General features: G+C 44.6%; 2 protein-coding genes across 2 annotated transcripts; both read left to right on the top strand.

The window, feature by feature from the left end:
• The first annotated feature begins 42,791 nt into the window (after positions 1-42,791).
• Positions 42,792-44,537, top strand: LOC131271959 (protein farnesyltransferase subunit beta). The gene is made up of 3 exons (XM_058273554.1): positions 42,792-42,983; positions 43,060-43,997; positions 44,067-44,537. Exons 1-3 carry the CDS (start codon positions 42,888-42,890, stop codon positions 44,407-44,409), a joined length of 1,377 nt encoding a protein of 458 aa, XP_058129537.1. The 5' UTR covers positions 42,792-42,887; the 3' UTR covers positions 44,410-44,537.
• Positions 44,538-44,799: 262 nt separating this feature from the next.
• On the top strand, positions 44,800-67,284 carry LOC131259763 (cyclin G). Its single transcript, XM_058261342.1, has 7 exons — positions 44,800-46,424; positions 46,839-47,220; positions 52,784-53,601; positions 62,265-62,507; positions 64,971-65,345; positions 65,435-65,655; positions 65,726-67,284. The coding sequence occupies exons 3-7, from the start codon at positions 52,804-52,806 to the stop codon at positions 65,811-65,813; spliced, it is 1,725 nt and encodes a 574-aa protein (XP_058117325.1). The 5' UTR covers positions 44,800-46,424; positions 46,839-47,220; positions 52,784-52,803; the 3' UTR covers positions 65,814-67,284.
• The last annotated feature ends 1,182 nt before the right edge of the window (positions 67,285-68,466 follow it).

The raw sequence follows: 68,466 nt of genomic DNA, 5'->3' as shown, positions 1-68,466 counted from the left end.
AGTGGTGTGCAGAGAGATGGTTTTCAAAGCTCTCGAGACAACGCTGTTTCTTCGCCATCGTGTCTTCTTGAGGCAAAAGACAAGATCACCTGCGTTCCTGCTGGCAAAGATGCGAAGGAACGAAACAAAACGAACTCGCGGTGGGTAAATGAGAGAGAAAAAGCGACACGCGAAAGAAAGGTGTGCGTGTGAAGCGTGTAACCGACGTGAAAAGACAGTGTGGAGACGGAAGACGTAAAAAACAACGCTCTGTGGAAGAAAGAGATGCACCCGGCGTAACCTTTATGCGAGACGGAGACAAAAACGAACGCGATTTGTTGATCCAAGAAAGGTAAACCGACGAACAAGTGGTTGTGAGGAGCAGAAAAAAGCATTTCAGCAAGTTTATGTCAGCGCCTTGACATTCGTTCGTAGTTTGAGTTTTAAATTTTATGTTGAAACTGTCAAAACTTGCAGGGCCAACGAGAGATACGGTTGTACGCAAAACCAGGTAAGTTTTACAATATCCCGTACGCAAAATTCTGGTAACTGAACTGGCAAAGCTAACTTAATGTTGAAGTTATCTACAACAAACTTCTTATTTGCTTCTAATAGCCTAAAGAGGACGGCTTTTTCAGACGATAATTGGACTCGTGCATCCCGTCTAGTTGCTCATTCAACAATTCCAAGCCAAATGTAATTAGATACGAAAGGGAAGCTAATAATACTGCCAACGTAATTGAAAGCCCTACCGTTTCTGGACCACGTTCAATGAATTTGAACCGGATACCGAAACCGTTCCAGTTACAAACCACAATTTCCCAAGGCGGTTCTCCCAGTGACTCTTTCCCGGGCTTAATGATGCGATAAATAAATGCTATTTGGAAAACATTCGAGCATTCCTCACGCAACTGTCTTCAACAACTGTCGGCAAGTGCAGCTTCAAATGCAATAAAGGATAATGGAGCACGTTCTCTATCTCCATTCGTACACCCGCCGTGGGGCTATGCAAATGCAATTCCGCAATCGGAACAACCGGATTCCGACCGGATCTCGGGTTCCGGAGCAGTGTTCGATTGCAATTCAGGGTTTTGCAAAACGGGCCAACATTCGTTACCCTCCTGACGACCGTGCGTTAGCCCAGGCCAATTAAAAACATTTTCTAACCATATCGGATAAATTAAATGCGTCACCCGTCTCTAATGGGCTTTGCCATCGGCAGAGGCAACCGGGGCTAAATACAGCGATACGTTTATGGTGCATGGTCGAGTGGTTCTCCGTGAACGTGCGAGCTGCAATTGCACCTTAGAGCACACACACCGAACTGTGCTGTTGTTGTCAATTGTATCGACCGGGTCTGCGTATTTCACGCAAATGGTTTGTTTCGGTTTGTTCTAGCACGAAGGAACATCGTCCGTTCGAAACCACCAATCAATGCCGATTGGGGAAAACGCGGTGGGAATTGGACGTCCTAAATTTCGTTACGGTTGCGTTTTCCTTCGAGCGAGAAGTGGAAAAAGGGTGCTGCATGTTGAACACAACCCAATCGTTTGGAAATGGAAATTCTTCTACGGTTCGGGTGGACCACCTGCATTAGCATTCTGACAAATTTAAATCATTCGTCCTTTGCGTTCGTGGTGGTTTTAGAGTCCAAAGCAGACAAAAACACACGATAAAGCTGCGAGCAATACTGAGCAGAGACTGGGAACGTTCCTAGGGGTGTGTATCATCAAAACCACGTTGCGGGAAATAGGATCCCGTTTAGTTCCGTTTGAAAGGAGTTTAAAATGCAATTACACGGTTTCGCTGACCGATCTGCTGCATATTCTGTACACGACAGCGAGTGTCTGGATCAGGAACCGGTCGAAAAAGGCAGCCCAATGGCGTAAAGTATGGTACGTACCGGATATGCCGCGCTGTTGCTTCGAGCGTCGGTTGGACGATGGGCTGAGCATGCTCTCGCGCCTCGTTGACCCGAGGAATATGTTGAGGTTCGAGGGTAGCTGGGTGGAGACGGAGTTCCGCGCACTGCCCGGTGCGCTGGGAGGGAACTCGCTCCACACCGCATCCACCATCGAGTCGATGCTAGAGGAACGTGGTATTGGCTTATTGGTTTTGTCCCGCCTGGTGAGGGAAACAAAGAAGGAGTAAAGTATTGGAAAACACATCAAATGGCTGGAGACGACCATCACGAGGGGTGTTGGTTTACCTTTCCCAGGACAGACGCCGTGCACTGTCATCGTTGACCGTGTGCTGAAGACAGTTGCTGCTGGTTTTCGTTGTTTGGTTGATGATCCGCGCTAGCCGGTAGATGGCACTATTCGTGCTATTGCTAATCAGCTGCGCCGAGCCGCCCCCGACGCTCACATCGCTCCCGCGCTTCGTCGTAATGTGGCCGGAGAGGGTTCCACTTCCGCCCAGGGTACTACTGTTACCGGTGCTACCGAAGAAGGTACTGCCGCCACCGCCACTCGCAGCACCACTGTGGCTGCTTCCGCTGCTGCTGCTGTGGTTTGCGGCGTTGTTGAAATTGACAAAGTTGAACGACGTTATGCCGAACGATTTCGACGTCGGAAGTAGAGGGTACGTTCCCGGGGAGGTGATACTGTAATAAATCGAGCAGGGTGGAACCGGGGATACGATAAATAATAGCGTCCAAAGTCAATAAGTCGGGATGGTACGTAGTGACCGGAAGCTTGCACCAGCGGGATATAAATAAAGCTAGGGTTTATTTATGGATAAGATGTTCATAATTTAGAAAGACCATTAAACATATTTTATGGTTTATTCAGAGGTATACCTCGACATATTCGAAAAATGCATGTTCAGTTCATTAATTAGAATTAAGCAAGAAAGGAAAATACCTGATAACGACCGATCCATCCCCGCTAGACCGCTTTTCGTCGAACTCGTATATGTGCGGCTCGGATGGACCGACAACGGAGCTGCTGGCTGCGAAGATACTACTTCCGCCGGACGACTTTCGCCGATAGTCGAACGTGTTGTCATCGGCCGTCAGGAGGATTTTGGGACTGCTGCTTACCGGCGTCGTGCTGGTGGCAAGTTTCGATTCATACAGGAAATTATCTGCAAGGATGGCATTGCAAAGGGAAACAACAGCAATTAGGACGTTGCTCCGAAACATTGGTCAATAACCCGGAACTTACTGGACGATGCCTTAAAGCAGGTGTTGTCGGGTGGTGGCGTTTTGCTGAATGGATTTCCCGAACCGGGTAGGTTGAACAGGGGCAGAGTGAGGGAGCGAGACAGCCGCACCTTTTTCTCCACAGTGCGGCTCCCGCAGACTGGACGAGTTCCGCCGACCGGTTCACCGACATTTTGTAGGGTCCTGGAATGGAAGGAAAAAGGAAGGTGCATTAGACACTGGCATAATTTTAAGTTGGTCATTCAGTGTTCAGATCTTGATAAGTTCTCGTGTTGTGTGTAAGTTGTGGCTAATATCCCATATTCATTCGTAATCCCCAATTAGCTCACTCTTACATTCTGAACATACGGCCTTGGAGTGAAACAACAATGTGGGCCGGCCCCACTTCGGCCGATCGATGGCAATCAGTGATTAACTTAAGCGCTAATTAATTTCATCAAGCAACAACAACAAAACGGGACTGAGGATTGGCCTAGTTTGGACCGTCGCTTGCCGCCATTAGTCTTGTAGATTAAAGACCGACTACGATTGAAACTTTATCGATTACAACTTCCAACATAGCTATCCAAGAGTGCTATGACGAGATATTGCGAATGAGTTTCTCTGTCTCTTTCTCTCCCTCTCGCTTCGAACATTGGCAGTTCAACTGGAGAACGTGGGAAGAACGTTTGCAGGCCACTAACCCGCATTCTTTATGGTACAAGATTCAGACATTCCAGGGGATCTCTTGGAACTCGATGCCCCGAATTTTTTTATCCGTTTATTCTCGACCCAACATCTAATAATACAATGAATTACGAAGTTGTAGTTGCTGGCCCACTCGTAGCAAAAAGGCTACCAAGAGACAGGTCCATAATCGCGATATACCAGGGTGCGATAAATTCTCTTTTTACCCAATTTATATTGTACATCTTATCTGCTGGTTGTAACACCACCACAATCTTCTCCCACTCGGGGTGATGATTGACGATAAATCGATTTTCCCGACCATTGGATTCGCAACGCCGCCCGGTCACGCACCTATGCACCATTGGACACGCGACATCACGACCAAGATTTCGATGATCGAATTGAGGTTGGTAGTGACCTTTTTTCATACTACTTACGAAATATATTCTATTCCACTCTACGCTGGAAGTCGTTCAATGATGACGGTCCAGAGCGGAATAAGGGATCCCCGCGGAAGAAACGCTTTCCGAGGCGTCCGAGTCTATATTTGGATGAATTGGATTAACGATACGAAATTGATCGATTTCAATCTGCGGTCGATCTGAAGTTCTCGGCACCGCAAATGTTATCTCGAGGATAAGATCCTTTCACCCTTGGAAGATTTCAACCTTGGGGAAGATTTCAACCGCAAAGTGAAGCAATCTTTAAACCCCAAAACGGAGGAGAGACTGTTCTCGAATCCAACAAGTTCATGTGTATTCAGAGGTTTATTGAAATGGATTACAGCGGAAAAACATTCACTGACACCGAACTAAATATTCTCCTCAGTTGATTTACGTTCGCATATATTGGTTTGGATTTGGAACTGTGAAACGAAGAAGACTGGCACGGACGTTAAATAAAAGGACTCCAACCTTCATTCCAATCCTAACACCGACGCCAACGCTCTGACAAGTGAATATAGCGGCCCGACATGGAATGGAATGGTCCAAAAATAATTCCGCTCACCGTGTGTAGAGGTTTTTCCTCCACCCAGCCGTTTGGCAGCAGCTCCGGCAGCAGCTGGCAAGTGAAATTCAAATTCTCAGAATCCACTTCCATGACAGGATCCGGACTTTGAGTGGTACGTGTGTGTTCGCCGTACGCCGCAGCGTGCGAAAGGATATGAGCCAGCAAAGGTGGAAGCATTTCCACAACGAATCGCATTTCCCACTTACGCACCCACGTGTAGCACTTTCGATGATATTGTTCCTGCCTTGGCACTCCCCAACTCCCAGCCACTTTCCACACAGGCGCCATGTACCGATAGTGGATGGCTTAGCTATCTTAATTCACCGTTCCTTATCACCTTGTCCGACCTGGCAATATCTGGTAAGCCTCCGGTGTCACTCGCCATTACCTCCCCTCCTATTGCTCCAAAGTTATCGGAATTTGTGAACGTCGGTGTCGGGATTGAGCGATGCTTGCCAGACGGTAGGCGCCGGCCGGGTTCCGGAAACGGGAACCTTCATTAGGCGGTTAATTGAGGTATAAACAACAGAAATATCTCCGGTTCGTTCGCTAGCAGGAAGGGGGAATTGGTGGATGTGAAAATGAAGTCCGTCAGACATTTTGTTCGGCTATCCACGAGCTCGTGACCTGAGAAGGGTAGGAGTATGAGTGGTTGGAACCGAAAGAACGGCAGGTCGCGGACGTGAAGAAATAGTTAGGGGTTTAGTTCTCAGCCCATCGTCTGTCGGGCAATGCCATCTGGCTAGCCATCGGTCATGGATCTGTGTGCGTGAGTATGTTAGATAGTATATGGGAACGTATTCGTGACCTGCAAGGATAGAAAGGTCAAAGCGGGAGCAAACAACTCCCGGTATCAGCTCATCGAAAGCCTCGAGCTTCGGGTACGCGGCCATGGACAGGTTAAATTATGTTTGAGATATTTCTGGTCCAACCCGTGCCAGCGAGAACGGGAGGAATTCCTAATTTCTCTGTTTAAATATTTAATCACCAGCAGTTCGCCACTCAGACATGAAAGGGGTTTAGTGGGACGCACGCAAAGCTATGTTTATTTTCTAGGTAGATGTTTACTCCTACGTGAAACCTGTTGAAATCTGTGTCTTCTTCGAATGTTTATATCGTGTCATTACAGAGTTGGGAAGAAAATAGGATTCCCACTTTTTGAATATTTAAACCAGTGGAACCTGGTTAGAGATCAACCGCCATTACTTGAAAGCCATTGGCAAAAGATTTAATATGAAAAGTTTATAGAGAAGAGATCTAAACCAAAACACGAGAATAACGTGTAATATTTTATTCATGGCTTTATGCAACTCAAAATTCCATAAGTCTAGATCCTATCGTAAGCTTGTTGTCTTTCTTCGTTATTTATTCCGAAAGAGTTTTGTTTTTTTATCGGAGACCCTTTCATTCATGGGTTCATGTGAAATCCGCAGCACAAATGAATCCCATATCACATCAATCAATAAGAAAAACAGGTTTCCGGCAGCCGAAAACCCCAGAATTTCCACACGAAATCGAACCTTTTTTCCTGTAACAGTATGTTCACGTCATGGAAGAACGATTAGAATTTGATGTACAGAAACACAGCCAACAACCAAACTGAACATATGTGGTTGCTTCGAAAAAAGGGTCTGGAAGAAAAACATTTCGATTTTTCAGGGTTTGCCAATGTTCAGCGATTTTGCCTAGAGTGCGGAAAGAGTAAGATCACGTATTGTTATATTACTTGCACTTTGCTGAAATAAAAGCTGGTCCCTCGTAATCGACAGAGAGGTTTCTATAAAAAGGGTATACCAAAATATCGATATTGATGTTAAACGAGTGTTGCTAAAACTTAATAGGGTTCGTATGTTTGGATAGGATGAAAAATATCGTCCATTTGGCACGAGATACCCCGAGGTTTACAGTCCTTTCCAGAACGATTGAACCCAACACCCCAGGTTTTTGGACCGTTTTCCTTGTTAGCAGTTGTCGACTGTTTGTTCTTTTAACTTTCTTATTGTATTGGGGACAAATTATTTCAAATGGTACAACATGTTTCGATTCAACCATATGGTAATATAATTTACGTTTGAATCGTTACTTAAATTTTATTCCGGATGTTCAATTTTTCGATTTCTATTAGTTTTATCCTTTTCATAAAATTATACAAGCATTGGTTTTCTTAAAGAAGTTAAATGTTCTTTTATTCTAATGAAAAACAAGCTGAAAAAAAAATATTACAAAATTCTGACAACAAAATCATATCTGAATAATAAAAAAAACCATATCTATAGTCCCGAGGGCCACTTCGACACCTTTCAGCTTAACCTTCCAATACAAAAAAAGGGCGCCCTCGAGCAAACTATCGACTGGAGGGAGCGATAATAATCCTTAAGCTCCCGGTTGGGATTCACTTGGCAGAAAGTTTTTCCCCAAAATCCGGACCGTGCACCGTGATTCAAATAATGCCCGCCTTAGCGCCCCGATCCGGAAGATTGATTTTGGCCCAACTGAAACCATTTTACGGTTTGCCGGCGGGCACCGATTTGCGTTTTCGAGTCTCGTCCGATCGCTCTTTGCTCAATCAACCAAAACCAGCGTCCATCGTCCATCTTGGTGGCCTTCTGTGGGTTCTAGCAGCAAAAAACGGAAGGAAACAAGGAAGGAAGTAGGGTCGTTGGTGGATGGTGAGATCCGGTCTAAAATTAGCAAACACATGAACAAAAGATTTTCTTCCATCATCCGAAATAATTTTGGCAGTTTTTATTTGTCTTTTTTATTTCAGCACAAAACGAAAACAAACACAAACAGAGAATCCTCGCGACGCTGTGTGTGTGTTCTTGTGTTGTTTCTTGCAGGTTGTGGAGAATTTGTAAGGTCAGACGAAGCTGTTGGAATGCTAAGTCCTAATGACAGGAATAAATATTCCGCACAACCGGAAAGCCCGACATGTCTGTCCTGGGGTGCTTTGGGGCGTGTTTTCCGGGAGCACTCACGGGAGGCAGTTCATTACCTTCTTCACTCTAGCTTTTCCCTTCGTTCATTCGCTCGCACAAACAGACGGAATCCTTTTTTTACCTTTTTCCCCGCCCGTCTAAGCACGGTTTCATGAAGATCGATAGTCTGCACCGGTGCGCCGGAAAAGATACTTCCATCAATCAGCTCGCCCCCCTCTCCCACGGAGCTTCCGGAAAAGCTCATACCATCCTCGCCTTCACCGGGCTGAGTGTGTAATCCGCTTGCCTTCCGCCCGATGGAGCCATTAGGCACGCGACGAGCAAGACGACTTTCCAACACGGCGGCTCGAAGGAAAATCGCGCTGTGGAAAGTGAACTTTGTCAATTACGAGGGACAGTTTCGGGCTCCTTCGGTCCCCCCTCCCCTCCGGTTAGTGGGGTCGTAAAACAGAAAAGCAAACCCCGACCAAAACATACCCCCGCCTGCCAGGCCATTTTCCGCCGGAATACAGGTAGGCAACCCGAAAGCACAAGCCCCGTCAAGCTCAATGTAACAAAGTGACAATATTTTCGCACGACATCGAGACGGAAGCGGCGACGTGGCTTCACCATTAAACTCGGCCGGTTTCATCGGCTGTACGCCAGACCCCTTTTTTATTTATTTTTTCATTCCGTAGGCCGGTGGAAAGTGAATCGAATTTTCCGTATGTCCCTTTGCGAGTTAAGGTTTTTTTTCCTTTCTTCATTTTTCGGTGCGACAATGGCGGTGTGCATTAGGGCGGTTTATTAGGCCGTCTTATGGTGCTTGGCGTTTGTTAGCCACGAAGGAACAATAGGAAACTTTCGCCCGTTTTGGTGGTTTATTTTTTAAATCCACCCTGACTTGGAGGTAATTTTGAATTTTTTTTAAACCGTAGCTTGATTTCGTTCCCCCTGTTAAGTTGCTCTGAAATGAGACCTTTCGAGTCCTTAAGGAAATGTTTATGCTCCACCTTGGTTTCGATGAAATTTGCCACACTTAATTCAAGAGAGACTTTTTTAACCGACTTCTTTACTATAACTCTTCGTTTTTATTGAAAAATTGAATAAAAATAATTTTATACCACTTTACTTTCTTTTTTCCTCTGAATAAGATCGTTAACGCATTCCGAGCTGCGAAAGCTCAGACAGGATTAATTTGTTTGATAAAATGCACCATTTTGTCGCTTGACGCTCTTACAAGGATCTCAAGTTTCGTGTAGCGAACGAAGGAAGCGCAGATTTCCGTTTTAATAATCTGGTTCCAGACCAGAAACGCACGCTACATTCCGTACGCGAACGCCTGTCGCATGCTTTTCGAAAGAGAACTGAACGAGATGAAAACTATGAGGAAACGTAATCGGTGAATAACCTTCCAGACGTTGCCGGTCCTGTCATTTTAATCTTCTCTAGCGAGAAACTGGAGGAAAAGTATTATTTTCAGCGTCCAGACTTTGATATGCATGATTCACGCCCTCTTCATCATCGTCGTTTGCATGTCCTTGCAAGCTGTTAGCAATAAGAGATTCGATACTAAGGTTTTAACACTCACAATCTTTTTAGTTTTCTATTGCTAAGCGTATTGCTTATTCATCAACTAGATAAAAATATATTATTGTAGAGAAAAATTAAAAAAAAAACCATGAGTAATTGGTCCGCAGTTTTTCATTCCTACATATTAAGACATTCATTTGAGCTCACAACATTGAAATGAAAATGTTAAGATACAGGGTATTGAACTAACTCATAATATTATTTCAAGCTTTCCTTGTCCTAGAGTAATTAGATTTCATGGAAGATATTGACAAAATATCATTTGTTCAAGCTTTAATTGATTCCTTTTGAACTTTGAGGTAATGAATTAATAACAGGTTTATGCGTAAACAGCGCTGGTCTTCAAACGAGCCAGGGTCTTTGTCATTAAATACCATCACCGTAACCGACTCGATTCGTAGACCTTTGCAGTGAAGGTTATATTCTGGTTGGGAGGTTGTTTTACTCTTCAGCTTCGGTTGTTTTATCTTGTGCTGGAATCCTCTGGTTGTTTCATCTTTGATGGTCTGCTGATGATTTCAAGGAATCGATTTAAACATGATCTAAAGAGAGCGATCAAAGTCTTCAACAAGGGGCTTGATATCGTTCGATTTGTGTTTCGCGATGACTCTGCTATCGTATCTCACCGATACCAGACCAGATGGAGGTGCATCGAGCGAGTGAAATGTGCACACCGAACGCTACAATGATGGACAGGGTAATGGGGGACGACAATTTGTCGCCACCAGGCGTCTCCATCGGCCTTCGGAGGGAGAGCTAGGGAGAGGAAGCTAGGGAGACGCACATGGCGGGTCTAGCATGTGACCACATTACGGTAACGACTACATGTGCGGGCACGACCAGCACAAACATCACCATATGCGAATCAACATCCCTCCGGGCAACCGACAGCATTCATCCACGAGCCACGCTTGCTGCACGGCACTTGCCGGCGGTTGACAGTCGCGACGATGGCCCTGTCCCTCTCCCCCTACACTCACTACCATGGCAACTCCCGGTCAACCAACGTGCCCGTGTGTATCTTGGGCGCGCTTTTTCCGAGCCCCATTCCCGACACCGACTGTCACAATGCGCCCGTGATGAGCCACTTGTCCCAGCGCCGGGAGGGCAATGTCATTTCTTTTCCCGCAGAAAACCGTCCCCACACCCTTCTCACCTCTTCCCCGCAGTGTTGCCACCCACGCGCCTCCATTGCCGACCAGGTTTGCACCGGAGGGAAAAGAAAGCAACCGGAAATTTTATCAACACACATACACCAACAAACATCGGTGACCCCCTGCGGGGTTTGGTCCTACGGTGCGCAACGGCATCGACCGTTGGCTTTCGCTTCGGTCCGGAAAATGGCGGCCCCGAGGCGTTCGTGCTCACAAATGTGCGCCAACCGTGCGCGGGTGTTCAATTCCACGCAGTTTTCTTCCTTTCTGTCCTTATTTTTCCTGAATTCGACCCCGGAAAACGGTGGACAACCCATCCAGCAGGGGGGACAGTAGGCGAGGCGGAGGAGCCACGCACATGGTGCTTTGATTTTTGCGAAAAAAATTTCCGGCAGTTATCCTAGATGATTGTTTATTTCAATGTTGATCCGACGAATGTTGATGACGACTAATGACGGGTGCGTGGGTGAGACAAGTGGGTAGGGTTGGGTGGGGGTAGGAGCAGCTTTTTGGTAGCAATTTTGCGCCTCCCGAGGGAACCATCTACGTATGCGTGTGCGTGCTGATGGTGAATATATTTTCGATATCAACTATCGGGAAAAATGGCATCCATATGTCAACATTAGCAGAATGGAAAGATACGAAACAATAAAATAGTAGAACTGCATGGAAGATATTGGGTTTTTGCTAATACAGCTCAAAAATGTTTTATACTATTTGATGTGTTCAACCTGTTTCATTTTAATGTCAATACTGGTTCACTCACCGTAGCGTATGAATAAATTGTATCAAAGCAATCGCTGAGCTAAGAATCGAAGGCATCGAAAATCAATCTCCACCAGATGGTGCTCCTTGCTACTTTTATTTGTTGAACCAAATCGACAATCGAGTTACCATTGGCGAGCAAGAGTGAAAAATTGTGCCACGTCCAGCGACGGACGGTGTTAAAGAGCGAGAGTGTAAAAGCGTGGACAAAAAACCGCCAGATATCATACACGCAAGGTTTCGATTCGTTGCCGGTTCCGTAGGTTCCATAAATTCTCACCAAACATGAACACGAACAGCACGCCAAACGATTCGCGAACCCCGCGACATTCGCGTTGGCTCGAACAGAGGATCCATCTGTCTCAGGTCGATGACGTTGGCGACGGAAGGAACGAGGACTCGTTCCAAATCCATTCTCGTCCGTCGACAGGGCGTTTGCGGCGCATCAAAGGAGGACTGTTGCGATACAACGTCGAACGAACACCGGAAGGGCCCGTCGATATGGGACGACCCGAAGCGTCCGACAGCGATGCCGACATAGACGACGCGGTGTCGGAGTTCGCGGCCGGCTACTATGTGCCCCGTTTTCGAGGCAATCGCTCGTCGACGATGCGTCCGACGACGCTGAAGAAGCTGAACCTCCTGTACGACGCGTACCAGGAGCAGCGGACGAAGGCGCGCTCGCCTCGTGGACAATCCGCCCCGGAATGTTCCGATGGAGAAGTGGAAAAAGGTTCCAAGCGTGAACGCAGTCTGGTGGAGCAATCGTTAACGGAAGTCCCACGCCACGGAGGTGTAACTGAACCGATTCCCAAACAATCCACTGAGCCCCGAAAGTCGGTGTCCAGTGTGGCCGAAGCGACGACTCCACCAGCCGACTCCCTCCGCAACCAGAATCGTTCGTCGACCGTTGGTTTGTGGTGTTTGCGTCAGCTGATGGTGGTGCTGCTCACCCTGATCGAAATCACGCTCAAGCTGACGATTAAGGTGTTCGAATGGCTTCAGGAGAACCTGCAGGCGATCCTTCTTCACCTGTGGAACCAGTTTATGGCCCCTCTCCTCTGCCAGCAGCTTCCGGATCGTGTGCAGGATGTTAATGCCAAAGCGGTCATCCTGCTGATCGTCGTTGCTCCGTTGGCGGCTCTGCTGGCGTTTGTCTATAGCTCCGTTTGCGCACTTTATTGGTTGAATCGAGTGCTGCTAATGGAAACCCAGCAACCGTGAACTTTCGTTGCAGCTTTGTGTCTGCTTTCTGGAAATTTAGATTCTCTGTTGTCGTCCATCTTATGTCCAACTCTGCTATGCTTGTAGCTCTTATCATCGTGAAATTACTTTTCTTTTCATTTATAAATTTTGTAACCAGTCCAAGTGAAAGGCTTATTTTAATCTGTTATTTTCCTCCTTTGGTGTCAAAGCAATTGCAGTAAAATTCCAATCCATCTTGGTGCTATCGAAAACTTTCCGCAAGTATTCATTTCAAATTGTAGAAGAATCTTCTGCCACGTTCAGGCTCGCTCGGTTAGTTCAACAAGTTCAAGCGGTTCCAACGTACAGACGTCTACCATTTGGGAAGCCGTAGCTGTTGTCCGAAGGCAAACAACCCTGGACACAATACGCTTACCCTCCGCCATCCATTCGCTCGTGGTGTTGATTCATCTTCTGCTGCGTACGACAGGCGTGGCGTGCGAAGATGTCACACTGTTGTTGACCCCGGATTCCCCCAGCGAACGGACTATCGAGACTTGCTGCCGTTTGTCAACACTAACGTGATACTCAAGAAGCTGCGAGCTGAGTGGACACCGAGTGTTGGCAAACACTGAGCGAATGTGTAAAGAGTGCGTATAATCTTATGTAAAGCATTGGTTTTCTATATCATTTGTAATGTTTTTTTTTTTTATTTCACGGGGATTGCATAACCAACCGTTTTTTGGTGGCAATATATTTGTGGAAAAGATGTAAGCATTCTCCTATGGAATCATCATAAGATCGTTCCAAAAACGTCGGTGCTGCGCGAAGTTAAATGGATTGGAGGGATTTAGACCGAGCACCCATTTTTCTTCTCCATAGCAACCATCAATCGCTTTCCCGGTTGAATTGATGTTTGCTCGGATGCGTTGGGCGTTCGGTGCCAAACAAAACAAATATTGGGAGATTGACGAAAGAGCGCAAAGCCATTATTAGGGGTTATCATGAAATCGTCGTTTCGTTTTAGCGGTCGCTAAAGGTGCTCATTTGTTCATTTCAGTCGCTAAAAGTTCATTATAATGAACAAATGAGCACCCTTAGCGACGAATGAGCGCCTTTAGCGACCGCTAAAACGAAACGACGATTTCATGATAACCCCTATTAAGGGTTATTTCCTGAAGCGGAAAACAAACACCGCATACCATTCTACCGGAACAGACATATCACGCGATGGAACTTTTGAAAATCGCAATCCATTTTCAACTTCCCAACCGGTTTTCGATAAGGTTTATCGGCGTAATTGGACCTTCGATTACGAAAGGCATAACAGGCAAACCCCATCGCGTGAACGTAGCGTGTGAGTGTCAACAACAGAACCGTAAACTGGGCCAGCCAATCATAAACCGTCCATTTCCATAATCGGCAACTGGAAAAACCAATCAAAACTTCAATCCGCGTGCAAAATCCCGAGCCCGAACCACAATGCAGTGCGGGATGCGTCTGTAATCTGGCCACTTCCGTGACTAAGGGGGCAGCGGGGAATGGGTTTGTTTGGTAGTTTTTGGTTTTTTTTCCGTTTTAGTTTAGCTTACTTTTCCATGCACTGCAGTTTGGCTTCTCTTTGCCGTTAGTGTTACTGGGGAAGAGTTTTTCGACGAATTTATTCCTCCAACCGTATCGGCGTTGGAGTGGTAAGTTTTGCTAATATGCGAGTTTCTCCTTCCAGCCTGGTTCACCGAATGAATGGTTTCCGCTCGCTTCCGGTAACCCGATCGACGACGTCAAGTTATTTTGGCAAAATGCATCCGTAATAAAAACCTTTTATTGTTCGTTGCTCACAAGACGCTTCGGGAGTAGCAAAAGTTTTACTGTACAACGAAAAACTTTGCGAAAGTTGTGCGTGTGTTTGTGTATCTGATGTGTTTGAAATAACAAATGAGTCACCCACCAGGCGCCTCCACCAGGCATTGGTTGGGGTTATCACATTTCTTTTTCTTTCTGGTTTACTTTATTTTAGGTTTGTTCGCGGAAGTTTGTTCATCTTTTCTTTCACAATGTACACGAGCTGTAGAGATGTAGTTTTGCATAAACCGGGTAAAATAAAACATTCGATTAAATTGAACTTCTTTCCTGTCGAAAATAGAAATGTTCGTGTTACAATGCAACACTGACCGCAAAATTCATCATGAATAATAGACTGATTGTAAAAATAAACGTGTAAGAAATTTATTTCAATTGTTTTTTCGTGCGATAATATTATAAGAGCACATTTTTAAGTTTCAATGTGTTTGCAGATTCTGCCCGATAGCTCACGAGGGGTGAGTAGGCAGATCGTGTTCTTCAGACATCCTCCATTGTTGACGGCACACTGACTGTAGAATGTGGGACAATTGCCGGATACCATTTCTATTTCGTTAATTTCGTCATTTGGCACGATACTGATGGGCCTTTGACGTACCCCATGGTGGTCGATGCTCTCGATTTTGCTGCTGTGTAATTAAAAGAGAATTATTGATAGAAAGTTCAAGTTCGGCTACAAGTTATACTAACCCGTTGTATTCCGCCCAGTAAATAAGTTCGTCAGTGATGGACAAATATACACGATAGTAGATGTTACTCACGACCGTGCGTGTTCGTTTGGTGCGTGTATTGATGCATTCGATCTGAGTAGTTTCTTGATAGAAATAGCAGAGCTCGCCGGTGGCCATAGATACCTTAATGCTTATGATAAATCTTAGGCTCTCGGATTGTCTTTTGATAAATTCTTTGCGATCGGATCCATCGAGGTTGGAACTCTTGATGATGCTGTACCCTTTTGATGTAGCTATGGTCCAGTATAGTTTACCCAGATGTGGATCGACGGCCATACTCCATGGAGTTTCGCCGTGCAACAAAACTGTGCGCACGTTTGTGTTATCAATCGATGCAACCTCGATGGTTTCTTTCTCCCGGTCACCCCAATAGAGGCGTCGAGAGATCCAATCTACTGCTACAGTGGTCGGTTGCAGTGCTTGCATGGTGAAGGTCCTAGGATCTGTGCCGATGTAGTTCGTACTATAAATATTTTGAACCTGATGCCGGGTCCAGTATATACGGCCTTTAGCGCAGTCATAATTTGAGTGTAAACCCCAACCATCGGTGTTAACATTCGTGATGCTTTGCCCTATGTTTAATGGCACGAGACTGATGCTAAAGCGCCTAAACACGATGAGGAAACCATGATCATGACGCCGTCCAGCGTTGCATCCGGTGTCGTTAGTATCTACACCATCCAGGCACGGTTTTAGCTCCTTTAGCCACATCGCCGGATTTGTGTACCGCAGAATCCACTTGCGGAACTTACTAATGTCCGTAAACACCGTATATTTGGTACTGTCACAAACATGTTGCCCATTAACTAGTATGCTTGGGATGGTCGACACGATGCCTCTTAAATACCAAGTGCCATCGATGTTAAAAAACATACCACCACCGCTATCCCCATTACACGCACTGACGTTGTTCTTTCCAGCGGCACAGAACATGTTATGATTTAAGACGTTTGCGTACGTATATGGGTCCTTCAACAGACAAGTAATACCATCCACCACGGTGAACGTAGCCTCTTGCAGCGTTTCAGATATTTTAAAATTCTGCTTAAAACCGAATCCTACCGCAGTTCCCATTGTTCCCACGATTCGGTTCACATTGTCGTCTGCATTCCAAAGACATACAGGTCCGACGGAAAATGTGTAATTGATATCAGAAGATAATTGAACAATTGCAATATCATTGGACACATTCGGAGGTCTGTATTGAGGGTAGATCACGATGTTGGCGACCTTCAACACTTGTACACTCATTACGGATGCGCTTAGGCTATTTCGACCCACGTGCACCGATACTTCATCTGCACTCAAAAAGCTAGAACCTACTGAAAAGCAATGAGCACCTAGAATTTCAAGAAAAAAGTACATGTTATATGACATACAAACTGTTCCGACGGATGTGCACGCAAACCTACCAGTAAGGATAGTATGCTTATCAATGATAGACCCTCCGCATATGTATTCCGATTTTTGGTTAAGCACCCTGTATATTGTGGCATGCCAGGGCCAGTTTCCTTCCTGTGCGTCCTGTCCGTTGGCGATGACAGACAGCATTCCTCCCTTCCTTTTTCCACATGTTGCTGTATCGGTTTGGCCACATATTTGCGAAAAATGCACACACAGTATCAGAATCACAGCTGAGAGTAGTATCCAAGAATTGGGAAGCTTTGGAAGACTACTGCGGGATTGCACTTGGTTAAGCAACATCATTTTCTAAGGCGGTCAACGCGATCACGACAGAAATAAACACGAATAACTACCATGCGAAGGGCGCAAAGTGACTGACGCGTTGTGAAATTCCAAAGATCATCCAACTCTCCCGAGCCTTGCTGCGGGAATCCCAAGCCTGCTGCTGCAACATTTTGGGTGATAAGAAATATGGACGCGGTTGAAACGTTGGCGATAGGTTCTACCGGTAAAACCCAAAAAAATCTGTTCTGTATTGGTTAGGGGGTTCCCTAGTCGCCGTATCAATTTTGGCATACTGAATACGCGATTCTGGGTTGTTCAAAGTGGGTCATTGTTATTGCATATTGCACCGTTTTTGTTTTGTTATTGCAAAAAATAAAACCGTTTTTAAAACCACTTTCCAATTTTCAGTATCGCGTAAGGCAATCCGCCGCCGGGAAATAATGTGAAAGGTTTAAAATAACCGTAACCTCTGGTGTACTCATGTTGCATTATGAATTCATTGTAGCCCACCTACCGAAGCAAATGACAACCAGTTAACGTGGCTCAGAGAACACTCCTCAGGATTGAGCTGCGTTTGAACCTTTTTTGCTACCAAATTTGGTGATCAGCTGGTCGGTACCGATCCGGAACACGGCCCGGCTGCGATCGTGTTGTAATGTAAGTGCTAGGATTATTTACTTTTCCCATCCCATCCTCGACCGCTCGGAAGAGCTACCAGCAACATGGCAGCCAACATCCGGCGGCTTCGTGCGCCACACTTCATTACGATACAATGAAGAACGGCCAGTTAATTAGTTTCCATCCTCTTGGCAATTGCCGTTGATGGTGCTGGGGCTGGTGTGGTGTTGGTGCTGTTGTCGACACGAGTGCCACGATGCTGCTGATGCTGATGACGACAGCGATAAATATGCTACGCCCTTTGCTATTGCGAAATGTGAAGCTGCGGACCGGGGGGGATTCCGTCGCCCAAAGGAATCCACCGGGAAAACCGGTTCAATCAAATATTTATCAGTCAACCGGAAAGGTTTCTCCTTCTTGCTCTTCATTCTTGTATGTGTGTGCAGCGATGGTTTCGTTTGAAGTTTCACGCCATCGGAGGCGACGGTGGCTTACGCTGCCCACTCCGGCAGCGTATAAATATTTGACGTAATATATTTGGCCCACCGGTCACGATGCCGGCTGGCGTTATGACTTTTTTTTTACGGTTGTTCCGTTTCATCGGATAAGTTCGTTTCATTTCATTAAAAGAAAGCGCGCTCAGTTGTCTCGGATGGGTTTAATTTAATCAACAAATTTGACTCCGGGCTTATGCCGTTTCCAACCGTTCGCCAATCGGAAAATAACAATAAATCGTTCCACTGGTCCGCACTGGGAAAGAAGCTGAATGATTCACGATGGGCTTGCACGATGAATAAATAATAATAACATAAATAGAGATTTGGAGGGATTTGCAAGCTGTTACAAATCTTAATAAAGTATGGCTCAAACTGAAGTCGGAATTGGTGTAGCACCGACTTCTCGGTCGTGATAAAGCTCCTACCCCTAGAGTTCAGTAGTTAATTTGCAAAACACTCTTTTTAATATTATTCATCGATGCTTTTTATTGAGAACTTATTGCTTCAACTGTTTGCACTCGGGTATTTTTATATAGTTACAATTTAAAAGAAATCCTTCTCTCTTTAAGTGGCGTCTCTTTCATTTACCAATGTCCATTTTTTACTTTCTATCTAAAATAAACCACAAATTCGAACGTTCCACTCATCCTACGATTTGTTCCCACACATAAAATAGCGAAGCAGTACCCGGAACCGAATCTTATATTTATTACTTTCAAATCTAACGATTCGCCCCACGTTAACTCCTAATCCTATCAGTGGGACGGGATCATCAATACATTTCCCCAAATCAAACGATGTGAGTTGGCAATCTAAAGGCTCACAACAGAACCCTACCAAACGTCGAAACCGCCGTCTTTCCAACAAAAAGAGCTCAAGAAAAGAGCCGACAAGCGATTCCGATGGTGAAAATACACAGCGGGGGAGGTTGTTCGATCGATGTGTCTATTTTTTTGTTTTATTGTTATTTATTTGTGAAATTGTGGGGCTGGGGAGCGGGAGATTTTTCCATCCAGCGCAAAAGACAGCTTTTGATGAATAACATTTTCGTCAAACTCGTTCCTGCGGTGGATTCATCAAATTAATGTCAATGGTGAAAAATGATTTTACCACAAATCGTATCGAACGAAGTTCTCAGGAATTCGTGGTGTATTCGGGGAATTGTGTTAATATTGGGCTGGCGTAATAATCCTTGAATTGATGGGAAGGAGAAAAGTAAATTATCAACCACCGTAAGAAGCCGCCTGAAGAGTTTTCGCCAAATTGCAAACCTGACTGACTTGGACCTGCAAGATCGAAATGTTGGCCCCAAAAGCACGAGCAGACTAATGCAGATCGGGTGAAAATTCTACTTCCCTGTAATTTCACATCTTCTTGTCCAGCGATGAAGCTGCCAACGAGCGAGGTTTATTTGACCAGTCTCGCCAGTTGGTAAATGGAAAACTCAATTATCATGCACTCCTCATGTCACAATGAATTCAATCCCAACACTAATTCCTTCCCATTGTCGCCTGCCGGCCTAAGACGGTCGATCACAGAACCGGTCAGCTGTAGACCGGACCTGCTCGGGCGAAGCGTGTTAATTTCACGTAAAGCAGCCATTCAATTATAAACGCCAATACCCTTTTACATCCTCACCCCGACGTTTCCCGGCGTGCAGAAGGAGTCCGAAATGAATGCCCGACATATCGTTGTAATTATTTCCGTTTATCTTGCCTCCACCATTGAGGTCAGCTCGATTGTCCCGATGGCCAGCCAGTGGAGCAACGCGTGGTGGAATGCTTTTCCGAGCATGATTGCACGATGTGGACATACACACTCTTTTCCTTTCACCCGACGACTTTGGATCAACAAGGCTATAATCCTTGTGGCTGCGAACCGTGTACTCAGCATGTGCCCTGTCATCCGCTTGTTACTTGATGGCGCCGGTTCGAGGGTTGGGTACTGCGGCGTTGGGGAGCCATATTTCAGGGGCTCGAGAAATTGCAAATGTGTGTACAACGATGTGTTGCCGGGCCGAAAGGCGGTGCCGTTGTCGTCGTCTGCATTCGATGGAATGACCATGGAGCTAAGGTACGACCGAAGCGTTTGATTCCCAGCGTGACACTTTACCTTGATGTCACGCACACGCACTGGACCGTTCTCTTCATTGACAGCTTCTCGAACCGTGTGTTTTGCCTTCCCGAGAGTCTGGTAAGGAAAGTAGAAACTCGTGTAGGTTTTGTTGGAAGCTGAAGGACGTGGTTGTACTGGATACCCTGGATTGGGTTGAAGAATGCGCTTACAATTTATCGTATCGTATTTGCTATTCAATAAACCGAACCGGTAACCATTCAAGAAGGGCTCAAATTGTCCATTCGGAGGACGTACACCTACGAGTTGTTTTGGGTTTCTAAATTGCGATGAAAAAGGTGCTTATAAAACAACATTGAATGATACACGATATTCTTGGAATATGTTCCTCCTCTGGAAAAATATTGAAAGATCTTACTCACGAATGATGATGTCTTACTTCCCATGTGAGACGAAGCAATGCCCTCGCTTGGTTGTTGACCGTTTTCTAGACACAAAGTTTATCGCAATATTTATGCCACGAGCGCCATCAACCAGTGCAACCCTTCGCTTTAACCTCATCCAAGGCTCCTTGCCAGCACGGGAACTCAGGACGTTGTGCATCCGGTGCAGTGAACCTCGACAAGGACCCGATTGACACCCAACCCAGGACAGATTACGACGCTGGCGCCGAGATTTATTGCACTTTCATATTAAATTTCTCTCCGGTGCATCCGGCAAACGGTGGTGGTGGTGGTGGTGGCGGTCAGCAGCGGCCGACGCTTCATAACCGTGACAGTATGAAAGTTTTATCGGAACCTGTCATTACGAATAACTGAATAAGTGATTAGACACAGTGTGCTCGGTTTGGAAAGCATTGGGTGGTAGGGAGGCAACTGGAGGCGGGTGTCAAAGTTCAAATCAATTTCAGTTTGATTTATTGAAAATTTGTTTGTTTGAGTTTGTGCCGTTTCCAACCGTCGGACGTACCTCTTTGCCGCAAGTGAAAACCTCAAAGCCTGCAGCCATTGCATGGGAAAGTTTTCCCTCGACGTTTGAGAAAAGGGAAGAGTCACGGTTGGGTTCGTGCGGGTTGGTTGACATTGACAGCCCACACCTACACCGGCGATGAGAAAATGGATGCCAGAAATCATCTATTAATCATGGTTCGAGCCGAACGCCAAAGAAAACGTCGGTAGGCCATGCATAAAACATATCTGCATGACTTTGTCAAAATAAACTTATTAATGCAGCATTGAAGCGTTAGGCCATGCCGAGCACCGTTGATTTGAATGGTTTCATAAATGTTTTGAAGAACAAACATGGAATTTTGGATCTCTTGTAAAAAATCAGGTAAAATGAAAGCAATCCATAGTAAATTAAACCTTTTTCAAAAGGTTTTTTCCCAAGAAAATTTAAATGAATGAGTTCTAAAGAATTGTCCTGTCACATCAAAAATAGACATTAGGTAAATAGAAAATTGTCAATTTTAACTAGCTCAAGTGCGACTATAGCGTCCTCCATATGTCTTTAAATAAGTATTTATTTATAAGTTTGTTTGTGATACGAAACGCTTTAGAATAAATTAAGGTTTAAAAACCTGAAAAAAAATACTTCCTACCTATTCCATCCACAAAACATCAGTCGCATAAATAAAAAAGCTTTCAATTCTATTGTTTTTTATCTCTAAAGAAATGGCCAACAGAAAAGACAGCCGGCCGTTCACAGATGTTCATTTCCGGAGCGCTTCAACGTGAACCGATTCGCGTGCGGAAAAACGATCCTTGCCTGGCATCAGAACGAAAATAATCTCCCCAGAGCTAGGAGACAACAACGCCCGGCGGGGCGCATTCGGATAAAGGCCTCCAGCGGCTTTGAGTGAAATTTATAGCACATTGAGTGAAAAATCTTGCTCTCGTCTCGGCTCATTCGGCCGCGTTCATTATTCATCGTCGCGTGCACGGGCAGTTGGGAGACTTGGGAAAATATGACCCCCCTGGGGCAGTACGAGAAAAGAGCGAGGATCGAAACAGGACCAACGGGTTTGGTAATTTGTGTGACTGACAGTGGTTTGCTTTTTTTTTGGGAAGTGTAATTTTTGTTTTTTTCTGCGTCTTTTCCCCACGGCTTCTCGTGTCACGCCGTCTGTTGAACACATGTAAGGGGAGCGCCCGTGAATATGTGCTTTTTTTTTAAATGATGGGCAAAGACAGGGATCGAGTGTCCTTGAAAGTTGTCTTGAGTATTCAGTTCAACGACTCGTCATGTTGCGTACCGGATTTGAGAAGCAATACAAATGATGTAAATTAGTTATCAACGGCTCATTAGCTCATGTTCGTTAGCAAAGTTTTCCCATGAGGTTATTTTAACAAGGTGTTAACATTTGTTTATTAATTTGTGATCTTATAATTAGTCTTTTTTTATTATTATTATTATGGCGTAACGACCTTGTTGGTAATGCCTGCCCGTTAGACTTCTATCCTATGTGTACGTGGACAGTCAGTCCTCTTGTACAGGGGAGGGTCCGGTCCCGGTTGGGATTCGAACCCACGCATTCGAACCTCGGCGCTCATGGGCCGATTTTCTAACCGGCGCTACCGCTCAGCTGTTACGGATCCCCTTATCGATAATCATCCTTCTTTTAGCCAATTTAATGAGATTATAAAAATGGGTAAAAAAAATATTTATATTAAATTTAATGTTGAATAAATTCAACAACATTCCCAAATTGTCCAATTATTTTTAATTTTGTCTTCTTTCGTTACATGTATCAATTTATCAAAATAAAGTTATGTGTGAATAGTCTCTTCATCAATTCATGTTACATTTTTCTGACCACAATGCTTTCCAATTTCCTCGTCCACAATCCGCCAGCTCCGATGGCAAGGGGTTTGCAACATCTCCATCTCGAAAGAATATTCCTTTATTATTGGCACGGGAGGTATGATAAATGACACCCATAATGGGACGTGATGGAATTTAGAATGGCCAAAACTAGCAAAAATCAGGAAATTATACCCCCAGACGTCGCTCCGCTCGTTTCCTCGCAGCAAACAATAGCAAACCCATCGTCGAAGGAATGGGAGCCCCGAAGGAATGGAAAAATATTTGTCGAACCGACGGCCAACTCTGGCTAAAGTAAAAGGTACATAACGTATGCCAGTCAGCGTAACGGCGTAACGGGGTAAGGATTAGCTTTATCTCCCATGTATCCCTTTTCCCACCTCGGCCAGCGTGGTGAGAAACTTCCCCCGTGTCGTCTTCTCGTACGTGCCATCATCATCTTCCCTCCCCCACTCACATTCCCGAAGTCGGCTTGAATTCTTTCCGAACGGAGAGTGGAGATCATACGATGACGTGCCTGGAAATATGATTGGAACGACCTGCCGCGACCTCGACCAGGCGCGATTGACTGAACCTGAGCCTGAGTCAGTCCTGTGGAGGGGCTCGAACACTTCCCAGGTCGGCACCCTAATCGGACCGGTTGGTTTGCGATAAGAAGTAGCAATAAATTACGCCAACTTATGGCCAGGTGAGTCGGTAGTATTAAACACAAGGCGGAGAAAAAAAAGTAAAGGAAACAAACAAACCTCCACGGTTCTTCCTCCCAGTTTCACAACGGTTCGGGAAAAACTGCGAGTGCTGGTCTGGATAATGGGTTTCACTTTTCGCGCCCGGAAAAAAAGCCCCAAGTAAGGGTTGCATCGTTGTAATCGCTGCTCGTATGCCGTACGTTTTCTTTCCGTACGTATGCTAATGCGGTGTAAATAATGGGCCCGGAAAGAATGGGAAACTTAGTGGCAACATAGAGGATTTTTCGAACGGGAAGTCAGTTGTTCTGTACCGTTTTGATCTGCAGGAGGAGGAGCGCAAATTTAGGTGGAATTTATAGTGGGTAAAATTTGGTTTATATTGTGAAAATTGTAAAAATGGCTTTTCACATACAGTACGTAACAAAAGCATACGATTTTGGTTATTAAAAAATATGTAAATAGTTATAAATTCTAATTTGAACTCTTTGCATAAAATAATATGTGAAATGGTAACCTGAAAATTTCGAATATATGTTGTCATATATTAATAAATATTTAACCCAACTATCATAACTTCCCAAAATAAAGCTTTAAGGAGTTATAAATGTTTTTACAAACATATATTCAAATGGAACCTACACTTTCAGTTTTATCTTTAGTTTCAAAGCATACATATTCTCGATTAATCTACTATCTATTTCTTTTCGCTTTTATTTACCTTTTCCAACAACGCTGAAAAGTACCATTACTTTCCTTTTAATCCATTAGCTTCGTTTCGATCAAGCAATATAAGATTTGCTCGCTTTAGGATCAAGAAACTTGCCCTAGATTGCCCATTCATCTTATGAACGCAACTTCTACTGTTTTGCTGATTCGTTTCGATGCTTTGGCATCCAAAATTCTATGCCACAATCCTTTGCTTCGGAAACGAAATCCTACCCGGATAATAGCTCTCCTTTAACCGGGGCGAAACAATTTGCTGAAACTCCGTAATTTTCTTCCAATCAATTCGATGCCCCGATGCCCGGATTCCAGACAGTACATTACGGCTTACGGCCACGGGTCCGGGCAGATAGCCGGACAAATAAACAAATAAACCAGAGAAAAGCCCCCCACTCTGTCGTCCATTTCCATCTTTTCGGTGAAAAAACTTTACCATTCAACTATGTACCGCCTTTTTATTTTTTTGGTTGGAGGGAGGCAATTTTCCTGGCAGCTGGCAAACCTTTTTCCGGTACCAGTCGAAAGGTGTTTCCTGGAAGGATCCTAGCCGTTGAGCTCCCAACTTCCGACCCGTTGGGTAATGACGGGAAAGATTATACAGGATAATACTTCTAGCCGATGGTCGATCGGCAGTTTTCGATATGCTTCACCGGTAGCATCCATGGAAGTGAAGTAAATGTAGCGAAAAAACGTTGAAGAATGAACCAAAAGCAGGTGGAAAAGGTTGTTGTAAACAATAGTAACCCTTGGTATCTTATTTCTCTTGAAGCATCGAGTTTTCAATACTTTCGGGATGATTGCTCCGATTTCGGTGAAAGGTTGGTGTACAATTTTAAATCACAAATTGTTCGGTTTGATGCAACTTCAAAGCTTTCATTTTGTGCCCTATTTGAAAGCTTCTTCAAAAGGCAGAATCTTATTTTACAAGGAATAATAAAGCGTTCATTCGATCACCAAATCGTCAAAGTGAAACCGAAACTGATTCGCAACACTTCAACAAAAACAAAAAAAAACCCGATGTCGGCAGTTCGAGGACACCAGACCGATGTTAATGGGGTCATTAAAAGCATATTTAGTGTTTGCTTGACGCTGCTTCTACTTACAGTTTGTCCTTCCGCTGCTGGCGCTTCTTCTTGAAGGCCTTCTTGACGCGCAGCAGCAGAAACGCGGCCCGGTCAATGCTCAGCGAACTCTTGCGCGGCGGAGCATCGTCCATGGTGTCGTCTGGCGGGCCACCCTTTCCCACCGGTGGATCCCCACGCACGCACGCACCCAACGAATTCACGATTTCTGCCCGTCCGTTAACCGTCCGAGTGGCGAAGACCCTCTGTCGAATACGCGCCGTCCGTCCGACGCACTCTGGCACTCTGGCGTCGCTCGGTTACTATCCTTGTCTCGGCGCCATCTTGGCCTTTTTTTTTGGTTTGTTTTGGGTTACACCAACCAATTCCTATCACAACGCACTGCGGTCGGGCGTCGCCATTGCCCGGTATCACTTTCGTTTCACTTCACATCGAATTTTTCTCCTTCACACAAGCACACACATACACACTTCACACCTCGATCCGTTCGATTCGCTCCCACTCGGTTTCCATCCTGAATTCCGGGTCGACCTTGAAACAGCTTAGCAAACTCACCGGCTGATCATTTTTCCCTAGAAAAGGTGATCGCGTCATTTTTTTTCTTTTTTGTTGCGAAAAAGTATACCCACTAATCGCACTTTAATTGTGCTAGCATCGTCATCATCGTCATCCCCCTGTTTTCCCCTTCGGAGCGGTATCCGTTCAATCCGACGTTCGTTTGTTTCGACGCACCGGAATGGGACTTTAATTATGACGAGCTACTCCAGACTGGTCTTCCTCTGCCTCGAATGGAACCACCACCGATCGCCCACCGTGACTACCTTTCGCCGACGGCCAAGCATCTTTTACGCAAACTTTCCCGGTCCACCTGCCACTGTACGTGTGCGTGTATGATTGTGTGTTACAACGCGATCGGGTTTCGGTTTCGGGGCGCACATTTTCTAACTTTCAAACACCACCCATTTTCCATTTTTTCCCCGCCAGAACGATTCCTCCAGAGTTGGCTGAAACGAAACGAAAGAAGAAAAAGGGAAAAACCATCATCACACATGAGTCATTAATTTTCATCCGAACGACGGTGGCGAATGGTGCCCGCGTAATGTGATACAGATTTCCATGGTCCAACAAAGGAAAAACCTTATCTTCACAGTGGGACATTTGTAAAGGATTATTTGGAACAAAATGTTACTTTAAATAATTTTGTTTGTATGAAAATAAAATCATTTGATATATCTCCTTAATAGTCATGGTCATGAAAACTTCGTTGAATGCAATTGATTTTTCATGATTCGTTGGATTATTTACATCAGATGAAAATATAAATAAAAGTTGCGGAATTGAAACTAGTCTTTTGTTTGTGGTGTGTTTATTATTAACTTTTTCAAAATGTCCTAACTACCGGAACATTTAGAATAACTCTTGATCTTGAACGACTTAAGGCGCCCGAATAATAAATGCCTCTTCACTCTATTTCTTTATATTTCGGTTCTTACTGCAGAAAGTATCAAAACTCAAACAAATCAATTAAAGATCTTTCGACATGTTTTCTTTTTAGGGAAATAGCTGTTTTCTTGTGATACACAGTGCCACAACTTCAAACCACATTTCCCTGTAGGAAAAGTTCTTCTCTCTACGCAGGTGGATTCAGAGATTTTCAATGTTGCGCCAAAATGGCAAAATTTAAATAAATTGATGAAAATTAATGCCGCCAGGCTTTTACAGTTTTCGCACTCACTGGTACCCACGATGACTCTCCCGTTAATATCCACGTCGTTGTTTTGTCGTCGTCGATATTAACAACATGCGGTCGAATCGAAGAAAAGAAAACCAATCCAATACGATATTAGGCCAACCGAAGGAAACGCGGTTACCAATAAAACAGTTCAACACATCAACGCCCCACCGATGAATGCCGCCAGTTTTCTCCCTTCGCAGCTCAAAAACTTTCCACAACATTGCGTTGCGAACGGAAAACATCCTCCCTAGGCTCAAACCGACCGGCATTAAAGGTACAGTAGGTGCGTTGAAGCAAACGGTAAAGTTGTTGTCACGAGGAAAAAGTTTGAAGACAAATTACCACTTCATCAGGAAAACCGTGGTATCCCGTGGGTGGAAAGCGGGGTCGTTCGGGTATTGATGGTTGCGAGTCAATATACTCATAAAACAAACCGCTGGTCGATGTTGTCAGCTATTTTCTCTGTTGTTTCAGTTGTTTATTTTCGTCAGGCGATCAAATAAATAGACCAACAGAGGGTGCGTGGGATGCCGATAAACAACAATAATGACACCGGGGAATGGAACCGATACCATCGCGAACAGTGGGTTTATCTGTTTGGTTCTAACAGATCTTTTACTCATCGGGAGTCTAGTAAATATTGTTGTAAGTAAATTGTCAAAACACGCATCGGCGTAAAATGTGAAAATTGAATCAATTAGTTTAATCCTTTGAAGCAAAGTCCTTGGAACATTATTAAATTACATCTTTCCATGCCATCAAGGAACTCGTGACCTTCCCTTACACGTAGCCAGTCCTAAACTGGATGAAGTTGTTTCACGTGTTATTTCATGCGTCGCCCCTCACGCAGGTGATAATCAAATTAAAAGTATTTACTCTACAGCCCAAACCTAATCCCTTGTCGATTTATTTTCCCGATGGGACCCTTTCGAGTTGGTAGCTAGACGGATCCTGCGTACAGATCGATGAGATATAGGACATTCGCCAAAAGTTTGATACCTTAGCCAGCACAAAACACCCAAAGGTAGCCAGAATCCTCGTAACCGAAGCTGTGCTCTATGCCGTGTCAAAGGATATCATGTTTGACCTCGCACGTCGAAGATATTCTCCATAGGGCCGGGGAACCCGGCGATACGGTGGATTGTAATATGTATGCTAAGCACCTCAAGTGTACCTCTCGAAACCTCTCCGAGGTTGGGGTGAAACCACAGGAGTACCGGAAGAAGAGAACGCTATCGAAATGTCGGTCCTGCATCCGGTCGGGTCCTAGCAGTCCATCCAGGTACCACGGGGCCATATCCGGCCAGTCGCCAGAGCCGATGCCCTCTCGGAGCATCGTGATGTGTGACCGGGATGTAGGAAAAATTCAATCTCGAAACTTTTCAAACGTCCATATTTTAACTTGGACTGCACCGGGTCGGACCTGTCAGATTGCCATCGGAAATGGAACGAAGGCACCGGACTCCTGGGCGGGACCGAACTCCAGACTTTGGTGTTCTTGAGCCAAAGTGGAGAACTTCCAAGAAATAGCTCGAGCCGAAGTGCTGAACATCTTCCACCTTCTGGAACAGGATCCTTTTTCCGGTTGCTTTCACTCCACTTCAATCGCGTGCGCTCTATCTTTCTCCCGTATTACCCTGCCTCCTTTGCTCCTTCCCTCCATTCCCCCAATAAGGCAGGATGTTGGGATGTGTACACCCAAAGGCGAGTTTCCACCGACTCGGGGGACGCTATCATCAGCGTTGTTAATAATTCCATTATGCAAAGTGGAATCCCAAATTGTGAATCCATGTACCCATGGCTGATGGGTGCTGGTGTGCATATTGTGGTACACGCTCCTGGCACAATGTAGGAAGGCTCGTTGACGAATGCCATCGTTCTTCGTTTTCCGTCGTCATAGCCAACTTCCCACCATCCGCTCGGTAATGTCTCCCAGAAGTCTCATTTACATCCTACCGTTGAAGGCAATGATGGTTGGGAAAAAAGCACGACCAAGTGCGCACAACAGGACGGGACAAACCAACACCATCAATCTGGCTCGTAGGCTCGAATTTGTGCTTCGAAGCTTTCCCACCCAAATGTACACCAAAAAACACCGAACGAGGCGCAACCGTTCGGGCTTAGGCAGGATTTCGACCAATTAAGTCACTTCATGTTTCTTATTTTTACACTTTCGAAAGTTCCTTTGTTTCTTCGTTTTCTTCCGTTGCTTCCTGCCCTGGAAAGCCTTTTTCGTGGAACTCGTTTTCCAAATTGAATTTGTCTTCGAACGGCGTGGGCTCCCGGTTCGCTAAGGTGCGGATGATTAATTGGTGTGAATCTTTTGCGTGACGTGTGCGATGGAGCTAGTAGCATGTGCACACGAATGGCAACAATACACATACACACACACACATACATCATCACGCACATGCACGATGGTAATATGGGCCCCTTTTTTCGGGAACCCGAACCCACCAAAGTGAATTAATATGCTAAGTTGCTAGCTGCGAGGCAGACCATAAAAGAGCTAATTTTAGCAAAAAGGGTTTTTATAAACTGTGTGTGTGTCTGTATGAGTGTGTTCTGTCTTGTCTAATTTATTAAATTGATGTGTATCTTCGATCGACTCGATCCACAAAAATAAATTATGGGACCGAATGTTTCTGAAGCCTCGTTCTTTATTTATTATCGGCCATGAATCAAACAGACCCTTTAAACATACAAACTTTTTCCAAAACTACAAAATGTCTTAAGCCAATAACAACTTTAAATAATGAAACCTGCGCTGATAGATTTTATCTCTTTCTAATATTTTCATCATCCAGTGAATTGTCTTTTCATTTGTTATTTTATCATATCAAGCAAACTGGTTCTACCGTTCATTTGAAAGCTTTACATCTTTTTATGGTTTTTTAAAACGTTTATAATACAAAATTGTACACGCAACACAAATATTATCTCGGTCGATTGATTGCGGCCGCCACTAACGAACACTTTCCCAGCAGAAATACAAATTAACTTCAAATATTTACCCAGCTCCTGTTCCCGTGTTTACTTCTCCATTAAACGTTGGTTCCATTTCCGTGAGAATGGGCCATTTTCCAGCCACGCTGCGCCATTGTTTAATCAACCGGAAAATAACTTGCCTCCATATGTGGAGAATAAAAGCTTTCAGTAAAAAATACTTTATGGATCGGTCGTATGGGTGAGAAAAAGGCGATTGTGTGGAGGTGGGACAAAATGCATAAACCACGCCACAGCAAAGTGACACAAAGTGCAGCGCCACGCGGATCGGTTCGATGTGGATTTTATATTCCGGTTTTCCACACGGCCACAGCACGGGCCGGGGTTTTGTTGTCGCATCATAAATCATTATGCTTCATCCAACGTGTGCAGGCAACGAATGTTGTGAGATGGGTCCTGACAGCCACATTAAAGCGTCTCACCTCACGCCACGGCGAACACAACCTGCATTGAGCGAGTAATAACAAAAAAAAAGGTCGTGGTAGATACGAAGGATGCGACCCGTGTCCATGTCGTTCGGCTGCGTGCCGTGTCTAATTTATCTCAACTCTTGGAGTTGGTTCTCAGTTTCGCTCGAAGCTTGAGCCTCTCTGGCGCTTCAATGTTTGGTTTTTGTTTTTCCTTTTTGCTTCGCCCTCGGGCTCAAATTGTTTTACATTACGCTCCGATGTCACGTGCTGTACCATTCGGAAAGGGTTATTCATTTTTCCAACACCTTTCACATTGACAGATTTTCCAAACAAAAACTCACGTCCGACGACGACGCGTATGACATGTGTTGGCATGGGAAATGACACGATGGTGATGCGTTTGATTTAGGTATAAAAACCATCTCGCAAACTTTACCTTTAACCGGTAAGCGACATTTAAAAATCGATCGAACCATCCTTTCCTGTACCGGTCAGGTGACTGAAGATAAATGACAAAGAGCTTGGGAAAGGACAAACAGCTACCCAAACAGCATCCGACCGTGGTTGTTGTTACATTTGCATTTGGTATTCCCAAATGTTTCAGTGGATGTAGCACGTTGGGCGGGTGTTTTCCGGTTTCCCGAATTCCGTAGGCACCCCCCGGGGGCCAAGACCTACGGGAGATGGGAAAGGCCGAACGAGAAATGATTCCATGCCGAACAAACTCTCGTGCGTTGTGGACAAATGCAAACCTTCGCATGAGCAGCATTCCGATTCGTTCGAGTTATGTTCGGTATGTCAGTCAGATGCTTGAAAAACACAAAAATGAAAATAAAAAAACTACCATTCTACAAACAAACCTCTCTTTGCTAGAAATAACATTACAGTTCGAACAAACATTGCTACCATTGTGGATTCATGTTCGCTTGAGAGATCCAAGGGAAACGGATGGTTGCTGTGATGAAAAAGATTTTTCCACAGGACCTTCGCGCCAGAGCTTTCTTTGTCCGTTTGGAAAGGGAGCATCAAAGTACCATCGAACGAGCATCGAGAAACGTCGAGCAGCAAACAACCTGGCTAGTGACTGCCAATATGGATAACAGGAAATTGTTTTTCGCCTTAGGTAGGTAGGTAGTGGGTCGGCTTTTACACCTTCGCTCGGTTCGATGAAACTACCGTTCGAAGCTCCAATCACCGAGAGTGGAAAAAAGAGGCTTGCAACGAAGTGCATGTCAGAACCAGGAAGCCGTGCTAGAGCGTTCCTTCGTAACTTGTCCGTTTCCTGTCAAATTCACAGATCAAGCGATGAGCCACGTTCCGGTGGAAACTTGTTTATGGCCGCTACATGCCTTAAGGCTCATATATCGGTGTGTAGATTATTCTTTCTACCACGATGCAAACGTTGATTCGATGTCTTAGATGTAGGAAGACTTCAAACGGGCACTATCAGACGAATTGCAGATCTATCACTACATCATACACTACGTATCAATCTTTGACATGCTGTGCTCACCATTTTCTCGCCCACTCTCTGTCAGTTCGAGGTTGGAATATCCTAATTTCATAACCCAAATCCAAGCGCTTTCTCTGTTACGGTAGATTGTGAAAAGTCGTTCCAGGAACCACGCAAAAGGCCATTGACGCACGCTAATTCATCGCAACAAACCAGAACAATACTCTTTCATGCTTTGTGCGATTTTTGTTTTCCCATTCAAAGCTCTACCCAAACTAGGTTGGTTCTATTTTTGGCTTCCCGGAAGCCACCGGAAAGCAACGAAATCGCCACGTTGTTATCGATGTCGCACGTGCACGGAGCGTGGTCGCAAACGCCTGCGAAGAGGGAAATTTGGAGGTTGGTTGAACTGCCGCCATTGTTGTTTTGACGTGAAAGTGCTTCCAAATCGTGGCGGATTACCGTATGAAGATGATGATGCTTTTCTTTAATTTAGCTCCCTTAATGGCATGAACGGATTATTTAAAGCAGGAATGGGTAGAAAAAAGGAACAGGACGAAAATGATTGTAATTTAATGAGTCTCATAAGTCACTCTAAGAGATGACTGGCATAGTTTTTAATGAGAGAAGATAGTAACATAACATAAAATCTTCTCTTTTTCCCATCCCTTCGAGATAATAGGATTTTCCGTTGCTGAACCAGCTCTAATGTGAGGAAAGAAAAGGCTTATTGTGTGTCATTGAGGTTCTTTGGAAATTACTCTTGGAATAGAATGGTCTTTGCACCACAAGCAATATGATCGAGGGGTGATTTTACATTTGCCCTAAAGCAATTATAAGCTTTATAACCTCTATAATCTGCAATGTTTTTCCGCTCTGCAAAATTTATTTAGAAATTTTTTTGTCAAAATTAATTGTCGCAAAAATTCTCATCTAATGACGTCACATTCGTATCGAGTTTCTGATGACAACTTTCCGTCATCACTTTTGAGCATTTCGTTTCGCTCACAATCAACAACAATTAGCTGCAGTTCTCTAGAAAGAAATAAAACATAATGTGCAACTGTAACAAACTCGTTTTCCCTGCTTTTCATTAACATTCCGTCCGACAAAGCTCATGCGAGGAAGAGCTCCATGCAGGGTTGGACACTTCCGGCAGCAGGTTGTTATATGTGCTCAAGATGGCGGAAGTAATCCCCAGGAGCTATAGCATAGCGGAGCAATCTAGCGATGGCCAACTCATCCACTGAACTTTACGGTAGACGAGGGAAACGGCGCAATTCATGTCTGTGCAGACCAACAGCTGTATTTAGCAGAAGCCATCCCATGGATTTATTCTAGTTTTTGCGCCCGGCTTTGATTGTTTCAATGGCTTGCTGGATGTTTTATGATTATTAGCTGGATGATCCTTTTGACTGTAGACTTATTTTTATGTTTTTAATTGTGTATAATCTACTTTGTGGGGATAATAGTAAGTAGTACTCACATTCTACTTATTATGTTTTCGTTTCTGATATTATTGGAGGTGTTGTAAAAGAAAAAGTGCAACATTGATAACACATTTGATCTAACACATGTTATTCCATAGACAATCAAACTCCAAAACAAACATGGTTGCCGGTTTGATAAGCTGGCTCGCATCGGAAACCATTGGGTCAAAGCGTTGAACTTCGCAATACTCTCATCGCCTGCAGCGCTCGTTTTGGCAACCAGTTACTACCGGATACATTATGTTGCATTGCTTCTCCGCTTCTTCCAGCACCCAAACAGGGAACACACATTCACCGGCCGACTTAATGGTAGCTACATTTTACACATAATGCGAACAAAAACACTCTGCAAAATGAACGGGTTTTGCTAGGGAAAGGAAAAACCCTTCTCGTACGCAAAGCTACAGACAATGCTCCGTTTTGGCATGGGTTTCATAAGAATTCGAGCTTATTTCACAAAAAGGCCTAACAGTCACTCATTTCGCGGGAATTTCACATGCAAAAACACCCACAACTCAAACTCACAACGAAACAAACATTTCGATGGCAAAGTTCTACATTCCGGAGTGTATCCGGACGTGAATGTATACCATGAACTCACATTTTGTGGGCATGGAGACGGGAAATGGCTTAAAATATTGCGAAGCACAGCTAACGAAGGAACTTACGTACGGTTGAGGTACTGTGTTAATTTAAAATTGCAATGAGCTACCATCAATCAACGAATATGCAACTTGTTTAGTCTAGTTTCGTACTTTGCCCATTGTTTTTCGACACAATATAGGTGTTAAAATTATTTCAATTATAGTTTGTTAAAACCCAAAAACTCATAAACCACCATGCGCCTCCATTGCGTCACAAACGACCATGCGCCTCCATCGAATGCGGGCGGGAGGTAAAAAAAAAATCCCCTGCTACAGATGGTGTTTATTTCAACCAAACAAAACTTATATGCATGATACGTAAATATATCGTCGCTCCGTTTACCTTATACGTGACGCTTTATTGGTTTTCCCTGAGCGATGCAGGCGGCTTGTATGTGAACTGTATCATGTAATCCACTGAGCTGCTGAGTAAACACTTCGAGGGAATCAAGTTGTGTGCCGCCCGAGCACGGTCGTGGCTGCCTCATGGTAGAAGCTATGCTTATTGTGTTCTTTTCTTCGCGACGAAGAAGAATAGAAAACAGGAGAGACGTGAGTCGCGAAGCACCATCATCGAATACTCCGGGTGGGATAACACCTTCAGGAGTTGTAAACTCCAATCTTCACCCTTCTTTTGGATGATTCCTTTTTATACGTAGTTTTTCCCGCTCTGCCAAACGGAAACAGCTGTACAAGAACTAGAACCATAGAGCGGGATTACTTCAGCATCATCCAAACATCATCATCATCAGCTTGACCTTTTTGTACCTTTTTCTTGTTATTTCTTTCTTACCGGTTCGAGAAAACTAGCACTTTATTTTCATTCGCATGTGTCAGAAGAAGAAATCCCTAAGTTGCACACGAGTGGAAGTACGATAGAGCAACTTATAGAATCTACACATGTCTTGCCGTGTGATATGAGATTTGAAGGTGAACAATTTCCACTCCGTTAAAGGGATTTGGTCTTTATTTTATTTTATTTTAGTCTTATCAAGTGACGTTATCTTGTAAAGGCTTCAAAAAAGCTTTTCTGGTGTTAAAATGCAATATGAAATAAGACGTTTATGCTACTTGTTTCCTCTATTTCTATTGCATAATATACTACCAATAGTATTGTTTTATATAAACTGGTTTGTGTTAAGTTCGGTTTTCTTCGTTATTAAAAGATTGGAAATCAAATCAACCTCAAATGAGGTAATTCTAGCTGGGAAATGACATAATTTGTTCTTATTTGTCCTCAATCAGCCTGAACCATCGTACAATTGGTCTCGGGAAGCATTTTCCCCTCGACTTTCAAATCAAATTATTCCTTTCCTGCCATTAAAGCCATAGCAGGGGGTTAAGGTAATGGGGTCGTTGGATGAGGGGTGCCCGTTTTGTTTGGCTTTATGACGAAAATGAGCGCCATTTAACACCCGCAACCAATGCAAACTGTTGGGTGAATAAGACCCAACCAACCAACACCTTTTTTTTGTTTACCCTCAAATAAGCACTATTAAATCAGTACCCACACATAAACACACACACACACCTACGTACCCGCAGTTTCGGGGAGCTGAAAGCTAGCCCCCGTGAGTAAGCATAATTTCACCTACAAGCCATCGAAAATGTAGTCGGTTCTTGGTTCTTTCCCTATGCCAACGAAGTAGTGACCTGCTTATCGTGACGAGGTCACCTTCGGCGAACGTTTGATTCACGGGAATACACGGGTGCCACTTAATCCGATCGCTTCTCGGCAACCGAGAATAATGGCTCCGGGGGTAAGCGGTTGCTTTAATTGAGCTTGATTAGTCGCCATTGCCAACATCTTTCCTGAGAGAGGGGATGTTGATAATGGTTAACGATCCCTCGCGCTTGCTTTTAAGAAATGCCCTATATTGGTGTTTTCGATATTTTATTGATTATTTGCGATAGTGTTTTCAGCAGTTGTCAGTAGCAAGGAAAATGGTCCTCGTTCTTTATTTGAACGGTGTACGATCGTTATTAAAAGTAAGGAATTGTGATTGTTACATAAATTCTGGCGTATAAAATATATCAAAAAGACAAAAGTAGTCCGTTACCCTATATTCGAATTTATGAAGTGAATTAAATTTATATTTGTCGATTTTAAATTAAGTCTGGTCGATAAAAAAGTTGTTTGTCATACGGAACACGGTTCAAGGTAAGCATTGCACGATATCACAGGAAACAGCAAAACAACAGATAATCATTTCATGATACGTGTTCATTTTTCAGTGCATTATATTTAGGCATAATTATCTGTCACCTTTCCTACCTACATTGCTATTTTTAATCCCCAGTTAAACCCTAAATTTATCAAAAGCTCTTAAACCCGTAGCACTCGCCGGTTCGGCCGATACATGGCTAAGCCATACGACACTGCAACTCACGTCCTGAAAATCATTACTCATCCACACGGCTTTCCGAGCCGAATTTACTTTCCAGCACCATCAAAAGCTACAGTATAATAAGCCCGAATTCTATTTTAACAGCCGCCTTCGGTCCTGCTCACAGTGTGTGTGTGAAGTTATGAACGCTTTAAAAACCTACCCGAACCCGGGGGATAATTTTATTTCACATGCTTCAAAAACGTAACCAGGCGAAATCCCGTCGGAGAGGGTGCCACCCCCGGCGGGAGCAAATATAAAAATGAAACGAAAGGGAAATCATCCCCCTTTTTTCGGGAAGCAGGAGGTTGGATAAAAGAGGAATAAGAATAACAATACGCTCGGGCCTTGGGTCGGATGACGTCCGACCACCTTGAAAAACTTGTGCCGACCCCGCTTCAAGGCCAAGTGGGAGGCCGTGTGAACGGAAGCATATTACTCTCATTATCTGCCTCTTTGCTTATTCCTCCCTCTCTCCATTGCCTTTTTGGGATGCTCGCCGTCCTGCGTGTGGCCTTAGGAAAGTAACGCAGCCCAGGTGGGTAGCGAAATTACACGGTACAGTGAAAAACATTTCACCACCCGAACAGGAGCCTTATCGGGCGACCGGCACCATGGCAACAGGATACAGCAGGCGTGGAAGGACATTTCCCTAAACGGCACCTTCGTCGGCTTTCGGTGAAAATGCGTTGGAGAAGAAGAAGAAGAAGACGATGATGATGATGATGATAATGCTGATGAATTTGAATATCACTACCGGGCGACCTCCCGCACGAAGCACCGCATACTTCAACTCCTCGATCCTCAATATTTTGCCGACACGAGTTCTGTGCTGTATTTCACTACCACGCGCTCTGTTTCCGCACTCGCTACCGATAAAGCCACATCCGAGCTCGATGTGGTGGTTTCGTATGGCTAAATTAAATTATAACCACCGAATGAATGGGAAAGTCTAACGAACTGTGATTGACATAAACTGCGTTCGTTAATACTTGCAAAAACCCGTATTTTCCAGTCCATTGACTCTGCCTTTGGATGACGGTAATACAAACGGCCACGTTGGAATTTGTGCTGAAGATTATCCGGTATGTACTGGCGTGGTAGCGATCGGATGACATTCAATAATAGATCGATGGAACGGTCATTTAATTGCCACTCATTTTCACATTAAAGGCATTGCATGAAAGATACTGAACACAAGTTGAAACCACAATCGATCAAATGATCAATGAGGGAAAATTGCTACCATTAATCGTGGTTATCCAGTATTGTTTGTCCTGTTGCATTCATTTACATTTTTGTTTTTCAAAAATATTATTCTTGCACTTGTTACTTGCTTTTTCTTCCGACTGTATCAAACCCTAATAAATATCGCTAAAATAAGTAAACGTAATCAAATCCCGAACCACACTCACACTCCCGACCGAAACCAGATTTATTTATCCACCTTCAGCACACACCCGGGATTTGAAGATCCTTTGACCTCCTTCAGCTACCCTTCGGATTGAATTTCGGACCGCACGGACCGAAATGTCCCGACCCCCGTGGTGCGTGTGAACTCTGACGCGAATACTAATGTGTGTTCCGCAAACTTGCAATTCAACAAACGGCGCGTTTGAATTTTTCTGGAAGCAGAGCTCCTTTTGGCAAAGGCAACAAAAATGGGAACACTTTCGCGTGCAACAGTCGCCCCATCGTTGGATGGGTAAAGTGAATCAAAACAGCTCATACATATTTAATCACACAAATTTTGTGCGAAAATCAGTTGGAAAACTTGCCGCGCCCTGATCGCGGAAGGAGCTTACTTTCCCCGCAAAGTGTTGCCAATCGAATCGACGAAGCGTGCTGGTCTTTTTGAACCGCGCACGTCGGAATGCTCGTTAGGAATATATTTTTATTTTTCCGTCTGTTGGTTTTTTCCCTTCCTTCTGGTTAAAGTCTTCGGTGCGGCATTCGGTTAACATTCCGGCTGATTTCCCCCAGCAGCATCCTCTGGTAGAACGTGCGAACGGAAAACACGTGTTTTACAACCAGCGCAAACCGGAGTGGAAGTCACCAGTCAAAGTTCTTCCAGGAGCCGTTCTTCCGAACGGAAGAGCTATATGACCTTGGGAAATTCATCCGAAACACGATAAAGATTGAGTCAGCGGTACAGTTTTGCAAGTCGGTTGAAGGAGAAAGTTACGGCAGCGCAAAATGTAACTTTACAAGCCGCCGCTCGCCAAAACCTGGCGGCGTTGTTGCGGTCTGGTCATCATGCCAGTTCGTTAGGCGGTTCTACTGGAGCACGGCCGAACTGTGCCTAGATTGAAAAGTTCGTCCGCCCGTGTTCCGTCCATTCCGTTCGGGTGGTTGAACTTAGGCATTTGTTTCAGGCCCGTCTACTGGTGTTTGCGTAACTTTACTTGGTTTTTTGCCCACGGTTCAATCAAAATGGGAGACTTCCAACGTGTTCCAGCATCGTAATGGGTCTATTAGGGAAAACAAATTGTTTGTTACATCGTTTCGTGGAGCTAATTTGCGGACAGTTTGAATGGTGAAGTTGGTTCACAAAATAATGTTTTTAAATAATTTCCTCCCAAGGAATTTGCAATTTGTATGGATTAAAGCTCCAAATTAATGGAGATTACTTTTTCCAAACTTCAGTTCAAGCACGTGGTACCGTCCACTAAGCAATATTTTTGTATTAGTTTTGATGTAAAGCCAGATAAATGACTGTACTATGTTACAAATCAAAATTAATGTTATAAAACCATGGACCGTTCCGAATGGTAAACTCAAAGTACTTTATGACGGAACGATAAAATAAACAATTTCTTCACCATGTGCGTGATGGCATTTCCCTTTGCACGTGGCTTTCTAATGTTTTGCCCATAATTTCAGTACTTTGAAGCATGCCTCACAGGTAGACGACATCTGCGCGACAATTTGCTACCCCCAAAAAAGACGCTCCTCTCCATGCTTCGAACTTCACTGAGGAATTCAATTATCAACGGAACCAGCATCCGAGTCAAATTAAATAGAACTTCTCCTGCGAATGGCTCACTGGCAGCAATTTTGTGACCCAACTCCGTTAGCTTCCCCCCACGAGGTATTCTTCTCGCGATGATCTTTACATGACAGACGGATAAAAATACGGTAGAATAGAAAGAAGTTTCTACAACTGTTACAAAAAAAGGCACGCAGTATCCTGTACATTATTAAAATATCCATTGACAAACCTGCGCTTAACGTGAACAATATACATAGACGTCGAATTAATATTTTAAAGTAATTTTTGAATTTTTGTTTTTATGTTTTTATATAGTTGATATTTCTTGGGGTTACAAAAGTTGGTATTGATAATTTTTTGTTTGATATGTTATCAAACTTTAACAAAATTTCCTTCATTTAAAAGCCATATAGATATTAATCAAAAATACGCCTTAAGGAAACCATACAATCAGTTCTGCATAGCGCTGCGTTGGAATGGAAAACTTTTCATTCATTCCAGGTATGCGAAAAGCGTCAAACCCTCGGAAAAGATGGGTCAGCATCTAAATATTTCATTACTTTTCCTTCCGCTCGGTCGTGCGCCGATTTTCATCGTTCATTAAATCAGAATGAAAATGGATTTCGTTCTGGATTGGCTATCGGAGAGGGAAAGGATATTTTATTTATGAAGGAAGTAGACTTATAAACTAATCATTTAATGGCGTTAAACATTTGTTTTTTTATCATTTTAGCAACATGCGTAACTCAAGCCAATCTTTTCTTAACTATTTAGGAGCAACGTTCTTCGAGGCTTGTGAAAATATTTTACTTAAAAAAAGTTAGCAAGAAGAGAAAATGTAATGCTTCAAGTTTCAAGTGTTTATTGCGATGCTATGTTATATACTGTTGCTCTTGATATACTTACTTTGTTTCAAATGTTATCCGATATACAGCCATATGAAAGGCATTAAAACACATCCAATAAGTAGTGATAGCGATAACGACATAGTTTCAATCGCCAACCAATCACGCTGACTTTACACACAACCATACTGAACTACTCCATGTCAAGCTTTTTTAATCTACATCCTTCATGATCCGGGACCAGTTGACCACACAATCACACATACACGCACACGCTTGAGGATATGTATTTATTTAGATTGGAAAGGCAAGATATCATCCAGTCGCTTCACTGTATGGGACGAAGGGTCTTCATTTCCACTATCAATCACTTTCTAACCGTCATCTTCAACAACAACATTTTTCATCCCGAGAAAGCACGTCCAGTCCGGACGAGCTGAACCCGAGATTCCTCTGCAATTGACTTTGAGCGGATTTTCTTGCCCTCCCCTGTTGATGATGAAGTAATACAAAATCAATCCCTCTGCAACCGGACTGTGACCAGTGGGACTAATTGATTTCGTATCGTATCGGTATTTATCCGGATGGAAACGGATTGGTGGATTGTGAAGCTGGATAAAAAAGCAGCTCGATGAAAATGCGGTACCGTTTCGGTAAAATGGAACGACACGTCTCAAACGGTCAGTTGATGTACATTTCGTTTTGGATTCTTTGTTTATCACGGTAAACACTTACATTTATCGTTTAAGTGTTTAGTCGTTGGAAATGAAAAGAAGAGAGGAATTGAAAAAAGTATTTAGATGGGTTCAATCGATGGAATACGAAGCAGTAGTTCCCCGCCCTGCGGTTTCTATTCTGGGCAAGCTGTTGGTGTGAAGCAAAGCTCTAAATAAACGAATACCGCTACATGCCGGACAGCACGGCATAAACATCCGTTCTGTCTCCACTAATGGTTGGTTATCTGTCTGGTTTTACATGCACACCTGCAACACTAACAAGCAGACCATCACCGGCACGTCGGTGGTTTTTCACCCCTCTTTCACGCACCGTTTCAAAGGGCTTACCCTCGTGGGGTTGCACTCATCCCTCCATCCTTTCCCAGCACGAACACTTGCCCTACTCTGGTACCTTCCCGAGCGATTTCTTTCGTGGCGGGGCTGGCTCTTGTGTTTGCCTTTCACTCAAAAACGCACGCTTTCAATCCTGGCCCAACGGCGGACGAGGTCACACCGGTTCAAAATCCGCGACGAGACTGCCGTTCAGATGCTTCAACTCGAGCGGGATAAGATGCGAGAAGCGTGGTCCTATTGTAAAGTAATCGTGGAAATGAGTGGTTAAACCAGTGGGTGACCGTCGAAAGGAGCTCGCGGAAAATGAGTGCCGGGAGGTGAAGCTTTCAGGAAACTTCGAAAGAAAAGCTTTACAGCCAATCGATAAAGGTCAAACGAATTCGAGCGGGATATTCTGTTCCTTTACTTGGGCCTGGTAGTTTAAAAATAATTACACTTATGGTCTTACTCTTGTGTTTGATATGAATGTCACGAGGCTCTTTTACTTTAGGATCAGCTTCCCATTGTAACAACCGCTTTTTACCAAAATGGTAAATGAGACCTCGGCCTGCATCCCCGCACAATGGGGAAAAGGTGGACAAAAGTCCATGAATAGTATGGTACGTTCAGTTACATTTGCTTGCAGTAGACAAGTTAACTAATACCGATCCAAATTTTTATTAATTTTAAGTTTGGTTTAACTGTGCTACACAAAGCAATCGATTTTGTAAGTGGATATCAAAAGAATTCGTTAACGAAAGTAACAATATTGCTCGCGAGTGGAAATATTGTAACAAAACCAAGTTCAGCTTCATTCCTGCTATCGTCACAGTCTTTGCTACCATAACGGACAATGAAAATGAAAATATGTAAATTGATCATGTATTCAATCAAGTATATCATATTGAAATTAGCTTAAATGACGAAGGAAATTGAAGTCAATCAATAAATGTGACTTTTATGTTCTGTTATACACATTGGAATTTTGATTTTATAAGAACTTCTTAAAATTACAGGTGATCATGCATGTGAGAATCACAGATATTTTTGTTACATAATCTTTCAGGCGCAAAAATACAACGTACTTTCAGGTGCAAAAATAGGATAAAAAATCGAATAATTCATTATTTATAGAAACTAAAAGCTTGTAGAATGGTTACAATGTTGGGTTTGAATAAGACGAAAATTACCACATAATTCAAATTATTAACGGTTAATTTTGTTTAAAAAAGCCGATGTATCCTTCATGTCGATCTTACGTGTAGACCCTGAATGTATGCAACCGCATGTGTAATCAAACGGTTAACCGGTTCTCCGATTGAAGTATTGAGTACCTTGTTCCTAAAATAAACTTTCTCAAAAACTACAAAATATAGAATAATCTATTGTTACACAAGGTTGTGTGTCTTGAGCAGACCTTTCACTTAAGGGTTCACATGTTCAAATCGGTTCAGCAGTTGTAAAGTTATTGACAAATTAGTTATTTCAGCAGAAAATACCAACCAAGGTTTCTGCACCTACGCCATCAATAAACAGCTGACAGCTGTCAGAAATAGCAAAATAAAAAAGTACCTATCGTGTTACTTGCGGAACTATTTGTTTTTCTGCAAAATTAAACAGAAAGTTGAATTACCGTAGGTCCAGCATTCCGATGATGAGTGTCGAAGAAAGCCCACGCAATTTGCAGCAATACAAACGCTTCAAGACAAACGATGAAGGCCGCAAAACATCCACATCGATCGAGCAGGTACCGACATAAGTGCCCGGCAGTGATACCGCTGAATGGTGATTATAAATAGAAAAGTTTTAATGTTTCTCTGCAGATAAAGACCGAAGCAGCCATCGAACGGTTCTACGATCGGTTCGAACAGTTGTCGGCGTTGGACCAAACCCTTCCGAAGCTGCATAGAGCGGATCACGCTCGCTATCTGCAGACATCGCTCGAGCAGCTTTCAACGGCCTACGAGTGTCTCGACAGTAGTCGGCCGTGGCTCGTCTACTGGATTCTAAATGCCGCCAGTGTGCTCAATCTGCGGTTCAACGACGACCTGCTGGATAGGGTCGTCGATTTTCTTGGCCGATGCCGTGGAAAAGACGGTGGCTTTGGCGGTGGTCCCGGCCAAGATCCACACCTGGCGACAACGTACGCGGCCGTTAACGCACTGTGCATCATTGGCACAGAGAAGGCACTGAATACGATAAAACGAGAAACGTTGAAAAAGTTTCTATGGGCTGTGCGCGAAGGGAACGGCGCCTTTCGGATGCATGTTGGTGGCGAGCTGGACGTGCGTGGTGCATACTGTGCGATATCTTCGGCAAAGTTAGCGTCCTTTGCGCCGGAAGATGAAATAAAGCTCTTCGAAGGAACCGCTGCATGGGTAGCTGAATGCCAAACGTATGAAGGTGGTTTCGGTGGAGCACCGGGACTGGAGGCGCACGGTGGATATTCGTTCTGCGCAGCGGCCGCAATCATGATTTTGGGTGGCGAGGACCGTTGCGATCTGAATGCCTTATTGCGTTGGACGGTAAATCGTCAGATGGCCTATGAAGGAGGTTTCCAGGGCCGTACGAACAAACTTGTAGACGGATGCTACTCCTTCTGGCAAGGAGCGTTGGTACCGATAGTACAGAGTCTTATCGCCAGGAAAGAACAGCAGCAGCACGTCAAAACCGTAAGCCTTTTCAATCGGATGGCATTGCAGGAGTACGTACTTATTTGTTGCCAAAAGCCAACGGGTGGACTTATCGACAAACCAGGAAAGTAAGTAAAAACCCCATCTAACATAACACTTTCCAAGGGACATTAATTTATCCTCGATCCTTTGTCCAGACCGGCGGATTTGTACCATACTTGCTATGCAATGAGCGGGCTTGCCGTTGCCCAACACTGCGATACGGTGCCGCTGGTACTGGGTGATGAACGGAACGAAGTGCTGCCAACGCATCCCGTGCACAATATTCCTCCTAGAGCTGCCCTGGACGCCTACCGCTACTTTGTGGAGCTGGATGTTCCGGAATCAGCCGCCGAAGAATGTAATGGAAAACCAACCGCAGCTGGAACACCGATGGATACCTCCGACCGAGAAAACGGTTCCGATCGCCAGTCATCATCGAATATGTCGGAAGATGGCAGCAGTAATAGCAACTACACGAGCAGTCGAACTTCGGAGTAATTCATGTCGGTTAATGTATGTAATATTCTATCAAACCCATTGTGGGGTATTGGCTGAGGCTTTAACGCAGCTGTTTCTTCAGTTTTGTGATTGCTCTTTTTTTAAATAAAACTCGCATAAAGAACATCAAAAAATTGTAATTCATTGTGTTGTAATGTATTATGCAAAATTTCATTCCACTAACGATTTACACAACTGTTACCGTTTCAAAATAGAAAACTCTCCACAACAAATCAAAATTCATAAGTCCCCACATGCATCACACGCACACAGCTGTGCGTTCAAATCGCATTTTCAACAACTACACCTTTGTACCATCAACATAGCGACGCGAGGCATCGCCGCAAGCATAATTCAGCATTCTTTGTTTGACTTTTGTCAGAGGCGAAGGCCTGCACGACGCCTGGTGTATGTCCTTTTGTCGAAGAAGGAGATACAGCAACTTTGTACCTTAAATTTAACCAACTCATCATACAACACCATCCTAGAGCATTTTCTATCATGTTCGTGTAGTTTTCACGGTGGTGAAAAAAGAAGTAGGCACATTATGGAGTGAAAGCAGTGCAGCGAACTGCGCTGGCGGACTGGTCGGTCCTCACGCCAAGAGGATATTAGAAGAAGACCCCTAGCATCGTCATCCGGAAATTCGAGCATCGTTCAATGGCATAACCAACATCAGCTGCAGTTTGAAGAGTTTTTCTTCTAGTGCAATATTTTTAAAAAAGCAACGGTTCAATATTCGTTAGCCTAAATACGACGTCTTTCCTTCGGCTGAGCTGTGATAAAATTTAATTCGGGTATGAAAAGCAGATCCCCGAGCAGAGCGCGTATACAATCGTGAAAGCATCAACAGACCAGCGTCCACAGTAAAGGTACGCTTGGCGTGATGATGAAATAGAAGAAGCGTTTTGTTTTGTGTAATCAAGACAAGCTGCTGCTCGTTCCTGCGCCCAGTTGTATGGTAGGAGTATTGTGAATTTCATCTCTTCGAAAGCATCACAAAACTTGAGCTGCGCGTCGCACCGACTCATAACGGATTTCGAGCTTGAACAAGGTCAAAAAGTGACGCATAATTTGGCGTTGGAAACAGCGTACAGTGTGTGTTGTCAAGGGTTGCTATGACCCAGCGGTAGAAGCATTGTGCATACAATTATCCCGAGGAAAGCAACCTGGATATCTGAGAAGGCTAGTCAAGCATCATCTATTCCTCCTTCCTACGGAAAAAGGATCCTCTTTTGCCATACTCACGCACACTGACGCCTTCTCTGGGACGCACAAACATTGTGCTCACTGTCAGCTGTAGCTCTCCAATACCAACAAACGCGAGCACCATATCTCGCTGGGAGAGAAAGCGAGACCAAGCGATTGTCGGTGGGACAGAGAAAGCTGAGTAAAACAAACAGCGGACCGTTGTCAGAGCCAAACAAAGGGCACGACATACAGTCGAGCGCGCAAGACGAACGGACATGAGCTACAGAGGAGCAGCAGTATAAGCAAAAGCTTGGAGCTCCGTTTCCAAAACGACATCGCAGAGCAAGATTGAAGATGGTCCGCGTAGGTGAAAGCTGATAATATAGGAGACCCTCGGACCAACGAAACAACAAACATCATCTGTGATATATGCGCGCGTCTGCCCGTTTTAAGTGCATTCCCCAGGCCTCGAATGAGGGAAAAGTGTGACAAAAGCTACAACGGCCACAACAAGGAAACACAAGAGCGCCCGACGACTGACGGCGATATGCGATAGTGTAACTTATTTGCCAGTTTTATGTAGTCAGCAAGGTGTATATTTTAAATTATTTTAACGTCGCGTGTATGTGCATATAAAAGTATATCTGTTTTTACTACGATTACATTAAGAGTGATCGGGCTTGAACACTATTTCGATCGAGCGGACTCGTAGTGTGCAAGCAAGGTGTAATATTTCATCACTAAGAGTTCAAGTCAACGCTATGGAGGATTTGTTTGCATTTCTGTAACACAACTCCGCAATCTCCGTCACAATAATTCCAAAGGTGAGTGCAATAGAAGTGTGGGGTCAGGTCAGTTGAAGGGTGGATGTTAAATGAAATACACATCACAGAGGTTTAATGCATGATAGAGACATAATAACTTATGTTAAACGTTACTCATCATCCCTCCCTTGGAGGGAAACAATCTTGGGGAAGGGAGTGTGCAAAATAAGAAAGAGGTGATGCAATGGAAAGGAAACAGGCCATCCGTACGAGGCCACCAGCTGACATTGAATATTGAAGGCAATTTCCTATGTGAAGCCAGGCGCACGTACGTTCCTTGCACTCGTTCAGGGACGCAAGCGTTCCGCGATCAACAAGGATGATATGTATCTTCGACCAAATGGTTAATTTTGTAGTTTATTTGTTGGTTAATTTTACATTTTTTTTATCTTTATTCCTGCGCTTCTACACTAGAAACGTTAACATTAGTTCATCTACACCTGACACTGCGTTGGCGCGTTGCGCATTTTCAACGGATTCTGCAACGGAGGACAAGCGAAATATTCAACTCATCTGACGCAACATATTAAAACGACGATTTCTAAATATGAAAATTGTCAACTATTAAAAGCAACGCCTGATCATCCCCGTCACGCACACAACGCAGTCGCTAGCTGTGGAGAGTTTCGCGAAACGTCAGTACGCTGGTTGCGTCGGTGTGCGTGCCTGACCGAGGTTCGTCACGACGAAGTCTCCACAAGTTCGTCATTGTAGAATCTAACACCGAATTGAATAGTTCTTTTTTGCTGGACACTGGGGTGAAACAAAAGTGAGCCACAATCACGGAAGCATCCGGGTAAGTTAACCATTTTTCATCACCTACCTAACTGCAATCTGCAACCTCTTGCTCTCGTACGTGCTCAAAACGTGAAAGTGCATCGTGAACGCGTGAAAATTCGCATAGCCCCAGGCTGTCACATGCCTGGCAGGCATGGTTCGGGGGCAGCCATCTTGAATTTTTTTTACAAGTGAAGTCTGAAGTGTGTATTGTGAAAATCCTTCGGGTCGGGAAGTGGAGGAAGGGGCAAGGGTCGATATTGACGCGGATTTTTTTGAGGGCAAATGTTGTGGAAATGCATTTCATCTAAGGGGTGAAACTTGGAAGTGGGTTTTCCGAACATTCGAGAAGCAAAGCGATTTTGAAATATAATCGCAGAAGCGGGTTTTTTTTTTCTGAATCACCTCTTGAAACGAACCAGACGTTAAAAGATTGTGCAAACACGATGAAGCAGTGTGTTAGCTTTGAAAACTGTACAAAAAGTTTTCCTAGATTAAGTGAAAAGTTTCGCGATCATTCGCGGGATAAGATCCATAAGCATCATCCACGGGACCATTCCCGAACGGACAGGATTAAACGTGAAATTTCGTCAGCCTCTTATGTGGGTTTCTTCTTGCCAAGGTGCCCCATCTTCCACCGCGAAGCAGTTGACTAACGTCAATAAGACAGACAAAGAGCAGTAGCTGAGGCGATTTTGTAGTTGCTAGGTAAAAACGGGAAAAAGCAACATAAAAAACATTAAATGAAATCGCCTGCCGCGCATCATCATCACACCAACACCGCGGACGTTCGTCCGCAATCGCAATTCCTGCTGTACCATAAACCCCCCAGCTGGTATATGTTGCTGCCCCAACCGTTGGAGCTGTGTGAGTAAGGTTGGTTGAATTGGAACGGGGGTGGTTGGTAGGTAATTGGATGGATATGTGAAGCAAAATCATCTGTTTCAGCATGAATTCGAATATCCTCAGCAAAGGGATGTTGGGGGATGGAACGGAGCTAGATGGATGCTGAGTTGTACTGCAAATTATGCTCCGTAACCAATGAAACAATTGATACTACCTCAGTAATGAAAGGAAAATAGGTATATGTTTCTTATATGCGAAACTGTGAAACAACAACAGAAAATAGCAAGTTTAGAAATAGAAATCGACGATATTCAATTTATTTTAGGTCAGCTGATTTTTGTTCATCGTTAGCAATTGTTATTGCTAGTGTTTGGGGCCCTGTATTATCACCTTAATTTATGTACTTTGCGTGCCTACTTTTCAGTCGTCGTCCCACTGCTATATTTGTAACACCAGCTCGTCCGTGTTCCGCCCCCTGTTGTGTGACCCAGCGAGCTGAATACGATCGAAGGGAAAATCGGGAATAAATTTACATACAATGGCGCTGTTGGGGTGGAGAAGCGCGAAGACCCAACACAACAACACTGCCATCCGATCGATTTTGCATAAGTGGAGTGTATGCGCGAGAAACAAAAGGCACGACACAGACACAGACGTCCGACATACACAACACAACATAATCCTGGCGATGTTGATGGAACCAAGCGGAGCGAAAATGAAGATCTAGTGTTTCATGGCACTGAAAATGTAATGTACCGAGCAAAGAGCTACTGCTGCTGCGCGCTGTTTTGTGTGTGTGTAGCAGGTTGCATTTTCTACGCTTACTTCGATGATCGAGAGTCGCGCAGAGGCAACGACGGCGGGGTTGATGTTTTCCAGAGTTTTCTATGGGAGAGCAAGCAAAGCAGGCTGTAACGTACGACGACTGTTACGAGGGACAACACAAAACCCTGCAATGGAAACGAGTAGTATGGCCTGAAGCTGACTGAAGAGAACGTGTAGGAGTGTAGGAAAGAAGGGAGTAAATGTCCAGCAGTGTCGCCACTTGACGCAAATAAACAAAGCGCGCGTTGGTCGGGTCAGATGTCGCTAACGTCGTCGTGTGTCCGCGTTCCGCGACCGATTTGGATCACCAACCAACCAGCGTACAATTGCCACTGGGCACGGTTTACGTTTTCAGTTTGATGGAGGCGCTTTTTTTTTTTGTTCCCTTGACCGACCAGAAGTGAACTGCTTGTTGCGGGTATATGGTAATCAATCACTTTTATTAGGGGGACCCAAATCGTACTTGCTTGCTGCAGCACTGATTAGAACGGCCATAGCATAAGCATCGTCTTTCTTTTGCGACTTTTTCCGCTGCCTGAAGTGTTGAATCGGTTTTATTAGTTAGTAACCTTCGGCCGGGGTTTCGTTGATTCACCACTTGTGATAAATATATGTGACGACGAAGTCTGAAATCGACTCCCCAACCTCATGACTAATTAGTTCATGGCCGCTGATGCATGTTCCGCGTTTCATGGAAAGACTTGTTTCCCTACCTGTATAACACGCATCAAGTATGGGACTTGGCTATTATCACTTTTCAGTAGAATCGTGATGGCACGCGTTCGTTAGCTGGTTCCGTTTACCATCCTGCCCCTAAGCTCGTGCTGATAAAGGCTAATGCATACAACAACTGGCAACCCCTACTATACTGCGTGCCGAACAAACCTTACCATGGAGGAACCACGCACACATCATCCTTTCTCATGGACACTTATCACGAACCTTGCCATCACCACGCCGACTCTCTCTTTTTCCCTGGTTTCAACTAGGTTGGCATCCGCTTTTACGGTGTCCTAATCCGAGCGGCATAATGAACGCACGTGAACAAGACACTGCCCAAAAGGGCAGATGGAGAACCGGAAAAGGGCCACCGTGCGCACTGCAACTCATGTGCGAACCTTTTAATGTCATCTGATAGAGCGCGCAACGTGATTCCTCAAATGTCTTCCATAGGTCCAGTCTCGTGTACGGACACATGGCGACACCTCTTGGGTTCGATTTGGATAGTTTCGCGTTGCACATGAAAATGAAAGTTTTTACGTAAACGCACATACACTGTACGATCGACTGATACTGATTATCAGCTAATGTCGGGTGTTAGTGTAGAGGATTTAAAATACATCCTACATTTACATGGTCACGATTTGGTGGAACACCACCCAGACGACATCTCAATGTGCCACTCCCCTTCCTTGTGTTTGGTTTTCATGCTGATTATTGGCTAATCATGTTGTTTGTGGAGGTCGCTACATCGATTCACACGGTTTGAGGTTGTTTTGAGCGGTCGGCTCATCTTTGCTGTGCATCCGGGTTTTTTTTTCTTGTTGCTGTGATACCCCGAGAGATGATCATACGATGATCGTCCGTTTGCGGCGAACGATTCTTAACGGTATTTACAACGGGAAGGCGATGATGCGCGTGATCATTGAACTAGGTCATCTGCGAGCCCAATCGGCCAAGGGTGTTGCGCCACTTGTTTGGTACGTTCAAAAAGGATTCGCAATACACAATTTCTGCTTCACATTAAACTCACTTTTTGGTCCAAAGAATATTTTAAAACCTTTTCATAAACGATTGTGTATTCCATTCAAACTTCATTATTGAATACACAAAGCTTCACATTTAAATCATCTTTGTAATATGGAAATATATTTATTCAGGTTTTGTCCAGTTGTGCCTTTCTTATGCTTGTGCGTGTGCTTTCCGTTTATGACATTCTCGTGCTAATGAATCATCATTAGGAAGTTGCATTCCGCGCCAGTCTGACCCTGTTCGGACATAAAATGCCCTTAACGATTTGCCTAAGGCGACGACGTCGTCGTCGTCGTCGTCGTGCACTAAAAACGGACAACACACGCCCTCGCGCATTAGAAGACCACATTCTCCACGCCCACGTGAACTGTATTATACCCCTGCATTCCTTTCCCAAACTTATCCTGTCCTGCCCCGTAACCAACCCTATACCTGTCCATATCTATGTTACCTTCCAGTAGCCCTCGGCGTGTTTAGACTGTTGTTATCTCCCTTCCATCCCATGATTATTCCATTGGTTTTTCCAGCAACATGCGTTAACCATTTACATCCAAATTTTCCAGATTATAAATGTAAGTGTCGGAACGGAAGTAAAAAGACACGGAAAGAAGAGCTTCACGAGAAAGAGAGAAGCTAAGATATACAAACAAACAGGGTTTGAAACAGACAGACACAGACAGTTTCTAGCCTCGTATCCTTGGTTCGTGCTGACCTACGTCGTCTTATACGCTCCGGTTTGCTCTGGTTTCTCATACCATTTTCGAGTACTGGGTGTTCACACCGTGCGGTTCCTTGCTAAAGTTTGCTCGGAAGCAGTAGTATATATTCTTTCCTATTTGTGTGATCAGTTTTGGTTTCATTGGATCAAAAGAAGCACAATCTTCTGTTAAAGAAAAAACAAAGTGAATTCAAACACCCTCTTCAAGGAAACGGTTGAGAGACTATCCAGACCCCCCGAGTGGAAGGTAACGGCTCAGCGAATCCGAACCTGTGTGTAAAGCGAAGGCTAACCATAAAAATCGTACGAAGGTCTTCTAGATCGATTACGTTCAATCCAAACGCACACTCTGTCCCAGCGACGCGCGAAACCTCCCCGTGCTTCGAAAACGACGGATCCTTGTGTTGAACCAAGCGCACGTGATCGCAGAACGTTCGCTTGCACGTGCTGGAAGAAAAATCGTGCGTATTTGCTGCGTGACGAACGTGCCCCAGAGGGTACTAAAAAAGTGAACCAGATCTAATTGACCGTTGTGTACGAAGGAAGGATCGTAAAAAAGGACAAAAGCGTATAAATAATCAACTAAATATAAAGAAGTTCCTCTCGAGGTGAGGCAAAGCTTGCAAGTAGAAAGGCGCACGAGTGTTCGGTTGAAAAATCGTACCCCGTCGCATTTCGACACACGATTCTGGCCCAGTGCAAGGCGGTACCAAGGAAGTGTCGTCCACATTTTCACGTACGTTAACAAGAGTATTAAAGTTTGCCCGCTCTAGCGAGAAAGGGTATAACTGGTGTATACTCCCATCGCAAAGAAGGAACCGAAGTGGGTAACTCCTCTTCTTCCGATTGTGTTCGTACGGCCGCAACTGCACTTCTACTGTTGGCTTTTTGAAGAATCGATCTGTTGAATAACAAGCAAGCTTCCTAAGCGCGACCCACCCAGAGGCGAGGGTTATTCTGAGTGTCACATTTCAGAAAGTTAGTGCTTGCGCGCGCACCAGTAGTAACTGCAGTCCTGCAAAGGATAGCTTACCCTACTGGGCAGAAAACAGCATCACTAACTGCCGTTCATACCAGTACCTAGCGGAATCGTTTTGCAATATCGTGCACGTTCGCAATAACTCAACAAACGGGCAAACACAGGCGCCAGGTTCGACCTACGGTTGTGTGTGTCCGCTGACCGTTATTGCGTGGGTGTATCAGCATACGTACAAGAGCAAGAAAAATCAGAGTTTAAGAAAAGTTCAATCCTAAAACGAAAAAAACATTTTCTACGACAAACGAATCTCTTGTTCTTGTTTTCCTTCCTTAAACAAAAAAAAAATCGTATCCCGTTGAATTTGCGGGGCGTCATTACATACGAATTTGCTGAACCAAACCATCCGTTCGGCCGAATTCGGACGCGCTGTTTTGCAAACGAAAACGATACTAAAACCAATAGGTACTAGGCCAGCCCTCAGTATGTCTGTCCCTGTGCGCTGCTACTCTGTCGATAGCATGAACAACATCGACCAGCAGCCCATCGGCATCGGCGGCCACGGTCTACCCAGCTCCTCCTCCTCCTGCGGCATGATGATGATGATGGAGGACGACTGCGGGGACGACCACCGGCCAATGATGCGGATGAGCCCATCGACGACCGTTCATGGCTCCGACCGGGCGATGCATCACGATCAGCGGATGTCATCAGAGGAGGGCCGGCTTGGGACACCGGATGCTGCTGATGGAGTTCTGTTGGCGCCACTAGACGTCGCCACCGGGAACCGCAGCGGCTACAACCACAACAACAACAACAGTGCCCATTCGTCGCCAGGAGGCGGTGGAAGCAACAGCAGCTGCAGCAGCAACAACAACGCCGCTGGTTACTATCATTATCAGCCGCAGCAGCAACAGCAGCAGCAGCAGCAAAATTACCACCACCAACACCTGATGATGATGGATACGGCCGCCGCGGTCGGTGGCACGGGCGCCAATCATGACGATGGCCAAGACCTAGCTGGAGCTGCCGGGGCAGCGGCAGCGGCTAGGTACACCTCACCACAACAGTCACCAACTCACCACCACCCACACCACCACCATCCCGCATCATCATCACCACCCTCATCGCCAGCATCGGCGCACGGTGGCAGCAACGGCGCCGGAGCAACGCCGCCGCCCCAGCCGGCCATGTCGTTCGAGCAGATGATGGCCAAGCTGAGCGAGCTGCTCGCACTGGAACCGAAGTACCAACCGAACCTTTACCTGCCGCAACAATCAATCGTAAGTAGTTCCATACATCTTTTGTAGATTAAGTTTTCTTTTTCAGAACAAGAATTCAGACGCCGTGAACAGGCCTCCTTTATCACTAGAATCCAACCCGTTGCAAAGAATTCCGAAAGGATCTTTTCTGCTTTACACCAAACTAACGGAATGTTGGAGAGGCGCATCCAAAAACCAAACGATAGTCAACAAATATACTAAAAGATAGCCGTTTACGGACTAGAAACTCTAAAACCGACAAAACTGTAGCAAGAGCGGTCAAAAAGTTCGCTCGAAAGCATTCGGGCAAGATTCCTAAGCAATGTATTCTAGTATTTCCTTTTGGTGTTGGACAATCATAAGCATCGGTACAAGTTCAAACACACTTTCCATTTCAAATCCAAGCAAGATGGTGTTAAACGAAATTGTTGAACTTTACTTTTGCAAATATGCTGATTGATGGTGGCAAGCGTGTACATCATGTTGCGCATATCTCACGTACTCCACGGACCGCGACCCAGACGGTGTTACACATTTTTACACGAAACCGTTGCTTGCCCCTTTCCTTCGTGGTGATGTGAAAAATGTTGGAATGCCACAAGAGAAGCAGAAAAACGAAAGTTGAAGCCGATTATACCCGGGCGAGACGAGGGTTCAATATGTGTGTGGTTGAGATGGTTTCGGCCACAAGGTAAAACAATTATTTGGTGCATTCAAACACTTCTTCACACTCTCTCGAACACGTGTTCTTCGGTTTAGTTTTACTGCAGCTGGGAGGTTTTGTTTTCCACGTGTGGCGTTGTCTGCTGTTGCTTTGCCTCACGTGACTTACTTTTTCTCGACAATGCCAATAAAGCAAAGAGAGTGAGAGAGAGCGCGCCAATTGCCGTCAATCAGCTGACGATTGTGGCATAAAATTTTCCAGTGGCAAGCATGAAATGTTCCATGGAATTGAAATCCGTTTTAACATTTTTGAATTATGATGAAAATAGTTGCTTACATACTTCATTTTATCTCCGCTATCTAAATGGTAGCGCACGATTGCGGTTTCCGTTCTTAATCAGATTGATCATGAATACGTGACCGATAAGGATTGTGGTTTGTTCTGCGTGGTTAGGAACGTAAGACGATAATGTAATATTTGCTTTTGTGATTATTTCATAGGTGGCAATCCTATTTCTGCTGGCCATAATTTAGTCGATAATGAGGGACACAAATATGTAAATAATCATCAATCCCTTTTGGATAATCAATATTGTGACACCAGCTACTCCATCATGATCGATCAAAAAAAAAAGGGAAGAGACTAACACTGTCCAGGTGTGTGTTACCCAAGGCAGAGAAAAAATGGACATGTTCCTGTTTTGTTCGTTGAGTTCGATCAAAATAGATTCCGATCTTTCGGGAAATATTCTCTGCGTCATGTTGCCAAAATAGCTTGCATGAAGCTACACACATCAGAATACACCAGTAAACCAGCGATGCTCTTGGTCACTTGTTCGGCTTCTACCAACGTTGTTTAGTTTCCTGGGTCACAAAAATCCCGCCCCAGGAAATGCATCCAGTAGCATTTTTTGGTAAAACTTACAAGGTTTCGCTGCACAAATTTCCGTTTCACACTGGATGGTCCCCTTCTTGACTCATTTTGCCGAATAATCTGGAGACTAAACTTGTTTCCTATCTTCTTCCCTTTTTTATGATACGTTCTTTCGGCGTTACTTCCCTCCCTCTGAAACCTGTTTTATGGCAAATGGGCTCTTCTTTAATCGACCAGACACGGACAGCGTGAACACCACCACACCACGAATTTTGTCTACACCGAAAAGAAGCATAAACGACGAAGTATGTTGAAGCGAATCGGCTTGCTATGTCAGTTGGTTTCTTTATTTTTTATTTTTTTTTGCATGTCCCAACTGCTCCCCAAGGGTGTGTGTGTGTGTCCGTGACAGTCCGCGATCACGTAGTCACTTATTTTTAGAGCTTGTAGGATTTTTCTTTTTTCGACTAAACGACTAATCGCTTCACCGTTTAGTCTGAATCGAAATCGAGATTTTTGATTGATTCGTTTTGTTCTTGCTGAAATGTAAAATTTTATTTGTGCCACAAGAATCGTCACCCTACAAAAAGAAGGATTCATGAGAAATGATCATAATAAATGGTGGAATGATTCTTATAAAATGTTGTTCTTAAGGCATCTAAGCCATCAGCTGTTGTTTGTCGGATGGACGAAGGTCCAAAAGGCCCTACCCTTGGCATGACCGAACTCTGCTCTTTGTTGTCCACTCCGAATTGTTTATGCGTTTATCGATTGAGCTCATGGTGGTGGAGATAATCTAACATCACCCCACCAACGTCCCACTCCGGAGTAGGTTATATTGCTTCGTTATCACCATCATCGTCATCGTCGGTGGTGGCCGCCGCATTTGGCGTGACTTTGCCGTTGTGCATGTTGGTGTTTTCTAAGAGCCTCATCACGAACGGGCCTCCCTCTGTTGTGGCGTCCTCTACGGTTGTCCTCTGCAAAATAATAGGATTTGTTGTTGTTGATGACCAGCTGGAGAAGGAGGGAGTGTTAGGTATAAGTTAGCGTTTGGTTTGGCGAGCCGAACTCTATACAGGGTGGATAGGTAAGCAGCCCTTCAACACTTTAGCCGGGCGCTCTATATTTAAACATCAGGTGTTTAGCCGGTCCCGGGTCGTCACCGGGTGTTAGATCAATAGGTAGGCTTAGCATCGGCGAACCAACAACCCCCAAGCCTTCGTCCACTGCACACTTAACTCGACAGTCCGAATCGAATGGTCTCGAGTCGATAATGAACCGTTTACCATTTGCAATAAATATCACCATACAATGGTAACCGGAGGGAGAAGCATATTGACGTACGAATGATTTGGTGTAGACTCCACGGTAGGGCGGGGAAGGCAGGAAGCAAAGTGTCTTCAGTGTCCGTCTGTCTGTCAATATTTGGCATGCTGATAACGGGCGAACAGAAGAAACAACCAAACGAAGGGTGTGGTGCCCGAAGGAGAGATCTATTTCCTTATCAGGCTCGCTTCTTCGGGTGTTGTACAAGACGCGAAATCAGGCCCGATTATTCCTAGTGAATTGTTTGTTCAGCACATTTTGCCAACCTCTTCTGGTGAAGATTTGGAACGAATGGAATGAATACAAAGAAGTACCTACGGTTTTTGTTTTCATTGCGCTTTTTTGCAGATTGAAACCCGCCGTCGACGTCATCGTCATCAACGTTGTTCCACTCCAATTGCAGACGGAAAAACAATCCGCTGTTTGGTGCTATCAGCATGACGATTTCGTTTTTAACCTTATCACGGTGAAATTAAACCGAAAAATAAAAAAAAAATATTGTGAGGTTATCGACCGGGAAAAGGTAACGAAAAATGAAAACAGGAAAATAAACCTTAGAGCGGAGGAGGGTGCAATATTTTGTGTCATCTTTTCTTCACTCCCCGGTTTCAAACGGTTCCAGACTAGAAGCCTCCCTTATCATTAAATCGATAGGAGGAGCGCAAGATACGGTGCTGGTACGACGATAAGTACCATATGTGACAAGACCATTTGCGTACAAAACCCGCTCCAGACGACATGGCACTGCGGCATTTTTGCTCGCTTGAAGATGGTGTTTCGTATGCGGAGATAATTGTTAGTATCGCGAAGAAGCCCGTTGATAGTGGCTTTTGTTGTGTTGTCCAGCTTTTCTTGTCCAGTCCGTGTGTAATCATACAGCGGGTAGAGCCGGGCTTATGTCAAGACCGGAAAGAATCTCGTAAGAAGGAAGGTTTTCCGAGGCTGTTGCACTTTCGATCAATAGCTTCAAAGTGGCCACCAGAAGCGCTCTCACGGATGTACACGTTTCTTGCGTGCGTTCGATAGTTGCATGTTTGATTCGTGTACCTTGCGGTGAGGGGAGGGTTAGTGCAAGTATAAGTAGACCGCTAAAGAGGATGATTACGACGAGTTGGTCAGCAGCTTGTTGTAATTAGCGTCAATGGTTGGGCATTCTGTAAGCGACCATTAAATGCTACCAGTGCTTAGGCTCGACTTGTTTGTCTACACAGCAAGAGGGGATAAACGTGTAAACAACATACTTCTTATCACTCTCAAGAGCACAAATGAATGAAATATCTCTGCCTTCAATTCTGTTGAGTTCTTTTCTACATTTTTTTCCACCCACCGAATCTGGCCTTTCCTTATGACCCAACCTCTTCTGGGTTCAAATGGCAGCAAGCGCCGGGAAAGGTTGTTGTGCAAATGTTTTTTTTTGTTCTGTCTATTTCTAACTATCCATCGTTGTTCTCGATCTCCAGATACACTGAAGGGTTTGTTCTTCTACCAGGGGCGCACTTCCTGTGTCGCTCCCGATTGTTAGACAAAAAAAGAGCCCCGTTGCGCCCCGCTTTACACCCAACAGAATACAATGGTGTTGTGCGTCATGTTAGTCAGTGCAGATATACAGAACGCCACATTACTACTCCACATTGTGTTCCGTCGGCGACGTTCCAACGGTGCCAACGTTCGTCACTTCGTCACTGGTGCGGAAAAAGAATGGGATTCATCGGGTGGGCCCGCGGCGGACTCGCGCGCCCGGAAGGGAGGCATAAAATTCGAATAGATGTATGCTCTAGCAGCAGCACCGCTTCCTGCTCGAGGGAAGGAACATTTCGAGCGGAGAATAAAGACGGTGCTGACTTTCTACTGGGAAGGCCTAGAAGAAGCCCAGTGTTAAATCTACTACTACTCTCGACTCTTCGAGGTACTGTAGCTAGCGTAAGATAATTGCTTCCACATGTTGCTACTGTTAAGGGTGGTTATTCTTTTCTCTAATAACACGCAGGCGTTAGGCAGAGCACGGTTCTTTTGCCGCTAGTTTTCAAGTACCGTTCGATCGTTTGATTCTCGTTCTGCCCAAGCGTTGGAAGCGAATGTCGGGGTTGGGTCTGGACGATAAAATTAACATGCTAATAAAGCGAAAATCTAAGGCTACAGATTATCGCCAAATAGAAAAGCACCTTAAGCGCGTTTGTGATTCCTTTTTTATGTTTTAGAAACACAATCGAATTGAGTCGAATCAGCACAAGTCGAACCAACCCAACACATGTTCCAGTTTGAGTTTTGCTAGTTTGTTGAATATAATCTCCACGCTTCAACGCGCCATCGTTTTACCCATTCGGGCACACAACGGAAGTGGGTGAAACGCTGTGGGGGATGATAGTCGTTTTCATTTGAAAAGGGTAACATAAACAAGGAGAGAACGACACCATGTTTTAGCATTGGTGCCCGCCGCTTGGTGTCACTCTCCATAAACCAACGATATTTCCCTTTTTTTGGGCGATTGTACGATCATCCCTTCTGTGCGTGGGGCGCCATCCGTGACCGTCACGCACGGTTGTGTTCGTGGTCGGTGGCGCACGCTTGAGGAACGGGAAACAATGTCATATTGTTCCTCTCCCCGTCAGGGAGATAATGAAGATCAAAGCGGGTTAATTTAAATTAAAAATAATGCACAAAGAAACGATACCCATCAGGAATGATTAACGTAACGAGATGCACAAGTAGGTTTAGCGAATGTAAAACATAAAATGCACGTTGCATTTTGTGGTAGGTAAGGAGGAAGAAATGATCGTGATAAAATTCATCCTTCTTTCTTCGTTTCCGATTAGTATTGGCCTAATTACAAATAGACAGACAAACAAAACGGGACGACATCCGCAAACAAACAGCAAACAGGTTTTTGGAGGCCATGTAGCAAATTCGTTCGTTGCGTCAAAGAGGGGACGGGGACGGGAACAGGCTTGTGTTTGTTATTTTGGACGAACTGGAAGAACCAGTTTTTCGCGAGTACGTGACTGGCAAGAAACTCTCTCGCCCGTCGATGTGTGCGTCTTGCGCTGGTCGAATGCTGCCTGGGCCATAGGGTGACGCCATAAAATGTCGATGGCAACACCAGTCCAACCTGCCCGAGCAATGGAAACGACATCGACGATAATAATAAAGGTACACCTTTCGAGGGACGACGGAGGCGGCAGACTCATTACGTACGACGACGCGACGCGACCATGCGTGGGTTTGCAAGACGCGCGCGATATCCAAGGGAAAGGAGGAACACACATCGACCCCCGTCGGTTGGTTGTTCGCTCGCTCTTCGTTGGTTGTGTGTGTCACGCATGCAAGATTTATTTTCGGTTTCAATGTCAACTGGCTCGATCGACACAACTGGTCCTGCCCCCCGTCCGGTGTACCCCCTATTTTTCCGCAGGGAACTATCCCCAAGGAGCCTGGCTATAGCCTGGGTGCCACTCGATCCTGGGCTACTGCTGCTACTACTTGTAGTTGGTAGCATTATTTGCCCTGGGGGAGGACATACTTATCCGGTCGCTCCGGTTACTGGTTGGACCGGCTTTAGGTTGCCTATCGTTGAGGGAATATTCGCAGACGGCTGGCGCTGCTGAAGGCAATGGACCAGTTTTTAATCTGGATAATATTACAGAGCCCTACCATCATCATATGGTATGAAGTTGATGATGGTGGTTTCTATTGGTCGCCTGTCTTATCGTGTTACGATCCCCACCGCCTCCCACTGGCGTTGTTCATTTTCGTCGACGGTCGTACACAACAACGTCGTTGTGCATACATGCGAAAATATACACAATCCCTCCCTCTTGATGGCGAGGGAGGATGGAGGTGGGTTGGTTTGCATTTACTTACGGTTCAGTTCGCGGCATGTGTATGTATTCATGCGTGAAGAGCAAACTTGGAAGTCCGATGTCTTCTTGTGTGTGCGGTGCTTAACGAATCGTTCCTTTTTTAGCTCACACTACTGGCTTGGTCAGGTACCACCGCACTTCCTTCTTCGACGCAAACCATCCTTTCCGTTGTACTTGACTGATTTTATAAATGATTTATTTTGTAGGCGTTGAGGAGGAGGATGAGAAGGACGGTTGTTGTTGTTGGGGGAAGGTATAAACGGAAGGTCGGCTAAGCCGAGTGGTCTTTAGCAGCTGTTTTAAGCCGTCCTTTCTCGCCTTGAAATGTTTCATTTCCCTCTGCCTACTGCTCAGGGAGGGGTATGGTGGGCTCGGGGAGGGAGGAAGGGACATGCCAATGCAAAATGAGACAAACAACAAAGATGATGGGCAGGAGGAGGGGGTGGACGAAGTTGTTGAGATCGATGTTGTTTTTGCCAACGAGAAAGTCCTCCTCGATCATTTGCCTTTGATTATTTTCAGCACGGCCTGATGGTGCATACGTGTGTATGTGTGTGTGTGCGTCACTACATTCGGTCCACAGCTGATGGACACATACGTGTTATGCTGAGGTCGGTCTACGTGACACACTCTACGCTGTTCCACATTTGCTGCCAGCCTGACCCTGGTTTCTCTGGTGCTATTCAAAGCAGGTGTCAGCGTTAAATTGATTACAAGGGCCGTGGACAATTCTGCCCAACCGCTTGTCACTTCTTGTCGGTTTAAGGACGATTTTGATTCATAGTGCAATAAAGAGTTATTTCTCCTTTACGTAAGCAATCGTCATGGTATGCAATGTAAGCTTTCCAATGCTCAGTCAGCATCATCATCTCTGTGTGTCTCCAAAAAGTGTTATCTTTCCCTCTCTACCTTGTGGCTCTTTTAAATTCCTCAAACTTGTTGGTATGCCGTTCCCAACATCGTCCCACCAACCAGCTCGCGTCCTCGCCTCGAGTCGTTGAACCTCCCCAGCGAAGAGAAACTCAAACCCATCTCAACGAAGGTTGACCGAACCCACAACCCCACGCCTCGGCGAATGGAGGATTTCGTGTGCACTATTGTCCACCGATGTTTCTCTTCGGATTTCCAATGCTAAAGCGTACCAGGAGGAAGCTGGGATTCCTTTGGGAAGATGGAAGGGCGGGGGGGGAGTGTTGTTGACAGTTGTGCCTTCCATAGGATTTTCATCGCAGCGCATCATTGATGTTTCTTGTGACCTCAATTTTATATAACACTCCATCCACCATCCCATCGGTGTGTGTTGTGATCTGCGGGTCACACTGAGTAGATGTTGTTTCTCCAATGGCGACCAAATAGAGGCGAGAGGCCCGTTTCTCAAACTCTCTTTGTACAACTTTGCATCTCCTGTACATGTTTTTCATTTTTCTGGGCAATGTCTGAAGGCTGCGTCTCTGCTGAGTTCGGCAATTGTCGAGGGCAAGAGATTGTTGTTGTTTATATTTATATATAAAAACATGGATCGCCTTTTTTCTGTTGCGTGCAATCGACGCGAAAAAGAATGTCCTCGATTGTTGGATGAGATTGTGTTGTTTGCTTTCTTTACTCCTGTGATTTAATTTTAAACTTTGCCCGAACACGATCTTGATTGCCTATTCCCGGGTCTCTTTTTAACGCCAATTAAGCAATCACCCGATCGGTTTACGTTGTCTTGCCTTTTCTCGAGGTCTCGCATCTACTTTCAAGCCACTTTTGTTTACGTGATGGTATGGTTCTTCTCCGATTGATACCGATTTGCCACAAAGTGGAAGCAACAATATGTACTTATGCTGTGCGCCGCACCGCGCATCCTTGGGGAAGGCCAATGACTCGCGGTTCCATCATGTCCAAGCTCTGAACTATATGTCCGTGTGCTAATGCCGTCCGTTCTCATTTTTTTCCCCCTGTCCTGTTTCTCATTCCAGAATGGCGAAATCACGATCGGCACCCGCGACGGAGCCGCTCATGTGCTGCGCTGCCTGAAGGTTTGGTACGAGCTGCCGAACGATGTCCTGTTCGCTGCCATTAACTTGGTTGATCGCTTCCTGACCAAGATGAAGGTCCGCCCGAAGCACATGGCGTGCATTTCGGTCAGCTCCTTCCATCTGGCGGTGCAGCAGCTGAGCATGCCGATCATCGACACGGAGGATTTGGTTGCTATCTCACAGGTAAGTTCCCGTGCGGGTTTTTTAAATCTAAAATCTAGAAGATAACGAATTTTCCCAAGGACAACTTTAATGTTGAATTTAATCACGCGCATTGAGACTGTATCTTGTTTACATTACACTGGAAGTAAACACCGTGACGCCATTTCCATGGGCCATCTTTTGCGCTGCAACATATCGAATTTGGATGTTGGGTAGCATGGTGTGTGATGCATCGAGCCTGTTCCTAAAAGAGAATGGTATTACGCGGTTGACTCACTCTCATATCGGTAGACACAAGGCCCGCCGTCGGTCGTCGTGCCTGTGTGCCGATTAAATGGCCAAATATGGCAATAAGAGTGGAACGTAATCTGTGTGCATATAACACAGCATATTGCGTGTTATCCTCGTAAACGCGGGAATCGATACTCAAAAACAACATCCCATACCGTCCTGCGTTTGTGGAGCGGCGGCCACCTAAGTAAACTAATAACAGATTGTGTTTCAACAACCGCGATACGTAGTTTTAATTTATCCCGTATTTATCAACAATCAGTTCAACTTATGTGTTTTTTTTTAAATAAATATTGTTTAATTTTGAAATTGCTGCGTCATATGATGGTCTCACTTTATTGGAAACGTTTTCCGTGGTGCATATTATTTTAGGTACACCAAGGAATACGTCACGCACCGTGTGTTGAAGAAGAATGCAAGAAGCTCATGACGACCTTCACTTCCAGCCTCAGCTTCGTTTTGTGTTTTGAAAGTGGCGACAAATGGGAACCATATGTCGCCGTCCACCAATAATACAGCATCAGTTCCCAGTACAAAAACCTCAAATCGATTCGATATGAGCAACGAAACAGAACGCCCGCGGAAAATAGATTCCTCAAATGCTAAAACATATGGCTCTCTCGGCGGCTGTGGTGGCTAGCTCAAGTTACCAAACTCTGCTGTATGGATGGAAGGACAGGCAGGCAGCAGTAAGAAAGTATTGGCCATTACTCCAGAGATGTTTACGTCAGTTCCCCACCCATCTAGAGCTTGTGTGAGCGATCTGATGCCCTTCGATCGCTGTACTCAATTGCGACGATGCGGATGATGCCACAAACGTACGTAGTACGAGAAACAGTTCCCGTTCGTTTGAAGAACGATCGTTTCATCGGCGGATGGCAATGAAGAGTTGAACGAAAGTCCTAAGAGATTGGACGTTAGCGACTAGTTCTATACGTCGTTGCACCGACGCTCAATATGTTGTTCCTTCTCATGCACATGTGCAGACATCATAACATTTTATCAATCCTTCGATCTCCCAACCACCACCATTCGATGAGCCGTAGAGAGACCGATCGGTGGTGTTTGTTTACGCGTTGCCTAACGGTTTGGCTGCGACTTTGAATGTTATTACCCAACAACCATGCGTGTGCAATGCGCTTGATATGCTTCTGTTGAAAATGTACTCCTTCCCCATCATCCCTTCCTCCCTCCCCTTTCTTTACACAACAGTAGTTTGTGTTTAATTTAAACGGGTATTCAACTTGTGTGTCAATTCGCTACGATCATGCAGAAGAGGAGGGAGGTTATGCTGCTGTAACATGCGCCAGCTTCAATTTAAAAGGTCCACCCACTCGACCAGCACTTACTCTCTGTGGTACACATTGTTGCCGATCGGCAGAACTGTCCACGGTTTCACATGCCGCGAGGGGGACACTTGATGATTTGCTACGAAGTTCGTAATTGACTACAACATTTTCTATGGTCAACAAAATGTGACCGGTTGCTGTGTGGCGATCCGACGAAGATCGCCACGGCTCGCAAAATGTGCTCGCTCGGCGGGTGTATGTGTGTTTGCACTCGAGCGGCCAAGCTCATCTCGCCCATTTGTGACGATCGGTTTCCATTTTAATGCTGACGTCGTTACTGAATCTACTTCACCATGTTTCAAGTGAGATCGCGCGGCCTAATGTAAACATTTTTCGAAGGCAAATAGTCGGAAATTTACCAGGAGGAGAAGTACGAAGATAGCACGCAATATAAACATACAACTCCTCTGGAGCTCACTCTTCTATTTCTTGTTGGGTTTTTTTTCTCATAAAAAAGTAAACTCTCATCGTTGCTAGTAAACACTTTACCCTCGGATGATAATGTGTTGATATACATTGCAGGCTACACCATCTTTCCGGATAGGTGTGTGTTTGTGATAGGTGGAGGGGTCGCAGACGAACCTCATGCACTGCCAAGCCCTTTTAAAATAAATCTTTTCTGGCTTCTTTTAGTTGACAATGGTCTCTAGGTTATAAAAGCATCTAGGTTCGATAAAGCTTGAAATCATGCACCCACCATGTTATCGATCTTTCGAAAAGCGAAACTGTGGTTTGGCATGGGTTTTGTTAGAGTATTGTTAATGAAATGAAGGGGTTTTTCCTTACATTTTTGGCAAATTTACACCGCTTAACTTCAATGCCTTCTTCTCTTTGTTCCCCACAGTGCCGCTGTACGTCGCGAGACCTGGTGCGAATGGCCGACATCGTCGCCAACAAGCTTGGCGTCCAGATGAACCTGGCACCGGTGACGGCCCTTTCGTTCATCCGGCTGTTCTACTACATCTTCGAGAACGCCGCGAACGCACTCGGGCTGTCCGAAATCTTCAAGTCGGCCATCTCGCTGGCCGATCTCGAGATGCGGCTGGAGATTCTCGCCTGCGACGCCAGCTGCGCCAGCATTCGTCCGTCCGAGCTCGCGCTCGTGATGATCTTCACCCAGATGGATGTGTACGTCAGCGCCAACAAGGACAACGGTCTGGTACACCAGCAGATCCACGATCTCGTTGACTACGCTATTCAGCTGCAAAAATTCTGTCGGGTAGGTGTTCATACCAATACCACTGAGGGTTGCTTGCTGTCTGTTGTTATTGAACTTAGAAAATTATCATATATTTTTCCCATTCGCAGATCCCCGACAGCAGCTTCCTCTACAGCAACAGCATTGTGACGAAGATTCTGTCGCTCTACAACGGCCAGCACAAGATGCCGTACAAGCAGAGGCTGGTGTGGAAACTTTCATCCCGCACCATGCGCGTTCTGCGCCCCACTGACAAGTTGACCTCCTACCTGCCAACGATTGCCGAACATCACCAAGCCCACGGTCACATGAACAACAACCTTAGATTCAGGTATGTGATAGACACAGCTGCGACATGGGTTCCTTTTGGTTTTTATCATTTGCCTCTTTCCCATTAACAGAACGGGTAGTGTAAGCTCCGAGGACGACGGCGAAGATTGGCCAACGTCACCGATCGTAGCCGTTTGTGAACAGTTCGTTGACGAGTAAGAGGCCCCTCTGGAGCCGGGATCGCGAGGGATTTCGCGAACCCGGGGGGTTATTACTTCTCCTTCGGTCTACAGCTGGGAGATGGGAAAAACAACATAAGGGTTCCTAGAACGTTGTTTCGAACGAATACAAAATTCACACATCACGATGTACACGAGACCAGCGTGTGTGTGTGTGTGAGGCAGCAATCTTTGTATGCCAAGAGGACGATCACATATTATGGACGTACGATTCCCCCAGCAAACGGAACGATCGAGACTGAGAAAGAGACACGTAAAGGACGAGTATATTTGCATGGCTAATATTACTACTACCCCTACTGCATCTATCAAAAAAACACTACTCTGCTACTTCTATGTTATTGAGCACCGATTTTGTTGATGTTTGCAACGACCGAAAAGAGATTGATTTCCCTTTTGGAAGGCAGCAAGACGGCAGGCGAATAATAACATAGCATTCTAGTATTGCATTGATCGGTGGCAAATGGCAAAGACAATTCGTTGGAATGGTTTCCAGCAGCTTCGTGTACATCATCATCACGTACGGGAGAGACACCGTGCTCTTCGCGCAATGTAAACATCATCATATGGAAACAGCGGACCACCACATCCCATTCCCCGCTTAAAGGACGATCATCATCAACGGAGCAGAAAAGCACTTCGATTGGTAATGTTAATTTTATTTTGTTTTCCTCCCTTTTTTATTAGTAAAAAAGCTTATTTCTAACACTTATTTGATAAATATGTATCGAGGCGAAGTGTGACAGAAAATGGGACGACGAGAGCAGTCAGAGAAAACAAAAGAAAAAAGATAACAGTCTAATTCGTTGGTTAAGGATTTATCAATCATCAATGTAAGGAAGTCGTTGCGCGTGTCGGTGGAAGAAAGGAAGAAGAAAAAGAAGAAGAAGCACAGAAGAGTAACGTAAGGTTTAAGATTCAAAAAGTAGCTGGAACGATAACGAACGCGCAGAAACATATTGGAACCCCTGTTACAAATGACAAAACGCCTGTACTTTCGATGGCGGTCTTAATTAATAATGAAGAGTGTGAACATAACGGAACAAAGCTGATTCGCGAAGGGGAAGAAGCACGGAAAAAGCATACGAAAAAAAAGTCCAAAAATGAGCAAAAACAAGTACACACACACAAAAAAAAACATAAAAATCTCTCAAAAAAGTCACGCAAAAAAGAAAGATAAAAGGAAAATCAAAAAAAGTACAAAATATACAAAACGGTTAAAAAAATCCTAGCAGATAAGTTGTGTAGGGTTTATCAGATATGGCAGACCGACCTCTAATGGTGTGAGCATATTTTGACCGACCAACAACTATTTACGGTTCAACCACTTTCCGGGATTGCAAAAGGGAAAGCAGCACAACCAACAGCGCAACACCTTTCATACAAAAAAAAAAAAAGAAAAAACGGCGCACCAGTTGGTTTTGCTGTTTTGCTGGAAAGTGGGTCTGCCAGCGTGTTGAAGGATAAATGCGTACGATTACTTAGAAATGCATGGAACTCTAGGAACGACGAGAATTACGCGATGCCCAAAAAAAAAGCGGCCACCCCCATCCCAACTAGTCCTAGGTTGGTAGTGTGGAAGCTAGGAACCAACAGAAGGAAAAGTGTCTGCGGCGCACTTACAGCAAACAGCCAGAAAGAAGAGTTATAGGAAGCAAGTGGAGAGAAACCAGTTTTGTTTATGTTTGCTAATGTTTTTTTGTGTTTATGTACCGAAGAAGAAATGTTTGGAATTATATTGATTTTCTTGTTTGATTTTTTGATGAACGGAAAATTCAATTGATTTACTTGGACTAAATTTTGAATTCAATTCAATTGAAAGAAAAAAAAATACGACAATTAAGCAGTAGAAACATAAACAAAAATGAGAGAAAAAAACTAACCGCAGTAGAGCAAAATTGAGTGTTAAAAGAAGAACACTGTTATCGTAAAGCCAGTACTGAATGTGTTATTAGTGTGTAGAGAAAACAAAACCAGAAGTGCGTAACACACGTTGCGAGAGGACAGGCATAGTAACGGTTTAAAAATTCAAACTATCCATCATTTATTACCCTTCGCGCCCCAAGCATACACAAATTCGCGTCCATCTCCCATTTATTCTCAAATGCAAAAGCCTTTTTCTATTCGATGCAAAAAGGAGAAATCATTTCAATTCCGGTAGAGTACAGCTTTAAAATTGAACAAAAATACGACGATAAACATAGCTGCTGCCAACAATACTTCTACTACAACTACAACAAGAAAACAATGATAACTTATTAAACACATTAGCTATTTGCTATAGGAATTAAAGGGAAAGCCACAGCAAACAAAAAATTACCGAAAAACATAGAAACAAGGACCATGCAAATACTTCTATCGAGGCGCGCCAGCATTAATTCTCACCATTCAACTTGTGCGTTCTGTGCATGCCACTTTTAAAATATTGTAACGTTTACTACATTGCAGAATCACAACCAGCGCGCAAACAGATCGAAGTAGGCAGGAAACGTATTCAGTAGATTTTTGGCCCTGTGAGCCTTTTCCTGTGTTTTGATCAGAACCCTTTTCTCACCCATCGTAGTAGCTGTGTTGTTCGTAGAAGAGTGTGTTTGTCTCTAAGTGTGGCATGATAAAAGATAAAAGCAAACCAA

This window comes from Anopheles coustani, chromosome 3 (genome assembly GCF_943734705.1).
Source record: "Anopheles coustani chromosome 3, idAnoCousDA_361_x.2, whole genome shotgun sequence".
In the NCBI taxonomy this organism is placed as follows: domain Eukaryota; kingdom Metazoa; phylum Arthropoda; class Insecta; order Diptera; family Culicidae; genus Anopheles; species Anopheles coustani.
This window is presented reverse-complemented; position numbering and strand designations above follow the sequence as displayed.

What these genes read in the sequence shown, in the direction of transcription:
- LOC131259763 (XM_058261342.1), top strand. Translation starts at nt 52,804, where the DNA reads ATGTCTGTCCCTGTGCGCTGCTACTCTGTCGATAGCATGAACAACATC. An exon ending in ATTTGGTTGCTATCTCACAG is followed by an intron (nt 62,508 to 64,970) that starts GTAAGTTCCCGT and finishes TGTTCCCCACAG; the next exon opens with TGCCGCTGTACGTCGCGAGA. An exon ending in AACAACAACCTTAGATTCAG is followed by an intron (nt 65,656 to 65,725) that starts GTATGTGATAGA and finishes TCCCATTAACAG; the next exon opens with AACGGGTAGTGTAAGCTCCG.
- LOC131271959 (XM_058273554.1), top strand. Translation starts at nt 42,888, where the DNA reads ATGATGAGTGTCGAAGAAAGCCCACGCAATTTGCAGCAATACAAACGC. An exon ending in CATCCACATCGATCGAGCAG is followed by an intron (nt 42,984 to 43,059) that starts GTACCGACATAA and finishes GTTTCTCTGCAG; the next exon opens with ATAAAGACCGAAGCAGCCAT. An exon ending in CTTATCGACAAACCAGGAAA is followed by an intron (nt 43,998 to 44,066) that starts GTAAGTAAAAAC and finishes TCCTTTGTCCAG; the next exon opens with ACCGGCGGATTTGTACCATA.